This window comes from Oncorhynchus gorbuscha, unplaced genomic scaffold (assembly GCF_021184085.1).
Source record: "Oncorhynchus gorbuscha isolate QuinsamMale2020 ecotype Even-year unplaced genomic scaffold, OgorEven_v1.0 Un_scaffold_1806, whole genome shotgun sequence".
Lineage (NCBI taxonomy): Eukaryota > Metazoa > Chordata > Actinopteri > Salmoniformes > Salmonidae > Oncorhynchus > Oncorhynchus gorbuscha.
Window position 1 is genome coordinate 39,606 of NW_025746482.1, and position 70,466 is coordinate 110,071.

General features: G+C 45.4%; 2 protein-coding genes, 1 long non-coding RNA gene and 1 pseudogene across 4 annotated transcripts; 2 read left to right on the forward strand and 2 right to left on the reverse strand.

Moving 5' to 3' along the window:
• The first annotated feature begins 3,816 nt into the window (after window positions 1–3,816).
• On the forward strand, window positions 3,817–6,895 carry LOC124024248 (homeobox protein Nkx-2.3-like). Its single transcript, XM_046338240.1, has 2 exons — window positions 3,817–4,506; window positions 5,492–6,895. Exons 1-2 carry the CDS (start codon window positions 4,035–4,037, stop codon window positions 6,124–6,126), a joined length of 1,107 nt encoding a protein of 368 aa, XP_046194196.1. The 5' UTR covers window positions 3,817–4,034; the 3' UTR covers window positions 6,127–6,895.
• Window positions 6,896–20,810: 13,915 nt separating this feature from the next.
• LOC124024247 lies at window positions 20,811–24,958 on the reverse strand. Of its 2 annotated transcripts, none has more exons than XR_006836973.1 (4): window positions 21,955–24,958; window positions 21,727–21,894; window positions 21,401–21,568; window positions 20,811–21,332 (listed from the first exon to the last, which is right to left on the reverse strand). It is a non-coding gene; the product is annotated as an uncharacterized LOC124024247 (long non-coding RNA). The 2 variants fall into 2 exon arrangements; XR_006836972.1 differs by having other exon boundaries at window positions 21,401–21,652.
• A 177-nt stretch (window positions 24,959–25,135) lies between these two features.
• Window positions 25,136–39,744, reverse strand: LOC124024246 (annotated as a pseudogene).
• A 648-nt stretch (window positions 39,745–40,392) lies between these two features.
• Window positions 40,393–59,770, forward strand: LOC124024245 (ectonucleoside triphosphate diphosphohydrolase 7-like). The gene is given in 14 exon segments (XM_046338238.1): window positions 40,393–40,510; window positions 41,991–42,099; window positions 43,143–43,322; window positions 43,620–43,825; window positions 45,061–45,211; window positions 45,378–45,481; window positions 45,723–45,782; window positions 50,739–50,890; window positions 51,407–51,506; window positions 51,509–51,572; window positions 54,944–55,268; window positions 55,773–55,858; window positions 57,088–57,249; window positions 57,326–59,770. Coding segments are annotated over 13 exon segments (1,815 nt in total). The 5' UTR covers window positions 40,393–40,510; window positions 41,991–42,091; the 3' UTR covers window positions 57,543–59,770.
• The last annotated feature ends 10,696 nt before the right edge of the window (window positions 59,771–70,466 follow it).

Sequence of the window (70,466 nt, forward strand, 5' to 3'; positions counted from 1 at the left end):
TATGACCATTTAAACAAGGGAAGAAGCGTTGCGTTTAAAAAATAGCCATATGAATATGCACGAGGCTACCAAAATATTCAAACAATAAAAATGTACTACCGTGCAATTACATTTTCACGCAGTATGATTCATACAGGAGAAACATTTGGCCGAAATGTAAACAGCGTTTTAAAAGGCTACAATAAATGTATGTTTTTCGAGATGCTTGTTTTTTTTATAAGAAGTTAATGGAAAAACGTTTCAGTCGTTCGTGTAGCTATCGAACATATTTCATCCACTTAACCATCCATCAACAACGCATAGCCTAACTTTTCCCGCTTGAATCTCCTGAGCATCAAATCAAATCAAATTTGTTTATATAGCCCTTCTTACATCAGCTGATATGTCAAAGTGCTGTACACAAACCCAGCCTAAAACCCCAAACAGCAAGCAGTGCAGGTGTAGGAGCACGGTGGCTAGGAAAAACTCCCTAGAAAGGCCAAAACCTAGGAAGAAACCTAGAGTGGAACCAGTCCTCTTCTGACTGTGCCGGGTGGAGATTATAACAGAACATGGCCAAGCATGGGGGCAAAACTATTTCCCAATGCTTCTCCTTGACCTCAGAACGCATCGCGTTACCCAACAGTCGCTTGGCGTCCTTGGATTTAATGCTTATTTAAACTACATGAACGGACATGGTGACTCGAGCCCCGTTGTCAGTCTAAACACAGTCCACCGGTGGCCTTTTTAGGCACTTTTTAAAACTATTTTACGACTTCCACGAGGACATGACCGGTGGCGTTGATATACCAAGAATCAGAATGCGCGCCGGCGTGTCTGCGAGCCGTGTAACCAGACTTCATCATCAGACATATATCTGACAATATCCGCCCTCCTCCTCCTCCTCTAGGTCTCTTTCTAGTCAGTGAATCATTGTGATGAGTAGGCCTATACGCCTCTGCAGTGTCTTGCTATGGTTTATGGTTAGGCCTCGTCGGCATCTGTATTAAATCACATTTCAGGTCAGATTTCAGATTACATTTGATTCGACTTTATGGCACAGACATGGTGCACGCACACACACACACACACACACACACACACACACACACACACACACACACACACACACACACACACACACACACACACACACACACACACACACACACACACACACACACACACACACACACACACACACACACACACACACACACACACACACACACACACACACACACACACACACACACACACACACACACACACACAAGCAGCAAATGGGTGGTTGTAATCTGTCTGTCAGAGCTAGCTAATACTATGGCACCTCTCTGCGTTGTGTCTGGTGAGGGAAAACCCTGCCTCGCTGCCATGCATGAAAAAAACGTTACTCAGGCTACAAGAGTGCCTGTGTGAGTGAGAGCACAAACCGAGAACCGAGGGCACAAAGTGACAGCCGTGTGTGTGTGTGTGTGTGTGTGTGTGTGTGTGTGTGTGTGTGTGTGTGTGTGTGTGTGTGTGTGTGTGTGTGTGTGTGTGTGTGTGTGTGTGTGTGTGTGTGTGTGTGTGTGTGTGTGTGTGTGTGTGTGTGTGTGTGTGTGTGTGTGTGTGTGTGTGTGTGTGTGTGTGTGAAACGGAAAGGGAGTTGATAGGGAGCAGATTGTATTGGCTAAAAACGTCAATCAGTTTTGCTGGAGGAATGTTAATTGCCGCGGATACCCTGCTTATCGTCCCCACGGAGTTATTAATATACCCGGATAAGAAGTCACAGAGACACCCGCCGTGGGCTACTGCTGCAGCTAGCTACTCTTCGCATAGTCTTTTTGTTTACTTATAATGTGTACGATGTGCATGGCATCTTTGGGCTAACGGGCTGCTGCAGCACGGCTAGCTTATAGGCTAGGCTAGGGCTAGGCTACTCATGTTATATCGGTTATTGCCAATGACCTACTGTTCAAATTTGGGAAATTACAAATAGTGTTATGTTTGTTATCCTTGATCAAAAACGTAGATCTGTTGTTCCACAGCACTAATTCATGTGGGGACCGGTGCTGCGTTTTTGCATGCAGTCTGTGGAAGGTCGAAACGTGCACCTGCTGTGACACATCTGCTCTGACATTACATACAGATGTCGTGTTTTGAATGCAGTAGAGTTACACCCTTTCCTTCTTGATTCATTGGTGTATTGTGAAGCATATACACTGAGTGCACAAAACATTAAGGACACCTTCTTAATATTGAGTTGCGCCCCCTTTTGCCCTCAGAACAGCCTCAATTCGTCGGGACATGGACTCTACAAGGTGTCGAAAACGTTCCACAGGGATGCTGGCCCATGTTGACTCCAATGCTTCCCACAGTTGTGTCAAGTCGTCTGGATCTCCTTTGGGTGGTGGACCATTCTTTATACACACGGGAAACGTTTGAGCTTGAAACACCCAGAAGCGTTGCAGTTATTGAAACACTCACACCGGTGCACCTACTACCGTACCCCGTCCAAAGGTACTTCAATATTTTCTCTTGCCCACTGAATAGCACACACACACACACACACAATCCATGTTTCAATTGTCTCAAACATTAAAAATCCTCCTTTAACGGGTCTTCTCCCCTTTCATCTGTCTGGCACCGTGTGGCTCAGTTGGTAGAGCATGGCGTTTACCACGCCAAGGTTGTGTGTTCGATTCCCAGTAGGAAAAGATCAACGAAAATGTATCTACTCAACACTTTAAGTCACGCTGGATATGAGTGACAGTTAAATGACCAATACGTTAACATTGAAATGGATTTAACAGGGGCTATCAATAAGGGATTTCAACTGGTCAGTCTGTCATTGAAAGAGCTTGTACTCTTATTGTTTTGTACACTCAGCGTGAGCCACATTTCATTTCAACAAACAGTACAAGATACACAGACCTATAAAACCGTACAGGCCTACTCTGTGGGCCGGTTCCCCGCAAAAAGATTCAGCCCTAGACTAAAACGCATGTTCAATGGAGATTCTCTATAGAAAGTGTTCGTGTCCAATATCTCTGTGTCCGGGAAACCGGCATGTCTCTGTGGAATATGTTGGCCTAGCAGAGGCCGGCCACTTGACCTTCACGCAGTGACAGGCATATAGCTCGGCGTTTTCTCCTCCTACTTTTGCTCGATAGCCTGTACAGATTTCTCACTCACGTCCCCCAGACATATGGCGCATCCATAACCTGTCATTGACGCAGTCCAACACAACATGTAGATGAAGTTGACAAGCTCACAAAAAGGGAAATGACTTTATGTTCAGTATTTCATTGTCACAGCGCATGATCAGCTGGGTTTCATTTCCGCGTTTTCGCCGCGCGTAAAAGTCACATTTGAATTCCAGTTGATGGCCTATTTTGAAATATATGTATATTTTATTGTCACTGTGTATGCTATTTCATGCACTCCTGGAAAGAGGGAGCATGCATTTGCGTTTGGTGAGAGTTGTCTGTCTCTCCGTCGTTCTCAAATGTGATTCCGGACCAAGTTATCTTAACAAATCATCCAAAACACAAGAATAAGAATAACACTGATAAATGCGTAAATTAATGGGCAACCTATATGACTATAGCGTAGAAAATGTAGGGAGGGTATTACATATAGTGAGGGGGTGTACAATGGAGGCGGTTCACCCTCTTTAATACCTCCGCTCTTCTCCCCTCCCAACGCGTCCAAATACTTAGCTCGCTCGCGCACTGGCTCCTCTCACCACCTTCCCTTTCTGTTTCGTACATCCCGCCCCAGACCCAGACCCAGTGACATCACGGGAAGAGACGAGGGGCTTCGCCCAGCCCTGCTCCCATCTCCAGTTACAAAAACACACAGGAACTCAATTGTCAAAAGATCGCACCGCAAGGCTGGTTTGTCTATAGCCTATGGAGAACCAGGCCACACTTATATGACTAAACCTTTAACCAAACCTTTGTTTCTTTTCATCAGGGGATGAGTTGGGATATCCAGCCGTTTAGCGCGCGCACCTCCGATTACCGAGCCTCTAAATCAAGTATTATTTAAAACGGGCGATATAGTATCATATGTTACTCAGCGGGTTCCATTTCCTTGATGCGCGCGAGCAGGACCTCGATGGCATGATGCTCCCGAGCCCGCTCACTTCCACGCCGTTCTCAGTCAAGGATATTCTGAAACTCGAACAGCTAGAGCAGCAGCAGCAGAGGCAGCGATCTCAACAGCACCAATCTCGACATCTGGACCCGCTACAGATCCAACACCTGTCCCACACCCAACAACACTTAGTACACCCGGACTCGACCCAGCAACAGCAGACCCAGTCCCAGCACTTCCAGGGGCCACCGTCCTGTATGCTTGCTTCAGCGGTCGACAGCCCTCCGTTCTCGGACGGGGAAGACAACATGGCTTACCTGAGTTCTCTGGCGGCCCAGGACGGGCATGGAGAGGCCAGTCTGTCCCCGGAGATGTTCGTCCATCCCGGGATGGGTCACCTGATCGACCCGAAGCTGGAGGTAGACCTGGAGGATCAGGAAAACAGTGAGTGTAATAATACGATGATTATTTTGATATTTTTGTTCTGCTGAAATGATGTATGAACAAAGGGACACAAAGCGTCGCTTTGAATAAAATACCTAATACAGCCTCTCAATATACACACTCATGATCGTTTGCATCGACAGTATATATACAACCAGAAAATGTAAGGATAAAGCAATACATTATTGCGGAAGGTGACAATGTGTCTTATAAAGTGTCTTGGTTTCAGGCTAAATGTTGGGCCGGAGTTTCGTGAGAGTGTTATGATTTCAAAAGACACAAACGAGGCCTGTTATAATTCGACACAATTACATTTTAATCCCAAATGGGGCCTGGAGATTGTTAAGTAATTCAATATTATCGTCTTTAAATATCTGATTTTTTTGAACGTTTTACAACTAAAACATGAATTTAGGTAGGCAGGAGAATAAATATCTCAACGGGTATAAATATGTTTTCATTATGATATTGTCTTTATTCTAAGGGCTGCATAGACTGAGAAAATAGTTGAAATCATGACACACAAAATGTTATTGGACTATAACTCATTTATAACCAACAGAATAGCATGAATGTTATAACTAATAGAATAGCTTGAATGTAAATATGTCTTTAAAATAAACGACACAGAGTAGGCCTAGCCTGCAACCAAGTGAAAGTAAACATTGTGGAAAAATGGTTGTCTTTGGTTTTGATTTATGGTCATAACTTTAGACAGTATTTCTCACAATATTGCGCTTTTGCTTCTTTTACTTCATTTATCTAAACTCATTTATCGTGAAGTTTACACGTTTTGAATAGTTTGGACGTTTTACTGTCACGGTTTTTTCACAAGGTAGGACTATACTGACTGACAAAATAATGATACATTAATGTCAGTAAAACGAAATGAGTTAGCTATACACATTCAAATAAGTTACATTATGAAATATATCTCCCAAAATATTTTGTACAAAATATTTATACTCATATCTTGACACCACAGAGAGCTGTGGCGTGGTGTCCAAGCCGCTGGAGGGAGAGGACAGCGGCCATGGGGACTCGGATCGGCCGGCCAAGCAGAGAACCAGACGGAAACCCCGGGTCCTCTTCTCCCAAGCCCAGGTGTTCGAGTTAGAGCGACGCTTCAAGCAGCAGCGGTACCTGTCCGCTCCTGAACGAGAACACCTGGCGAGCACACTCAAACTCACCTCCACGCAGGTCAAAATCTGGTTCCAGAACCGACGGTACAAGTGTAAGCGGCAGCGGCAGGACAAGTCCCTGGAGCTGGCAGGACACCACCACCCTCCCCCGCCAAGACGAGTCGCGGTGCCGGTCCTGGTCCGGGATGGGAAGCCCTGTCTGGGCGGGACTCAGAACTACAATGCTCCGTACGGGTCGAACCCCTATAGTTACAACGGATACCCGGCCTACACGTACAACAACCCGGCATACAACAGCAATTACAGCTGTACTTACACCAGTATCCCTACTCTCCCCCCAACCACCACGGCTAACCCCTTCATGGCCATGAACTTGGGGAACATTGGGGGGCTTAGCGCCTCTCCACAGCCCCAAACGCACCAAGGGACAGCGGTCACGACATGTCAGGGCTCACTGCAAGGGATCCGGGCCTGGTAGCCCCACTCCGGTTCCACCTTGGATAAAACCAGAGCGTTGTTTTACACCCACACCGGTGACATTCATCGAATCCTCTCATGCCGTTTTTTAAAGGGTTCTTCCCATTTTTAAAATAAAGGGAGTTATTTCTCTGCAGTATTTCGGAAACAGTGTTGTTTTTATGTAGTTATTTGCCTTCGTGTCTGCCGGGTGGGGTGGCTGTCGTTGGATTAAGACTGAAAAGGTGCAAATTCAAACATGTTTACTCCACTCTCGGTGACGGTCATCAGAAAGAAGCTGTGCGTAACGGTTGAAATGGATTTATGACCAACAATGGTCGCATTTGATTTGAATGACAAACTATCCAGTTAACGTTGGATATATAGGATAGGCCTAGTCACGGGACTAGACGTTTGATAATTGTGATATACGGACTAAGGGTGGTCTAGTTACTTGTAAGCATGTGTTTAAAAGGATGTCCGGATTATTCAACACTGATGGCCTATAGGTGAAGTTCCCAATCTACTGTTCTCAAGGATTTGCTTGATATTTCTAATGTTTCTTTAGCCACGATGACATGAGAAGTGAGAAAGAGTGTTTGATTGTTTTCAAGCTTATGTCATTCATTGACATTTATTTGATTAATTCCATATTCTCAGTTAAAAAAGTCCTGAAATGGAAGAAATTGAAATGGAATCCAACCTTGGGCTCTGAACACAACTTAACACAATTTTATAAAATCTCATAACTTGCTTTCGAAAACGAATAAATTCCATATTTTGCTACTTTGCGCAAACTTTCCACGGTCCATTACATTCTTTGTGAGGCTCTTGAGAGTTTTCTATGGTGGGATCCTAATTCTCCCACTGTGCGTGTGCGTGAGTGTGCGTGTGAGAGAGAGAGCGAGCGAGAGAGATGGATAGGCCAACTTCCCGTTATCTACAAGTTGTTCTAATTTGTCAAGATGTCTGATATGATTGAAATATCACCTGCTTTTCGATGCGCCTTTAATTACGAGTCTATAAAATGGGGATAGAAATAAGCAATAATGTTACAACATGCTGGATAAGAATAATCTCTGCAAATCACTTTCATCACAATCATTTTCAAAAAGCCACATCTAAAGTAGAAAGACGACTGACAATGAATCGACGACATTGAGGCATGAATGGCCTCTTGGCAAGATACGACATGGATATCAAGACAAGAAAAGGCTCATTCTCTCTCTTTAGACACAATTCCACTCAACCGGTGCACAATATTTCAATGAAAGCTGTGCATTCAAAATGTCCTATTCCGCAATAGCAGGTAAACGTATTGCAAATGTAGCCTACTTATTCGAACGCATGAAAACAGCTTTTTTGGTGCTAGTCTGATTCAGGTTGTTAGCCACAGCTTTGTTATAAAATCTTGCCATTTTGGAAATGTGTCGCGCCCGGAAGGCGGTTGGAGAAGGCCAGGCAACAGGCACACTCGAATTAATTGTGCGGGTGCCAGTCTGTGTGAAAAGAGGAAGTTACTCTCCATTTGAGGCGCTTTAAGGACGCGATTAGCAACCTAAAATACCCTGAAAGAAGCAGCTCGAGCGGGGCTGGAGAGGCCGAATAATGGGCCTTATTGGATTCCTGGACAAAAGGTGTATGGTAGGCTGGCCCGGACACTCAGCAAAGACAAAAGAACCCAAGAGCTGAGAGATTGACGTCCTAATATTCCAAATTGAGGCACAGGCAGTGCGTTATTTTATCTGGCTGCGCTATACTGCGATTGGGATAGGGGAAAAAAAGTGTTCACTTTTGTTCGCTTTTGGGGAGGTTTTTGTTCCCGAAGAAAGGGCCTCTGATTGGGGCGGAGAGGGAGAGCCCCAGCCGGGGCAGCAGGGCTGGAGGTTAGGCAGCGGGGGGCGGCTGTGTGAATGAACCGTTATTATTGCTACAAGTTTCACCATTTCTGTCTATCTGCGGGAAAATGGAGGACAAGGAGCAGAGAGAATTCAAGGAGGAGAAGAAGCATGGCGGCCTGGTTATGAGAAATGGGGCATTGCTTTATGAGAAAATAATATTTTTACAGAATAGAAATATAATCCATAGGTATTTGATCTTTCTTATATCAATTTTGCGACATGTCGAAAATACCAGATTATGATAGCCTGGGCTATTTGAAATAGCCTACCATCGGCTATAGACTCAATGTCAGTCATTCAATACACACTGAACATTTTATTACGATGCCTACATCTAAGAAACTTGATAAGTCTAATTAATTAAAAGATGAACATAGCAGCCCACTTGGACTGCAGTGAGTAGACAATATGATGTTTAATGTTCCCACTATGTGACCATCTGAATTCACTATTCCTTATGGGTGGCTCAAACCTGTCATCATGACCTTTTGTAACAGCCAAACGTTTTGGATAAACGTTTTATTTAAAACATTCTGTGCATACTTTTTCCGTTCACGTTAGCCTACAATTGTTCAATTTCTCATATTTTAATCATGACAGACAGAGCTAGCCTCTGGCGGCAATGCCGTTGTCCCGGCTCTGTGGGAAACCGCCAGGCTCACGCATACCACAGTGGGCAGATCTGCAGAGCGCGAGGAGAGAGGAAGTGGAAATTAGACAGACACGCGAGCAGGGGTTCAGGCCAAAGACATTATCCAGACGAGGAGCAGCCGTCATCACAAGGCCTTGTCGATGAGCGCCATAAATACTGGTCTGGGGAGAATCTCTGAGGATACCTCCCAAATGGCACCCTATTCCTTGTTTAGTCCAATATTTTACATGGGCCTTGGACAAAAGTCATGGACTAGGCGATATAGGGAATAAGGTGTCTTTTAGGACGCACAATGGGGGAGAATCTCTTATTACTAAACAGCTAAACTAGAGCATCAGATGAACACACTCAATGCGTACCAAATTGCACCATATTCCCTTAATAGTGCACTACTTTTGACCAGGGCCCATAGGGCATTATATTGGAAATAGAGTTCCATTTGGGACGTATACACTGTTACAGGGACTGGGAAAGGAAGGATCACTGTTGGCCTAGCTTAAGTGAGCTCCCCGTGGGAAAGCGTCAGAGCGCGAGAATAGTTGAAGAGTTGTCATGCAGCATAATCTTCCGGGGACATATTTTGAAGGGAGGAGAGGGGAGAGGCTCCTATACTCGACACAAATAGAGCATGATTTCAGATCAACGCTGGACCTGTTGGACAGGTTTGGTTAAAACAGGAACTAGCGATGGGCCTACGATACATTCTTAAAACCTAGGTCTATAGGCTACAATGTATATATATATATTTTTAAATGTAACCTTTATTTAACTAGGTAAGTCAGTTAAGAACAAATTCGTATTTACAATGACGGCCATACACCGGCCAAACACAGAAGACGCTGGGCCAATTGTGCGCCGCCCTCTAATAATAGCATAATACTAATAATACATAATAATTATTGGTAATACTGTTATTAGGCCTTTATTGGTATATATTGTTACTATTGAACAACAGTGTTGCAATAATAGGCTATTAGAATAAGTTGTAAAACCACAAGCAATCATGCAGGGTTCATGCGCTACAGGCCACAAGAACAGTTCAACTGAATAATTCAACGGGAACGTTTTTCGTCTGAAGACAGGATTTTGACTCCAAATAGCCACTTGTTGTAGAATTATTTTCCCAAGCTCTCTGACAACTCTCATCCTCGTTTGCTTAATTTGTTTTTCATCTTTCCCTTATCCCTCAGAGTCGCAAGAGAAGCTCCCTCCACAACCACATACTCAACCAGTTCGCCCCTCCTGCGTGTACCTCTTCCGCTATATTTGTCTAGATCGAAAGAATCAAATAAACCCTGATGGTTTGGAACGACTCGACTACTGTATTTTCCTATCGGGGGCTCTATATCGGAACCATGCTCTCCCTAATCTCCTGTTGGGCCCAAAACAGATTTAAACCAATCAGGACTCGCATAGTGTTCTCGCGCTATTAATGGGGATTAATTGAGACGTAAACAAAAAGGAGGCCTCGAGCTTGTCACCCCACTGATAAGCAACGTTCTAGACTAGAGTCTAGCTGGCGTTCTCACTCCACCGCTGCTTCAGGAGTAGAGCCATAGAGCATACCTGCTGTCACAGTGCGGGACCAGCCACTTGATGTATGTAAATAGATTTGGAGACAGCATGGCGTCGCCTCAGGACGCTAGCAGCATCGTCGCTGGCTGCAGCAGAGTTTACGTTTCTGATTTGCATCAGCTTTAGAATCAGCCAGGACACAAGCCATTATTTGACGTCCATGCAGGTATGAGGACGTCGGGAGATGACGTTGAAACCGCAACACTAGGGGCAACAGTGAGCACTGTTACCTTCAAGTAGGTTTCGCTAGGCGTTATGGGATGGGAATGACGGGCGGCTGTGTAAGCGTCTGCCTCTGATTCCAAAGAATGCAAGTTCTAATCCAGCAATATAAAGTTGTTTTTGATATTTTTGTTTTAAGCCTATCCCAAACTTTAACCTGTAGCTTAACCATTCGGATGCACGTCTAATTATAACGTGAGACTGTGAGAGCTGGTAGTTTAGAATACCCAATTGTGGTGTGAGGCTCTCAAATTCAAAGGACCAGAGCAAGCTGCAGCTTGCTGTGTTTGAGTGACATGGAACTTAGATAAAGAGAAGCGGTGACCACGAGGAAGAACAACACAAATAGGCAAATTAAGATTCTAATCGATTCTCCATGAGTGGATTGGGAAGGTTAATTTAGCCTTATGTCAATACAATAAAACAATAATTACCCAAATGTTTGTGTTTTTGATTTGACATCAACACCCATGGAAAAAAAAACAGAAAAGGTTGGTTTCAATTAGGCTATTGACACACTTGCAATTTGGTCAAGCTTTTTCAATAGGCATAGAGTTAAAGCAGCCAATGCTTAAATGTGATTTTTATGGATTAATATGATTTATTTTACGCCATTCATATATTTTTGTAATTATGCTATTATTCTTAAAATATTTTCTGACATTGTGACACACACGCAAACAGTTTGATTATGCGGTTCTCTCTACACTTGACCCTAAACTCTTTACACTAAACCTAACCACAACCGTATCCGGAGCCGTTTGTGTGTTTTCCTCTCACATGGCAGATTAAGACCCATTAAACACTTATTAGTCATTAATTCTCGTTACATCTACACAGATGTGTGTGTGTGTGTGTGTCGAAATGTCAGAAAATACTTTAAGAATAAACAAATATGCATGCTTAAAATAAGAAAAACACAAAAAGATGCATCTAGGAGTTTACACAACATTATAATAAACAATAGTTGACAGGCACACAAATAATTACAAAGAGAGATTGGTTCCAAAAAGGTTCGGTACAAATTCTCTGAATTGGACCGTCTTTGGACAAAAGGTGTCCGATTGGGTGTCACTTATTAAGATCAGTTCTGACCAGAAGAGAACTGTACGGAAACTAGAGTCTTTCAGAGTGAAAGAGAAGTGGATAGGGCCTTGGCCTTTGGTTTTGAAGAGAACGGGTGAAACAACACGCCCTAAGGAGGGCCTGGCACCCTATTCCCTATATTGTAGCCAAGGCTCTCATCAAACGTAGTGCACAATATTGGGAATAGGGTGTAATTTGGAGGGCCTGGCACCCTATTCCCTATATTGTAGCCAGGGCTCTCATCAAAAGTAGTGCACAATATTGGAAATAGGGTGTAATTTGGAGGGCCTGGCACCCTATTCCCTATATTGTAGCCAGGACTCTCATCAAAAGTAGTGCACAATATTGGGAATAGGGTGTAATTTGGGACGCACTACAGCCCTTGCTGATGCGGGTTGAAGACACATGACACCGCCTCCAGTTGTTGCTTTACAGTACCGCGTTTGGTTTGATTAATCGCCGGGGCCTTTAGTAACATCTCCGCTAAAGAGAGAGAGAGGTAGTTACAAACAGAACCGCCCGCACCTACTGTATTTACCTGTAAGTGCGGTCCCCCCCACACACACACTTTCCAAACTGAAGTACGTCATTAGCAGCTGTTAATGACTCGTGCACTCACACAATATAGCTCTCTTCCTTGCTTCGTCAACATCGAAATAACAAAGCCATGTTTTCACCAAGACGTGCCCAAACAGCGCGCGCGCAATCTTAACTGGGAGAGGAGGAAGAGGGGCAGGGAAGGAAGGAAGAAAGAAAGAATCAACTGCTGTCATCACATTCCCCAAGCAGAGAAGAAATGTTAGTTAGACTGCAGTTAACCATTGGATGGTGTGGGATGTCGGCAGTGCTTAATTTGATCTGGATCCTGTCGGAACAGGATCTGGCATTTCTCGGTTTTGGACGGTTTGGTTTCCGGTGCCTCTTTATTGAATGACATTTCGCAAAGTCACAATTATAATAAAAGCTATCAAAAAGTTCATTTGAGTTGCCTCTTCGTTAATTCTCAGTTTGTCAGTGTCAAAGTAGCCTGTCATTTAGATCATTTGTGCAGTAGAGCCTATTATGGTGCTTTCAATACAACTGGGAAAAACGAGGTCAAATCATTACGTCAGTGATCTTCAGGTTGGAAGTCGGATCTCTAGAAAGAGGCCTGGGTTCCAGACTTGGAATTCCGAATTGGATGACCGTTCAAAATGTATTTGCACAGCCGGTGCTAGTTTTTTTCAAGTTCCCAATAGTCTTGAATGCACTGAAGTCGTAAGTATGAGAATTTTAGTTCTGAGTTCCAAGTTGTTTTGAATGCAGCATTAAAAAAGATTATGCCAAAGTATTCAGTCATGTAAAAGGAAGTAGAATTGCATGAAATGCGTTTATAAAAGGCAAACACTTTCCCGGACCCTAGTCCACTAAACACTTTCCCGGACCGTAGCCCACTAAACACTTTCCCGGACCCTAGTCCACTAAACACTTTCCCGAACCCTAGTCCACTAAACACTTTCCCGGACCCTAGTCCACTAAACACTTTCCCGAACCCTAGTCCACTAAACACTTTCCCGAACCCTAGTCCACTAAACACTTTCCCGGACCCTAGTCCACTAAACACTTTCCCGGACCCTAGTCCACTAAACACTTTCCCGAACCCTAGTCCACTAAACACTTTCCCGGACCCTAGTCCACTAAACACTTTCCCGAACCCTAGTCCACTAAACACTTTCCCGAACCCTAGTCCACTAAACATTTTCCCGGACCCTAGCCCACTAAACACTTTCCCGGACCCTAGTCCACTAAACACTTTCCCGGACCCTAGTCCACTAAACACTTTCCCGGACCCTAGTCCACTAAACACTTTCCCGGACCCTAGTCCACTAAACACTTTCCCGGACCCTAGTCCACTAAACACTTTCCCGAACCCTAGTCCACTAAACACTTTCCCGAACCCTAGTCCACTAAACATTTTCCCGGACCCTAGCCCACTAAACACTTTCCCGGACCCTAGTCCACTAAACACTTTCCCGGACCCTAGCCCACTAAACACTTTCCCGGACCCTAGTCCACTAAACACTTTCCCGGACCCTAGCCCACTAAACACTTTCCCGGACCCTAGTCCACTAAACACTTTCCCGGACCCTAGCCCACTAAACACTTTCCCGGACCCTAGTCCACTAAACACTTTCCCGGACCCTAGCCCACTAAACACTTTCCCGGACCCTAGTCCACTAAACACTTTCCCGAACCCTAGCCCACTAAACACTTTCCTGGACCCTAGTCCACTAAACACTTTCCCGGACCGTAGCCCACTAAACACTTTCCCGGACCCTAGTCCACTAAACACTTTCCCGAACCGTAGCCCACTAAACACTTTCCCGGACCCTAGTCCACTAAACACTTTCCCGGACCATAGCCCACTAAACACTTTCCCGGACCCTAGTCCACTAAACACTTTCTCGAACCCAAGTCCACTAAACACTTTCCCGGACCGTAGCCCACTAAACACTTTCCCGAACCCTAGCCCACTAAACACTGTCCCGAACCCTAGTCCACTAAACACTTTCCCGGACCGTAGCCCACTAAACACTTTCCCGGACCCTAGTCCACTAAACACTTTCCCGAACCCTAGTCCACTAAACACTTTCCCTGACCGTAGCCCACTAAACACTTTCCCGGACCCTAGCCCACTAAACACTTTCCCGTACCCTAGCCCACTAAACACTTTCCCGGACCCTAGCCCACTAAACACTTTCCCGGACCCTAGCCCACTAAACACTTTCCCAGACCCTAGCCCACTAAACACTTTCCCGAACCCTAGCCTACTAAACACTTTCCCGGACCGTAGCCCACTAAACATGTTCCCCATGTGTGCAACTTCTGTAATGCCTCAACACTACTGCTCTGTGCCACTACAAACACTACAAACATGTAGTGATATGCATGCAATGTTTTATTATTATAAAAGAGATTTGTTTCTCATGCATTCTGGTAACTCAGAGCTCCCCAGGTCACCCCTCTCTCGCACTCACTTTTTATTCCTGTACCTCATGATTTACTAATGAAGCACTGGATTTCGGTTGTGTATGCGGCTATGGCATGATGCAACATATAGGGCTAGCTGGACAACGAACTAAAGTAGAGGTCTATATTATAGGCCGTTAAATATGGGCACTATGGTTTACAGACAGTCTCAGACATCCGAACAGCTGAACATGTTCGTTTTCTTCTCCTTGCCAAGTTTGTCATCCAAGTTTTACTGTTTCTTGTGCTGGGAACCAGGCTTTGGCTGCGGGTGCGGACCTCCAACCGGGCCGCGGATAGGTCGTTCATCAGCCGCAAACATCTAAATATTTATCCCCTCTCTGATCTAGGCCTTACACGATAACCACCCAATGCTACTTTCTAGGTCAAAACAGACCTCGTTTCTGGGAAATTTCGTTGGGAATCATTCATCCAGAGCTGACCAACACAACTGTCATCGTTTATATGCGCGAGGCTAACAATAACATTGTATTATTGTTACGTAGCAACCGATTAGCAACCCAGCCTGGCTGAATCACACAGGACACTTAAACCCACCCCAAAATAAAACATACAAATGTTGTAGTCTATTTTAAAGCTTTTTTTCGTGACACTAACTATTCTTGCCAAATTGAAGCCATGGGACTACAAGGATCTATGTGCGCAAAGCATAGTTCTGATATATTGAGCATTACACGTTTTCACATCCCAGATCTCAGAACTGTTTTGTTATTCTTTTCTAACCCATTAATAGCATCACCTTAAAAGGTAGGCTACCTAAAATGCAGAGTATCAAAATCCTAAAACATTTGTGAATCTGTTTTTTTTTTAGGTGGGTGTAATCGCAGATAGAACCGTATGGCTCTGAAATGTCAACCTGGGTTCAGCCATGAGGTTCTGTCTGGCACAGAATGTACAAATTCTTTCAATAGAGAAGTAGGCTACAGACTTTTCATGATTAAATAAAGATCTTCTTTCTAATCGCAACATCAAATATATGAATTAATGTTCATCACACATTTGTTAAAGCGATAGTTCCCTAACATGACAAATACACTATATCCTATGGAGAACTAGCAACAATGCTAAAACTTAGCTCTGGATGAGTAAACTGATGTAGTATTCTGGTCTCTGACACCCAAAGTCAGTAAACTATGTGCTAGTTATCAATAAAATGTGGTAAGATTGTAATTTTAGTGAAATAACCCTTCCATGGAGGTTTTCATATTAATATAAAACAAGACAAAAACAACAATGTCTTTCCTAACTATAGATGCAACATGCAACAATTTCAAAGATTTTACTGTGTTACAGTTCATATAAGGAGATCAGTCAATTGAAATAAATTAATTAGGCCCTAATTAATGCATTTCACATGACTGGGCAGGGGCGCAGCCATAGGCCCACCCACCTAGGAGCCAGGCATAGCCAATCAGAATGAGTTTTTCCTCACAAAAGGTCTTTATCACATACAGAAATAGTCAGTTTCATCAGCTGTCCGGGTGGCTGGTCTCAGATGATCCCGCAGGTGAAGAGGTCCATTGCTGGTGTGGATACACGTGGTGTGTGGTTGCGAGGCCGGTTAGACGGCTTGTGGTAGAGAAACTAACATAAAATTCTCCGGCAACAATTCTGGTGGGCATTCCTGCAGTCAGCATGCCAATTGAAACTGCACAGTGGCCTTTTATTGTCCCCAGCACAAGGTGCACCTGTGTAATGATCGTACTGAATAATCAGGTTCTTGATATGCCACATCTGTCAGGTGGATGGATTATCTTAGCAAAGGAGAAATGCTCACTAACAGGGATGTAAACAAATTTGTGCACAAAATGAGAGAAATAATCTCTTTGTGTGTATGGAACATTTCTGGGACCTTTTATTTCAGCTCATGAAACATAGGAACAAGACTTTACATGACTTTATATTTTTGTTCAGTGTTACACACACACACACACACACACACACACACACACACACACACACACACACACACACACACACACACACACACACACACACACACACACACACACACACACACACACACACACACACACACAAAATATTGTGACCCCTTGAATTTTTCCACATTTTGTTACATTACAGCCTTAATCTAAAATGGATTTAATTGTTTTTTCCCCTTCATCAGTCTACACACAATACCCCATAATGACACAGCAAGAACATCCTCCAGAAGTGACACTTGTCATTCAGGTCAACGAGTTCAATCTTGGTTTCATCAGACCAGAGAATCTTGTTTCTCATGTTCTTGAGAGTCTTTAGGTGCCTTTTGGCAAACTCCAAGTGGGCTACTGAGGAGTGACTTCATTCTGGCCACTCTATAATAAAGGCCTGATTGGTGGAGTGCTGCAGAGATGGCTGTCTTTCTGGAAGGTTCTCCCATGTCCAAAGATGAACTCTGGAGCTCTGTCAGAGTGCCCATCGGGTTCTCGGTCACCTCCCTGACAAAGGCCCTCCTCCCCCAATTGCTCAGTTTGGCCGTGCGGCCAGCTCTAGGAAGAGTCTTGGTGGTTCAAAACTTCTTCCATTTAAGAATGATGGAGGCCACTGTTTTATATGTGACTCGACACAATCCTTTCTCGGAGCTCTGCTGGCAATTCCTTGGACCTCATGTCTTGGTTTCTGCTTTGACATACACTGTCAACTGTGGGACCTTATATAGACAAGTGTGAGCCTTTCCAAATCATGTCCAATCAATTGAATTTACCACAGATGGATTCCAATCAAGTTTCAGAAACATCTCAAGGATGATGAATGGAAACAGGATGCACCTGAGATCAATTTGAAATCTCATAGCAAAGGGGCTGAATACTTATGTAAATAAGGTATTTGTTTTTTATTTTCAAAACATTTCTAAAATGTCTAACAGCCTGTTTTCTCTTTGTCAATATGGGGTATTGTGTGTTGTTTGATGAGGAAAATGTGTATTTAATCAACTTTAGAGTAAGGCTGTATTTGAACATAATGTGGGAAAAGAGAACAGGTCTGAATACCTTCCCATTGCGCTGTATATAACCCTACATACAACTATGTTTGATTGTCAACCCAGCAGTGTGATTGGATTGCAGACATAACCTGCAGGCACAACATTATGGTGTTTGCCCAGATAGAACGTTAAAAACTATTCTTTATTAAACATACTTAAAAAAAACAACAACAATCTGACATGTAAAGGACCACCTAAAGAGCAACTACGTGAATGAACTATTTCCTTAGCAAAATGTCAGAACCTTATAGTCCTAAAGGTCATGAAGTAAAGCATTGCTGTGTGTTTGGTTCAAATGAGAAACACCCTTTGAAAGAAAACCATCTGAGTAATGAACTGTTTCTTATGCTTCAGCCCTTTTCCATCAGGACTAACCAGCAGCTGGTTAAGTCTGGTCTGTTGTATGGCTTATGCTTCAGCCCTTTTCCATCAGGACTAACCAGCAGCTGGTTAAGTCTGGTCTGTTGTATGGCTTATGCTTCAGCCCTTTTCCATCAGGACTAACCAGCAGCTGGTTAAGTCTGGTCTGTTGTATGGCTTATGCTTCAGCCCTTTTCCATCAGGACTAACCAGCAGCTGGTTAAGTCTGGTCTGTTCTATGGCTTATGCTTCAGCCCTTTTCCATCAGGACTAACCAGCAGCTGGTTAAGTCTGGTCTGTTGTATGGCTTATGCTTCAGCCCTTTTCCATCAGGACTAACCAGCAGCTGGTTAAGTCTGGTCTCTTGTATGGCTTATGCTTCAGCCCTTTTCCATCAGGACTAACCAGCAGCTGGTTAAGTCTGGTCTGTTCTATGGCTTATGCTTCAGCCCTTTTCCATCAGGACTAACCAGCAGCTGGTTAAGTCTGGTCTGTTGTATGGCTTATGCTTCAGCCCTTTTCCATCAGGACTAACCAGCAGCTGGTTAAGTCTGGTCTGTTGTATGGCTTATGCTTCAGCCCTTTTCCATCAGGACTAACCAGCAGCTGGTTAAGTCTGGTCTGTTGTATGGCTTATGCTTCAGCCCTTTTCCATCAGGACTAACCAGCAGCTGGTTAAGTCTGGTCTGTTGTATGGCTTATGCTTCAGCCCTTTTCCATCAGGACTAACCAGCAGCTGGTTAAGTCTGGTCTGTTGTATGGCTTATGCTTCAGCCCTTTTCCATCAGGACTAACCAGCAGCTGGTTAAGTCTGGTCTGTTGTATGGCTTATGCTTCAGCCCTTTTCCATCAGGACTAACCAGCAGCTGGTTAAGTCTGGTCTGTTGTATGGCTTATGCTTCAGCCCTTTTCCATCAGGACTAACCAGCAGCTGGTTAAGTCTGGTCTGTTGTATGGCTTATGCTTTAGCCCTTTTCCATCAGGACTAACCAGCAGCTGGTTAAGTCTGGTCTGTTGTATGGCTTATGCTTCAGCCCTTTTCCATCAGGACTAACCAGCAGCTGGTTAAGTCTGGTCTGTTGTATGGCTTATGCTTCAGCCCTTTTCCATCAGGACTAACCAGCAGCTGGTTAAGTCTGGTCTGTTGTATGGCTTATGCTTCAGCCCTTTTCCATCAGGACTAACCAGCAGCTGGTTAAGTCTGGTCTGTTGTATGGCTTATGCTTCAGACTCTGGCCTAGAGAGGCCTGGTCGCTGTCTCTGTTCAGCTTGTACACTCCTTGCCATTCCTGTCATGTGCCAAAGACAGGAGAGGCATGTTCGCTAAAAAGACCTTGGCAAAAGCCTTGGTAAACGCCTTAAGGGAAGTGCACAAAAAAAGGAGTATGACTAAATCATAAATCATTAAGTCTTTTTGCTTAGACCTACTTCACCAATGTTGTCCATCTAACAGGGTCAGGGTCAATTCCATTTCAATTCAGAAAGTGAAACAAATTCCAATTGCACATTTTCCATATTAAAGAGCTTTGAGCAGAACCGAAATGTCAGTGTATTTACTGAATTGACTGGAATTTAAATGGATTTGACCCCAACCCTGATATCCTAGTAATTTTATCCTAACCTAATGCAATGGATGATGTAGGCTAGGCCCCACATGCTATTGTAACACGGTATACCTCGGGCCGTCGTCCCTCTGGGTGCAACTCAGAACCAGTATGACAGTGGATAGTCTAAACATTCATCATTCTCTGTGTATTTCCAGGAGATATTATTCTCGTGTAAAAGACACAAGTAACTGCCAAAATAAAGGAAACAATATTATGAAGTGTGTTAATAGGGCATTGGGCCACCATGAGCCATTAGAACATCTTCAGTGCGCCTTGGCATAGATTCTACAAGTGTAGAGTTCTTCCACCAGAAATACCATCATTTGGTGTTTTTTTGTTGGTGGTGGAAAATGCTGTCTCAGAATCTCTCAAGAATCTCCCATAAGTATTGAATTGGGTTGAGACCTGGTGAATGACACACACACACACACACACACTTTAAATCACCTATGCTCCTTTGAGACCCCTCTTACAAATCACTAAAATCTCTTCTAGTCATGGCAGGCAAAATAATGGTCAACTGGGTAGTTTTCTACATGACCCTAGCCATTATGGGATGTTAATTGCTTAATTAACTCATATTCACTTTCTCTCTCTCATGTACTTCAATGTTTCCTTTATTTTGGCAGTTACCTGTATATCTCAATAGCTGGATATCATAGGGGTGCTGATACAGCTGACACACGCCATATTGCCAAACTTAATTATGACGGATGTTATTTACACACTATCCACTCAAGGCTACGATGATGTGAGTTATTATCCCGTGTCCCAAATGACCCTACAGAGTGCACTACTTTCGACTAGAGCCCTATAGGTCCTGGTCAAAAGTAGTGCACTAAATAGGGAATAGGGTGCAATTTGGGCTGCAGCCATTGTCTGTGTGTGTTTCATCTGCCACCAGCGGCATCACTGATGAAAAGGGTTTTCATCCCACATTAAAACACCACTGACACACAGTTTAAACTATGGACAAGGGCTGTATAGGCTGGCTACAGCTGAGGTTATTCTTGAAAATATAGGCCTACGCACACGGACAGACAGACATATGACACACAGGGTTTGTGAGGAGGAGGGGTAGTGATGGAAGAGGGGGTAAGGATTGAGGAGAGTTGGGGACGAGCAATACAAGCCACCTTAGTATACAATGTGCAGGGGCAATACTTTCTACGACAAAATAAAAAGTTACAGACTGCAGCTTTAAACATGCACTTTCCCAGTGTTTTACTGTTCAAATAAGACATTTCTTATAGAACATTTTCAGGAAAAAAGAGACAAGACACATGGTAATGGATAATTTGTCTCCAGCACGTGGGGGCAGCAGTCCCAAGAGAAGACCCTGCTTCTGCGTGGCGCTGCCCGTTAGCCACTATTTATTTACAATTCACAAAGTAATACAGGAAGAAGTTTCTCTTTCAATACAGATCAATCCTCTTCTCTAGCTTTTCCTCATATCAAATTCACCCATCCCCATTCTTTCAGTCTTTGGTTTCCACTCCCAAACATGGCATACGGCAGGAAACACTCCTACATTCAGTTCTCTTTTCTCTCAGCAACTCCTTTAAAGGGGACTTTCAGTATTTTAGTAGCTAGCGGTGGCTAAAGTTGGCTAACGTTTGTAGTGGCTGTTTTAAAAAGCCCTGAAGCATTGATAGGTTTCTTCTGGCCCATAGACTACTTCCAGGATGAGAAACCATCTGACAAAGTTGTAAAATAGTGAACTTCCCCTTTAAGTTAACATATTCAAAACGTAATGTAAATGTTGTTCGCTACTTGTGTATTCAGTATGTTGTAGTATGTTGTTTCTACCTATAGGTTCTATAGGGTGCCATTCTGGGTGGCAGTTCTACCTAGGTTCTATAGGGTGCCGTTTCTACCTATAGGTTCTATAGGGTGCCGTTCTGGGTGGCAGTTTCTACCTATAGGTTCTATAGGGTGCCGTTCTGGGTGGCAGTTTCTACCTATAGGTTCTATAGGGTGCCATTCTGGGTGGCAGTTTCTACCTATAGGTTCTATAGGGTGCCATTCTGGGTGGCAGTTTCTACCTATAGGTTCTATAGGGTGCCGTTCTGGGTGGCAGTTTCTACCTATAGGTTCTATAGGGTGCCGTTCTGGGTGGCAGTTTCTACCTATAGGTTCTATAGGGTGCCATTCTGGGTGGCAGTTTCTACTATAGGTTCTAGGGTAGGTTCTATAGTTCTACCTATAGGTTCTATAGGGTGCCATTCTGGGTGGCAGTTTCTACCTATAGGTTCTATAGGGTGCCGTTCTGGGTGGCAGTTTCTACCTATAGGTTCTATAGGGTGCCGTTCTGGGTGGCAGTTTCTACCTATAGGTTCTATAGGGTGCCGTTCTGGGTGGCAGTTTCTACCTATAGGTTCTATAGGGTGCCATTCTGGGTTTTACCTATAGGTTCTATGGCAGTTTCTACCTATAGGTTCTATAGGGTGCCGTTCTGGGTGGCAGTTTCTACCTATAGGTTCTATAGGGTGCCATTCTGGGTGGCAGTTTCTACCTATAGGTTCTATAGGGTGCCGTTCTGGGTGGCAGTTTCTACCTATAGGTTCTATAGGGTGCCGTTCTGGGTGGCAGTTGGTTAGTCTATATGAGGGGGATATCCTGCCAAGTAATCTATTACAAGGATCCAAAATTACCCTAACTTCCCCAAAATGCCAAGTTTTCCAACTGGTCATTGTTTTCCAAAAGGTCATTGTTGGGGATTCAGGATGCCCTGCCCCCCCCCCCCACTGATTTCAAGAACATTCCTGGATAAACTGAGAATTTTGAAAAGTTCCCAGAATTTTTCAACCATAATAATGAAGGAACCTATATATTAAAATCTTGACTTATCAGGTCAGTTCCAGAACACTTGGCTGAAACTCTACTCCTTTACAGATAGAATGAGTTGATCTAGGATAAGAGTAGTCCTACTCACACGTGTTCTTCTCTGTGATAATATGGCTTAGAAATGAAGGGTCCAGCAGGACTTTGTATTTGTGCGTTTGACTCATGGCGGCTGATTCGAAGGCCGTGTGTACGTAGTAAATGTTGCTAAAAGTTACCATAGGATAAGTAACCACATGTGTATAAGTTACTATTTAAATGAATAGTTACCACATGTGTATAAGTTACTATTTAAATGAATAGTTACCACATGTGTATAAGTTACTATTTAAATGATTAGTTACCATAGGATAAGTAACCACATGTGTATAAGTTACTATTTAAATGATTAGTTACCATAGGATAAGTAACTACATGTATGTAAGTTACTATTTAAATGATTAGTCACCACACATAACTGTAAATGACTATAAGTGCTAGAAAGTGGTGCGTGGTCAGAAGGTTCTGTCCCAAATGGCACCGTATTACCTATATAGTGCGCTACTTTTGACCAGATCCATGAGCCGTGATCAAAAGTAGTACACTATAAAGGGGATATGGTGTCATCTGAACTAAACCCCATAAATCTCAAGTCTGGTAGACTGGAGGTGTAGCACACCCTCCTACCATCCTCAGAAGTTCTGTCCCAAATGGCACATTATTCTCTATATGGTGTCCTAGCGCTTTGCACTCATCAGTGTTCTAGCGCTTTGCACTCAGTGTTCTAGTGCTTTACACTCCTTTTTGATTTATTTCTCTCTTCCTCATTCAGTCAGTCACATCCACACACAGTCAACTCCAATGGGTTAAGTTGAACATTTCAAGTCAAAATACTCATATTCCTCAATGTCTACATACAGGCGGAGAAATACGTGAACACAAGCCCAGTCACTATCTCAAAGATGGAAAAGGCAGTTATTGTTTTAAATAGCATTGCATGAAAGCATTTCTGGTGAATTTAATTCCCATTTCAGAATGCTAGACGTTAATCTAAATATAGCCCACTGGTAGTCGTGACTATAGATATATCCTTAATGCTGAATCCACTGACTCCAGTCTTCACACAATACAGAGGTCTTCACTTGGTCTACGTCCCCATGACCTCACCTTCCTCCCAAAGTGTGCCCTTGTTCACTTCCCTTCACTGGTTTGAAAGGAAATGACTGGTATAAGAAACACGGTGGAAACTAGCCCATTCCTCCACCAACCCAATACTATTAGATTAGTGGGAAGTAGTGAACGAGTGCACATTTGCAGGAGAAAGTAGATATTATTGGGGCTCTTTTAGATCTGTCCATAAAGTCAATGGAGGAGGGAGGTCGAGACTCAAAGCCCCCTAGTGGTTATAGTAGGGAAATGCAGAAACATAATTCTAATATATACAGTAACTGGACAGTTTATTAGGTACATCACCTCATTCACCAAAATTGATCGCTCCTACAGACAGTGAGTAACGTGGCTGTGGCTTGCTATATAAAGCAGGCAGACAGGCATTCAGTTACTGTTCCATTGAAAGTTAGAATGGGCAAAACGAGTGACCTAAGCGACGTTGAGCGTGGTATGATTGCTGGTGCCAGGTAGGCCAGATCCAGTATCTCAGAAACGTCTGCCCTCCTGGGCTTCACACCAGACAGTCTTGGGTTTACCGAGATTGGTGCGACAAACAAAACACGTCCAGTCAGTGGCAGTACCGCGGGCGAAAACAGCTCGTTGATGAGAGAGGTCAAAGGAGAGGGGCAAGTATGGTGCAAGGTAACAGGCAGGCCACAAACAGACACATAGCGGAGCAGTACTACAGTGGTGTGCAGAACATCATCTCAGACACACAACTTGTCGGTCCTTGTCACTGATGGGCTGTTGCAGCAGACGACCACCCTGGGTTCCACTCCTAGCTAAAACCAACAGGAAGCAGCTCCAGCAGGCACACCATCACCAACACTGGACAATTTAGGAATGGAACAACATCGCCTGGTCTGACAAATCCCGGTTCCTGTTGCATCAAGCTGATGGCAGAGTCAGAATTTGGTGTATGCAGCATGAGTCCATGGACCCATCCTGCCTGGTGTCAACGGTACAGGCTGGTGGCGGTGGTGTACTGGTGTGGGGAATGTTTCCTGGCACACCTTAGGTCCCTAGATACCAATTGAGAAAATAACTTTTCCGACACCTTGTAGAATCCATGCCCCAAAGAATTCAGTCTGTTCTGGAGGCGAAGGGAGTACGACCCGGTACTAGATGGGTGTACCAAATAAACTGGCCAGTGAGTGTATATTTGAATTAAAGTGCCATGTACAGTATGTCTATAATAAACTATGTGAAAGATGGGGACTTGTTCGCTTATGTGAGAGGATAAGAGGAGGTCAGGTGTAGATGGGACACAGCTTTTGGCAACAAAAACAAAACTTCACTTTTGCTAACCCTTACACTTTTCCTAACCTTAACCTAATTCTCCTAAACTGCTACGACAATTCTCCTAACCTGTTGAGTAAGTTCTAAACCTGCCGGTAAGGTCAATTTTGACAAAAGCTGTATCTCTTCTAGTCAAAAATACTAGGGGGCTTTTATTTCCTGGGTAGTTTAGAAGGTCAGAGGTCAAATGGTTAGAGGTGGGGTTACTGTGGGGTGGTTATAGAGTTAGATAGAGGGGGAACTTGGCCCAAAGATAGGAGCTGAGCCCTCTAGTACATATCTATGGGGGTGGGTTCCTTGGGGATATTTTGAATGAAGGTCTTCCCTCCTCTCTACTTCTCTCCGTCTCGGTGGTGCAGCCTTCTCTCGTACTGGCGCTTGGTGATGATGTATTTGAAGAACTCGTAGACGGACCAGCTGATGGCGGTGGAGGGCATCTGATAGATGATCCTGGCCTGGACGCCCTTAAAGAACGCCGCCCCACCCCCCCATCCTGTACACAGTCCGGAACGCCTCCCCTAACCCCGAGATGTGGCGCCCCCCAGTGGCAGACGCCGTCCCTACACTCGCTCCAACCCCCAGCGCTCCTGGGACCTCAGCATGGACCGCTAGGGCTTCCTGGGTGTTGAGGAGGGTCTTACAGACATCAAGCGGGGTGGTGGCGGCGGCAGCAATGGCCCCGGCAAGCGCCCCAGAGATGACGTGAGAGGAGGGGTTGTACTGTCTGTGGGGGTTGAGCAGCTCCTGGAGGTACTCGTAGGTCATGAAGTGAAGAGCCTGGAAGGGGACGTTCATGGTCAGCTGGGTGGTGTAGGAGCGGTAGAAGGCCCCGGGGCCCTCACGCCTCCAGATGGAACCCACGCAGTCAGACACGCCGCGGTACGGGGAGTTGTACATCTGCATACGCTGCTTCACCACTAGAGGGGAGAGAGAGAGACGGTAAAAAAAAACTTTTCAAGTACACAACCAGACAGAGAGGAAGGTCAGCCTAGAGGAAGGTCAGCCTAGAGGAAGGTCAGCCCAGAGGAAGGTCAGCATAGAGGAAAAGGGAGAGGAGAGGAAGGTCAGCCTAGAGGAAGGTCAGCCTAGAGGAAAAGGGAGAGGAGAGGAAGGTCAGCCTAGAGGAAGGTCAGCCTAGAGGAAAAGGGAGAGGAGAGGAAGGTCAGCCTAGAGGAAAAGGAAGGTCAGCATAGAGGAAAAGTGAGAGGAGAGGAAGGTCAGCCTAGAGGAAAAGGGAGAGGAGAGGAAGGTCAGCCTAGAGGAAAAGGAAGGTCAGCATAGAGGAAAATGGAGAGGAGAGGAAGGTCAGCCTAGTGGAAGGTCAGCCTAGAGGAAAAGGGAGAGGAGAGGAAGCTCAGCCTAGAGGAAGGTCAGCCTAGAGGAAAAGGAAGGTCCGCCTAGAGGAAAAGGGAGAGGAGAGGAAGGTCAGCCTAGAGGAAAAGGAAGGTCAGCATAGAGGAAAAGGGAGAGGAGAGGGAGGTCAGCCTAGTGGAACGTCAGCCTAGAGGAAAAGGGAGAGGAGAGGAAGGTCAGCCTAGAGGAAAAGGAAGGTCAACATAGAGGAAAAGGGAGAGGAGAGGAAGGTCAAGCCTAGAGGAAAAGGGAGAGGAGAGGAAGGTCAGCCTAGAGGAAGGTCAGCCTAGAGGAAAAGGGAGAGGAGAGGAAGCTCAGCCTAGAGGAAGGTCAGCCTAGAGGAAAAGGAAGGTCCGCCTAGAGGAAAAGGAAGGTCCGCCTAGAGGAAAAGGAAGGTCAGCCTAGAGGAAAAGGAAGGTCAGCCTAGAGGAAAAGGAAGGTCAGCCTAGAGGAAAAGGAAGGTCAGCCTAGAGGAAAAGGAAGGTCAGCCTAGAGGAAAAGGGAGAGGAAGAAAGAACAGGTGATGGCAGGACCGAGAAGAAAATAATAGTTGAAAGGAGAAGAGTAGCACATCTAGTCAAAACAGAGATATTAGGCTTTTAATGAGGGATACAGTTGGGACACACCATCAAGGGATTCCCCATTGCAGCCAATCAGAATGAGATGAAACCAGTCTCTAAAAGAAACGCTACTTAGGAAAGTAAAAGGAAATGGGGCTTATGGAATTCAGAACACCAGAAAGTTCAAAGCGTCCAATCCCGTCCCTAGTGACCCAGCCGGTGGACCAATGGCACAGCTGGCTGGCACACCTGGTCCCGGTCAGGTTGCTATGGAAACACCAATCACCATGGCCACATGTGTGAGAGCCAACGGATGTTAATGCTATAGAGCTATACACTTGAGGGAGCAGGATGTAAACACACACCTGCAAACCGGTCGACTAATGACACTCACAGATGTGTGTTCCGATGCCCCTTTAGTTAGATGATGCTAACCCTCAACACTGATCTAAGGCCAGTTTTACTTTTCCTGCCCTCAAGGTCAAGGATAGGATATGACTCATGTAAGCTGATCCTATATCTGTGCCTACTAGCAACTTCTACCCAGGTGCTGCTCCTAATGGTACAGTCTCAGAGCTCCCCCTAGTGTCCTGTAGCAGTATATAAAGAGGTGTGCTATAAATACTCATACAGAGCAGGGATTACTGTTCTATTAATGTATCAGGGAGTCTGAGGCACCAGATATCTACAGTGTGTATCAGGGAGTCACCAGATATCTACAGTGTGTATCAGGGAGTCACCAGATATCTACAGTGTGTATCAGGGAGTCACCAGATATCTACAGTGTGTATCAGGGAGTCACCAGATATCTACAGTGTGTCAGGGAGTATCAGTGTGAGTCACCAGATATCTACAGTGTGTATCAGGGAGTCACCAGATATCTACAGTGTGTATCAGGGAGTCACCAGATATCTACAGTGTGTATCAGGGAGTCACCAGATATCTACAGTGTGTATCAGGGAGTCACCAGATATCTACAGTGTGTATCAGGGAGTCACCAGATATCTACAGTGTGTATCAGGGAGTCACCAGATATCTACAGTGTGTATCAGGGAGTCACCAGATATCTACAGTGTGTATCAGGAGGCACCAGATATCTACAGTGTGTATCAGGGAGTCACCAGATATCTACAGTGTGTATCAGGGAGTCACCAGATATCTACAGTGTGTATCAGGGAGTCACCAGATATCTACAGTGTGTATCAGGGAGTCACCAGATATCTACAGTGTGTATCAGGGAGTCACCAGATATCTACAGTGTGTATCAGGGAGTCACCAGATATCTACAGTGTGTATCAGGGAGTCACCAGATATCTACAGTGTGTATCAGGGAGTCACCAGAACGTCACATCCATCATTTATTAGGTCCTCAAATCAGCTTTCTGAATTACCATAGAAGCACCAGAACATCACATTCATCAACATTTTGAAGATTTCTCCACAAATGAGGTGCAAATAACTAAAAGCTGATCTACCTAACTGTGTAGAGACCACAGTAGTTCCCAGAGTTAACCATCCCTGAGACGGTGTGGTAACACATGTCTCACGTTTAGTGAAGATGTTTGGTACAGTGGGACGTTTTGTAAAAGGGCTTTATGAATGAATAAACATATCAATGCATCAACCTACGTGACATCAGCAGAATGCAGTGGTGAGCACTGAAATGGTCCCCCATCATAAAACACAGTGCACTATGACCCGCGGTGCACTATGACCCGCGGTGCACTATGACCCCGGTGCACTATGACCCCCGGTGCACTATGACCCCCGGTGCACTATGACCCCCGGTGCACTATGACCCACGGCACCTAACGGCTTGGCAGCTGCGTTCATACAGATGATGTCGCCGTAGTCTACGGCCGATAGGAACGTCAACTGAACATTTAGCGAGAGGCAGGACCTATTTCTACAGAAGACCATTTTTAATTCTCAGCTTTTTACCAACCTATCAATATGCTTTTGAAAAAGACCGCTTTTCATCTATCCAGACGCCCAGATATTTGTAAGCAGGGACGCAACCAATATGGACGCCATCCAAAACACATGCTTAAGTCACAAGGACATTATTCTGGTGACATGATGATCGATGTTTGGCTGCAGTTTGTGACAAATTAAAATAATCTTGCTCTTTTGTCCAAAATCATCTCATCATCTAGGCTAGAGCCCTGCACGGGTATGAATAATTTTAAGACCAAGCCCTACCCTACCCAGGCCCGCTGGCTTCTGCCAAAAGTAGGCCTGCCTGGCCCTGCCCGAAATCAGAAATAACTGTTAGTTAATCCATAAACTGCTCCTCTGTCTGTCATTCGCTCCCTGCACACAGCTCGCTCTGCATGCCGCGTATCCATAGCAACGGCTCAGCTTGGGCTGCACTGCTCAGTAAAGAGACATGCACACACACACACAAAGTCCACACAATACGTGCGCACAGTATGCGCACACAGTACGCGCGCACACAGTACGCGCGCACAGTACGCGCGCACACACACACACACATACATACACACAATGTATGCGCGCACAGTACACACACAGTATACATACACAATGCCCACACGCACACACAGTACGCGCGCACACACAGTACGCGCGCACCCACACACAGTACGCGCGCACCCACAGTACGCGCGCACCCACAGTACGCGCGCACCCACAGTACGCGCGCACACACAGTACGCGCGCACACACAGTACGCGCGCACACACAGTACGCGCGCACACACACACAGTACGCGCGCACACACACACAGTACGCGCACACACACACAGTACGCGCACACACACACACAGTACGCGCACACACACAGTACGCGCACACACACAGTACGCGCACACACACACAGTGCGCGCGCACACACACAGTACGCGCGCACACACACAGTACGCGCGCACACACACACAGTACGCGCACACACACACAGTACGCGCACACACACACAGTACGCGCACACACACACAGTACGCGCACACACACACAGTACGCGCACACACACACAGTACACGCACACACACAGTACGCGCACACACACAGTACGCGCACACACACACAGTACGCGCACACACACACAGTACGCGCACACACACACAGTACGCACACACACAGTACACGCACACACACAGTACACGCACACACACAGTACACGCACAAACACACACAGTACGCGCACACATATTATGCACACACAGTTTTACCTTCTGCTGGGTTCATGATAGCATCATGGAGTACAGTGGCCATGCAGCCTGCCATTCCTGTTAAAAGAGACAGCAGAGGGTAGAGAGATGGTTGGTTACCAGTGCAGTAAGACAAAAACACAGCAGTAGAGAGATGGTTGGTTACCAGTGCAGTAAGACAAAAACACAGCAGTAGAGAGATGGTTGGTTACCAGTGCAGTAAGAGAAAAACACAGCAGTAGAGAGATGGTTGGTTACCAGTGCAGTAAGACAAAAACACAGCAGTGTAGGCCGCAACTTTCCTTCATCTGTCGGTCTCTCAGTGACCGTTGGTCAAATTAGCAACATTGCTAATACCTCTAAGGTACAGTACGTATGCACATGTTAATGTCTCAGGGAATGTGTGGCTGTAACACCGTACCATTAGCAAAGTGGCTGTTCGCTCCCGGGTGGACCACGTTGCTGAGTGAGAACTTGAGTTTCTCATAACAGGCAAAGTACAGAGCATGGGCTGGCCCCGCCCCTATCGCCATGACGTTCAGCCCCCTCACAGGTCGCCACACCCCCTCGGTACGCACGATCTGACGTAGCGCGTCCATCACGTTACGGTAACGCGCCCCCGGCTCGGGCTGCAGGCTCTGCATCCGCGTCTGGAGAGAGAGAGAGAGAGAGAGAGAGAGAGAGAGAGAGAGAGAGAGAGAGAGAGAGAGAGAGAGAGAGAGAGGGAGAGAAAGAGAGAGGAAGAGAAGAGGAGAAAGAGAAGAGAGAGAGAAAGAGGAAGAGAGAAAGAGAAGAGAGAGAGAGAGAGAGAGGGAGGGAGAGAAAGAGAGAGGAAGAGAAGAGGAGAAAGAGAAGAGAGAGAGAAAGAGGAGAGAGAGAGGAAGAGAGAAAGAGAAGAGAGAGAGAGGGAAGACAAGGAGGGATAAAGGGGGAGGAGAGGGACAGAAAGAATGTAGAAGAGGGGGTGGTAGAAACGAGAGGGAAGGGCATCAATGCATGGTCAATCAACTCTTTCAAAGTTCAGCTAATTAGTGGGTCAAGTAAGAGAGCAGTCACAGTGCAGTTCACCAGGTCCAATACACTAGACATTTCTCTGTATAGCCTAACAGTATGTTCCTGTTTACTGGCTCACAAGTCAGTTAGGTAGGTAGATGCATCACAATGCCAAGACATAATAACCAGGCCTGAGGCTACTGGGTTCCACCCTTCCTCTGTCAACAGGGCACCAGTCACTGTGTCACAACAGAATAATGCTCTGTATGGGAAGGATGGAGCAATAACCAAACTTCTGAGATTGCATCAACAGTAGAATAGCCTCCTTTATCCAATCACAGAGGACACCAAGATGGAAGGGTGGGGAAATGACTTCTGGAGGGCAGGGATGGAAATTCCCACTCATGACTACACACACTTCTGGGAAACGGAAAGTCAGAATGAACGTGGAGGAACAGTGTTTTGTTGTCATATATATATATATATTTTTACACAAGGCTCTAAAAGACTGCCCCAACTTTCATTGTTTCTAAAGTGGTTGTAAGTGTTTTATTTTGCAGCGACAGATCGCACAGGCCTTAAATTTTAAAGGCCATTTCTGCACCTCACCAATTCTCAGAACCAATACAACAGTGTTAGATAGACCTCCACACCAGTCTGTCCTTGGCATCCCACTCCAACCCATGTTACTAGAAACACTGAGCTAACAGTCAACACCATCTCTACACAATCACACGCACTACCATGTTTATTTCCATTTTACTGCCCTGTTCGTTTTCACATGCGGCGTCATCTACGCCCTGTGGAAGTTGCAGTGCGCACACACACACACACACACACACACACACACACACACACACACACACACACACACACACACACACACACACACACACACACACACACACACACACACACACACACACACACACACACACACACACACACGTGTGCTATGTTTGCGTTGTGTCTACAGCAACAATGGTTCACTTTCATCCCCCACTCCTCTTCAGGAAATGTAAACATCAGAACACACCCGGTAGCATAACGTTCATGTAACCAGACTTAGCACTACCAGGGTATAGACAGACACCTGAGAGTCCAGCTTCAGGGGGAAATGAAAGGATAGGGGTTAACTTAACACGGCTGAATCCCCTGGGAAAGCCCCCCTTTCTGAGCGATTTCTTGCCCTCGTCTCTCTGGTCCACCTCGTCTCTCTGGTCCCCCTCGTCTCTCTGGTCCCCCTCGTCTCTCTGGTCCCCCTCGTCTCTCTGGTCCACCTCGTCTCTCTGGTCCACCTCGTCTCTCTGGTCCACCTCGTCTCTCTGGTCCACCTCGTCTCTCTGGTCCACCTCGTCTCTCTGGTCCCCTCGTCTCTCTGGTCCACCTCGTCTCTCTGGTCCACCTCGTCTCTCTGGTCCACCTCTCTGGTCCACCGTCTCTCTGGTCCACCTCGTCTCTCTGGTCCACCTCGTCTCTCTGGTCCCCCTCGTCTCTCCACTATGTTGAGAAGCCCTAGATGTGCAGTCCAGTCAGGCCACAGGCCCCTGCAGCAACAGAGTACAGTACACAGGACGGGGAAACCAGCTCAACATATTACTGGTCTTCTCTCCTGTATGAGAAACCTTGTATCCCAAATGTCACCCTGTTGCATAGCCTATATTTCAGTGCCTCTGACTGGAGACCTACTTTAAAGGGCCTTGGTCAAGTAGAGCACTATAGAAGGAATATGGTGCCATTTGGGATGCACAAAAAAACAGTGTTTGGCCTTGTCTTGTGAGGACAGTCGTGGTTGTCGTGGCAGCCATTGACACTTCATGTTGGTTTATACTCAACTCAAGCGCTCGTGGCTGTTATAACACTCGTCCTCATGGCTGTTATCCTCGTGGCTGTTATAACACACCTCGTGGCTGTTCCTCGTGGCTGTTATAACACTCGTCCTCGTGGCTGTTATAACACTCGTCCTCGTGGCTGTTATAACACTCGTCCTCGTGGCTGCTGTTATAACACTCGTCCTCGTGGCTGTTATAACACTCGTCCTCGTGGCTGTTATAACACTCGTCCTCGTGGCTGTTATAACACTCGTCCTCGTGGCTGTATAACACTCGTCCTCGTGGCTGTTATAACACTCGTCCTCGTGGCTGTTATAACACTCGTCCTCGTGGCTGTTATAACACTCGTCCTCGTGGCTGTTATAACACTCGTCCTCGTGGCTGTTATAACACACGTGGCTGTTATAACCTCGTGTGGCTGTTATAACACTCGTCCTCGTGGCTGTTATAACACTCGTCCTCGTGGCTGTTATAACACTGGCTGTCCTCGTGGCTGTTATAACACTCGTCCCTCGTGGCTGTTATAACACTCGTCCTCGTGGCTGTTATAACACTCGTCCTCGTGGCTGTTATAACACTCGTCCTCGTGGCTGTTATAACACTCGTCCTCGTGGCTGTTATAACACTCGCCCTCGTGGCTGTTATAACACTCGTCCTCGTGGCTGTTATAACACTAACACGTCCTCATGGCTGTTATAACACTCGTCCTCATGGCTGTTATAACACTCGTCCTCATGGCTGTTATAACACTCGTCCTCATGGCTGTTATAACACTCATCCTCATGGCTGTTATAACACTCGTCCTCATGGCTGTTATAACACTCATCCTCATGGCTGTTATAACACTCGTCCTCATGGCTGTTATAACACTCGTCCTCATGGCTGTTATAACACTCGTCATCATGGTTTGCTGTCAAGTGTTTTGGGGCTTTGATCCTCATGGCTTGGCAACTGCCATTCCACTTCGCTGTCACAGTGACCTCAATATAAACAGTCTCATCAGATCCAATACCACATTTAGAAGCTACTAGCGTCGTCCATTAATTCATACCAAGAACGATTCTTATTGTTAATCCCTTAAAGGTCTAGTGTGATCATGCCTCATACTGGCTGTGCATTACAATCTCTCTATTGGCAGCTTTCTGAAATAGTTTCTGTACTGTAGCTGAATGGGCCTAACTGGAAATCATGCAACTACACCGATGATGCCAGGCTCAGGTCAACCGGCGTTAGGGCGCCCGCGGGCTCGGGGCGTTACGGCACCCTCGGGCCGTCGTTACGGCACCCACGGGCCAACTGGTACGGTGCCAAGCTAGATAAGCGGCAGACCTGTCTTCTAGCTAAAGGTCCTTTAGAAGTCCTGGGTCGTATTCAGAAGGGGCGGGCAGTGAAGAGAAACGGCTCCTCAGCTCAGAACAGGGTGAGTGTGTCCTAAATGGCACCCACAGGCCAGTGTTACAGCACCCTGTACCCCGAATAGTGCACTACCTTTGACCAGAGTCCTATGGCACTACAAAAGGAATACGCTGCCATTTGAGACACAGAGAGACAGTGACACACCTTGTAAAAAGGTCCCAGCAGCAATGAGGAAATGGGTATTTTGAAAATCTATGGCGGAAACAGCAAGAGATGGGAAGGAAGGAGCGCCAACGCAAATTCCTTTATTTAACCACGAGTGACGTCTGTCAGAGCACCGTTTCAACAAGGCAGGACTCCGCGCTGGGAAATCAACCAGATCAAATGAGGAAGTAGTGGTCTCTAACTAGCCCATGAACACCAGTATCAGCCTTACAGCGACCCAATGACTTGAGACATGTCCCTAGTAAATGAGTGACAGGAAAGTGTGCAACAGTCAAGATTGATCCTGAAAAGGTCAGGACAGTGAAAATACAGTACCTTGCCTTCAGACAGTATTCACACCCCTGGACTTTTCACACATTTTGTTGTACTACAGCCTCAACTTAAAATGGATTCAAATGTAGATGTTGTGTCACTGGCCGACACACACACACAATATCTCATAATGTAAAAGTGGAAATATTTTTGAAAAGTTGACAAATGACTCAAAAACGAAATGCTGAAATGTCAAGTGAATAAGTATTCAAGCCCTTTGTTATGACAAGCCACAACATATTAAGGAGTGCAAATGTGCTTCAGTCACATAATAAAGTTACATGGACTTAAACAATGTGCATAATTACATTTACATTTACATTTAAGTCATTTAGCAGACGCTCTTATCCAGAGCGACTTACAAATTGGTGCGTTCACCTTATGACATCCAGCAGCCACTTTACAATAGTGCATCTAAATCTTTTAAGGAGGGGGTGAGAAGGATTACTTTATCCTATCCTAGGTATTCCTTAAAGAGGTGGGGTTTCAGGTGTCTCCGGAAGGTGGTGATTGACTCCGCTGTCCTGGCGTCGTGAGGGAGTTTGTTCCACCATTGGGGGCCAGAGCAGCGAACAGTTTTGACTGGGCTGAGCGGGAGCTGTACTTCCTCAGTGGTAGGGAGGCGAGCAGGCCAGAGGTGGATGAACGCAGTGCCCTTGTTTGGGTGTAGGGCCTGATCAGAGCTTGGAGGTACTGAGGTGCCATTCCCCTCACAGCTCCGTAGGCAAGCACCATGGTCTTGTAGCGGATGCGATACATAATAGGATGCGATGCATAATAGTGTTTAACGTGATTTATGAAAGACTACCTCATCTCTGTACCCCACACATACAGGTGTAAGGTCCCTCAGTCAAACAGTGATTCAACTACAAAGACCAGGGAGGTTTTCCAATGCCTTACAAAGAAGGGCACCTATTGGTAGATGGGTACAAAAATAAGAAAATCAGACATTGAATATCCCTTTGAGCCTCTGGTGAAGTTATGAATTACACTTTGGATGATGTATCAGTAGACCCAGTCACTACAAAGACACTTCCTTCTCAGTTGCCGGAGACAAAGGAAACGGCTCAGGGATTTCACCATGAGGCCAACGGTGACTTTAAAACAGCTGCAGAGTTTAACGGCTGTGATGGGAGAAAACTGAAGATGGATCAACAAACTTGTAGTTACTCCACAATACTAACCGAAATGACAGAGTGAAAAGAAGGATGCCTGTACAGAATTAAAAATAATCCAAAATATGCATCCTGTTTGCAATACGGCACTAAAGTAAAACGCCCAAAAATGTGCCAATGAAATTAACTATGTCCATAATATAAAAAGTGTTAAGTTTGGGGCAAATCCATCACAACACATCCCTCACTGACCACTTAATACCACTTAATATTGTCAAGCATGGTGGTGGCTACATCATGTTATGGGTATGCTTGTCATCGGCAAGGATCAGGGAGTTTTTGGGGGATAAAGCTAAAGCTGAATAGAGCTAAGCACAAGCAATAACCTATAGGAAAACCCGATTCAGTCTGCTGAGAGACCAATTCACCTTTCAGGAGGACAATAACCTAAAACACAAAGCCAAATATACACTGGAGTTGCTTACCAAGATGATAAAGAATGTTCCTGAGTGGCCGAGTTACAGTTTTGACTTAAAAATCATCTTGAAAATCTATGGCAAGTCTTGAAAATGGCTATCTAGCAAAGATAAACAACTAATTTGACTGAGCTGGAGAAGTTAATAAATCATAATCTTAGAGACTTACCCAGAAAGACACACAGCTGTAATTACATCCAAATGTCAGTCTAACATTTATTGACTCAGTGGTGTGACTACTTATGTACACGAGATAATTATGCATTTCATTTTCAATAAATTTGCAAACATCTCTAAGAACATGTTTCACTTTGTCAATATGGGGTAGTGTGTGTAAATGGGTGAGAATAAAATTATTAAATGAATTTTGAATTCAGTCTAACAACAAAATGTGGAATAAACCAAGGGGTATGAATTATTCCTGAAGGCACTGTAAATGAAGGGCCTTATGGTCAGCCAGGGCTCCAAAGCTTTCAGCCATTAATAACTGATTTAAGGCAGACTGCCCAGAGCCAAAAGCAGAGACCACAGTATACAGTGGTAGTATGGGACAGTGGTATTCTAGACCAACGGATATGTATGGGTGTACCATGGTTGTTCAGGACAGGGGTATTCTAGATCAAAGGATATGTATGGGTGTACCATGGTTGTACAGGACAGGGGTATTCTAGACCAAAAGGTATGTATGGGTGTACCATGGTTGTTCAGGACAGGGGTATTCTAGATCAAAGGATATGTATGGGTGTACCATGGTTGTACAGGACAGGGGTATTCTAGACCAAAAGGTATGTATGGGTGTACCATGGTTGTTCAGGACAGGGGTATTCTTCTAGTACCATGGTTGTTCAAAGGGTATGTATGGGTGTACCATGGTTGTTCAGGACAGGGGTATTCTAGACCAAAGGGTATGTATGGGTGTACCATGGTTGTTCAGGACAGATCAAAGGGTATGTATGGGTGTACCATGGTTGTTCAGGACAGGGGTATTCTAGATCAAAGGGTATGTATGGGTGTACCATGGTTGTTCAGGACAGGGGTATTCTAGATCAAAGGGTATGTATGGGTGTACCATGGTTGTTCAGGACTAGACCAAAGGGTATTCTAGACAGGGGTATTCAAAGGGTATGTATGGGTGTACCATGGTTGTTCAGGACAGGGGTATTCTAGACCAAAGGGTATGTATGGGTGTACCATGGTTGTTCAGGACCATATGGGTGGGTTGTATTCTAGACCAAAGGGTATGTATGGGTTCTAGACCAAAGGGTATGTATGGGTGTACCATGGTTGTACAGGACAGGGGTGGAAGCATGGTTGTTCAGGAAGCCTGTGGGGAATGGTTGTCAGACTCTACCAGGATTCTTTATTAAAGGGCCAGTGCAGTCAAAATATTTTGTTTCCCTGTGTTTTACATCATATTGTACAGCAGCGGATGAAACTAACACCATAGAAACATAAGTTATATAATGACAGTTGCTGGTTGAGAATACATTCTAGCATTAGAATGTACAGTACTAGAGGCCACTTTTTCTATCTGGCTGGATACTCCATGTTCTTTCTGAAAACACTAGGTATTCTAGACCAAAGGGTATGTGCGTATCATGATCGTATGGGGCAGGATTATAAGGTAACAGAGGTTATAGGTGTTCAGTTGAGGTTCTCATTCTCACCCTACAACCAATTAATCTGCCCAGGTGGTGAGAGATCAGGGATGAGGACAGCCAACAGGTGCCAAACCCTGTTTAAACTCAAACTAGTTGGATCAGTCAGTGGCTGGACAAAGTTCAGATACACAACCTAGCTATGCAAATAGGGCACAGGATGAACCAAAAACTCCATGTTGAGTTGAGAATCAATGGCATCCATTCTATAAAATAGCTACATTTATCTGCAGTTCTGTTTCAGTGAACCCTCCAGCGGTAATAACTCAAGTAAAAGCTTGTAATCACGTGTAACAACAGCAGCCCAGCTGACATCAGTGAATAGACAGAGGAGTCTATTGAGTATCTCCAATCCAGGGCCTTGTGACCAACATACACATTAACCAACACTAACCAACTACTTTCCCTTCTCCTTGTGGATTATGAAAGAAAGTGGTGATTATGCAATGATCTAGCCTAGCTCGATACAAATATGGATTTGATGACAGCCATAACAACTATGTGCCTTCATAGCTTTTAGCTGGAATCACTGCTCCAAAACAAACCGGTGTCATATAGTTAGATTGACAAGCTTCAATGTATTATAGTTTGGAGACTAGGAATGTATACAGTGTGAGGCAAGTGTGTACAACTAACTAGGCCCTACATGGGTACATAAGAGCACTTTGTGTGATACTTGGTTAGGTAGCTAAGGTTTCATTACACTGACGTAACCTGGCTGGCTCCTCTCCTGTCCGTCAGCTAACTAACGCGGGTAGTGATTAACCTTGGCTTAAAAGTACAACTACATTTAAAAAAATAATAAAACGAGCAGCCTAGATCATTATTTGGCGACATGTCACTTTTCACCTTCGCTAGTTATCAACCTACTCGAGCTCAGGCTTTGGGCCTAGCAACGGGATGTAAGTCAACAACGGCTGCGATTCGGAATAACACCGTTAGCTAACAAACTAACTTAGTTAGCCATTTAAACAACTGCTGGTGGCTCCTCTGACAACGTACATGTCACCGGGGAATGTGTACATGTGTTATTTTAGCAACACTTGTGTGCAGACGTGCTGTATCTACACAATTAGTTAGCTAACTATTCCTCCCCTCTTTCCATTCTGGAGTAATAGTGAACAGCTAACTAGCCTCAGACACCGGTAACTGACGCTACAAGCTTAGCTACACAATAGCAATCAAGCGCCTGGCTAAAGACTCATTTATTCATGTTGACTAGTTAGTTTTTTCTAGTTTTTATTTATTTAACCGTTGTTCTTTTACCTTAACACAGTCGATGGGATACATTAAGCAGTGTTCCATGATGCCAGCCACGGCGCCGGCTAACATGTGTGTACTGGTGGCTACACCCTGTGGGAGCCCCTCGTAGTCTATTTCGGTCTCCGTAGCCGCCACCGTGGGCTCGGGGGCTGCTCGGAGTTGCAACACCGCAGTAAAGTCCGGTTCCGCTGTTATCCGTGGCGGTGACAGACCACCAACAAACCCCTCCGTAGCATCCAAAATCCTCCCGCCGAGCCATCGAATGTCTGCCCCTGCAGCTCCAGCAGCAACCCCGGCATCGACGCTTGGTGTGTCCACCCGCCTGGACACGAAACCATTCGCTTCCATGCAGATACGATATAATAAAGTCCAAGCTGCGCGGTTATTCCTCGGTTTCGACACGAATCTCTTGAGGGTTGTCGAGGATAACTCCAGCCGATAACGGGCCCCACCAGACCGACACTGGCTCAAGGGGAGGCTAAAGTCGGCAAGGGGAATAATGCACTTGGCGGACTGGAGAGGGCTTGTCAGTGAGTCACGCCGGAAACGGTTACATTATTGTGTATTTCACCGGTCAAACATTATGAAATATGGAATGAATCCCAGCGATTGGCTGATTTGCAGTGTAATTATTCATAAAATAAGGCGGGAATAGACCAAAGGGGAGGGATGTGGAAGGCTGGCAGTGACAATTTTATAATCTCCATTTTGGTAACCACATGTTTTACTGTAGTTGTTTCCGAATCCAGGGTGTGTGTAATCACCACCAAGGTCAATCATTTGATTCAAATGACATGCATCGGCGCTTATTGCTCATCGGGTTTAGTTCTATTAAAATGTGTCCCCAACATTGGCTTCGAAGGTCATCACTGTTCTGTCTACTGTGAAATTAATGCGTGAAATGATGCATGACAGGCTCACTGTGCATGTAATGGAAGCAATGCAAGAATATAAATGTATGCAGATAAATAATATACATCAAAAGATACACAACAGCTATAGATTTTAAACTGACCAATATCAATATGCATTGGTCAAACATGAATGTACAAATCGCACGCACCACACGGGGGCATCATTCAGCACTTTGGACAGCGACGTGTTCCGTGACGTGTCCACGTCGGCTACCGGAAGCGACGTCATCTGATGGATTTAAAGCTTTTTATTTTATTTTGCTGGATAAAGATGAATCTCGTTCGAAGAAAATTGATTTTTGTCGTTAATCTGTGACTCAGGGTAGGATCCACCCGTGATTAAAACGACTGGTATGACGTGACGGCCAGTGTTAATTTGTATCAAAGTGAGTTTGGAACGGTGACAATGTCACAATGTATCACTATATCTAGCCAGCTGGCTACAGCTGTAACATTCACCGGAAGCCGGTTAGTTATCAATATTGTTGTTCTAGTTTTAGTCAATCCAAATCGCTATGTTAATACAAATTCTCTGCACAGGCCACATGTTCATTATTTGTTAAATTGCAGTCAGTGGGTGAATTGAGATTAGTTTAGCTTGTAGAGCTAACAATTTACGTAATACATGTAATACATCTTACATAACGTAAAACACTGTTTAAATAATATATTAACTCGTTGGCAGAGCAACCTGGACTCAGGGGTAGACGTAACATGTGGGGGATCCCCATCATCCATTTCGTATGATATGTTACGAATTGCAATTCGTTAGCTAGGTGGCTAACGTTAGCTAGGCTAGAAGTTAGGGTTAGGCGTAAAGTTAAATGGTAAGTGGAAGGTTTAGCTAACATGCAAAGTAGCTAATGGTAGTAAGAACTTGCAAGGTTGCCTAAACATCAAACTGTTGCCTTGGTTTCTCCATGGATATTCAGTTTGAAAGAAGTCGCTGTAAAAAAGACTCCATAGTCTCTACAGGCCAGAATGTTGATTAAAAACATGTATTTGAGGTTACTTTACAGGTTGTCCTTTTGTCGGAAAGTAGTGGGCATCAAATGTACACAGTATTGTTAAATAAACTGTTAAATAAATAAAATACAATTGTTTTGCGGCACTGGTAGGTTCTGTCGTGTATTTTCCATCTCCTGACGCATTTCATGTGATGCACAAAAATGTAACAGTAGCCGAATGTAACCAAACATAGACCAAAGCACATTCCCTCACACTCAGCTGGAAGTGCTTGTGAAATCTGCCAGCTGATTGTTGCGCGGGACAACATTCCGTCTGTGCTTGACATTCAGCCATTGTTGACATTTTGTGCAAATTGCGTCTGCATTGAAAATATAAAACTGCTATACAGACCAGCGTACGGAGAGTCTAGTTAATAACACTACTTTGTACATATTTAGCCTCAGATGACCTTCTACATAATGATAAATCAGCGGACAACAGGTAATGTACATTCAAATGATTTTTTCAGCATTCTGACTTCTGATGGGACTAACGTCAAGAAAGGAGTTTATTCATAGAGGCTAAAGTTGTCCGTGATGAGATTCGAACGCGCAACCTTTGGGTTGCTAGAAGTTTGCGTTCTACGCCCACCCTGACCAACCCCACTCTTTTCATTTTTTCCTTATGTAACCCTACCAAACGTAACATATACTAATTTGAGTTGCCCGGATTATTGTTTACTATGTTACGTCTAGTCTATGACACCAGTCTGGGCAGAGGTAGGAGGGTGCGTTTCTATTGCACATGCATGTACTGTATCTATTCCTGTTGACACTGCTTTGAACTCAACACATCTAGCTAGTTGGCTGTTCCTTGGTGCCTCTGTGATTTACGAATGATAGGCCTAGCTACCTATGTTTCATGTCCACAACTAACTTGAAGGGATACGTGGTGACATACTTTTCTTCCGGCGTGACTATCTCTATGTCCTTCTCTCCAGATTACCAGGGGAAAGCAACACCTGGGTCCACATAGTACATACCCAACCATGAGGAGGTGACAGCCAGATAACTCTGCTGCTAGGTCTTGCTGCTTGGACATATGGCAAGGTAACACACACTCTTTATTTGTGGGTTGTATTATTAGCCAATCTAGCTCGAATCTCCACCCGCGTAGGATAACCATCCATCGAAATACAGGGATATGTCTAGAGCTAGACCAGGGGTAGTATGTCTAGAGCTAGACCAGGGGTAGTATGTCTAGAGCTGGACCAGGGGTGGTGTATCTAGAGCTGGACCAGGGGTAGTATGTCTAGAGCTAGACCAGGGGTAGTGTGTCTAGAGCTGGACCAGGGGTGGTGTATCTAGAGCTGGACCAGGGGTGGTGTATCTAGAGCTGGACCAGGGGTGGTGTATCTAGAGCTGGACCAGGGGTAGTATGTCTAGAGCTAGACCAGGGGTAGTATGTCTAGAGCTGGACCAGGGGTGGTGTATCTAGAGCTGGACCAGGGGTGGTGTATCTAGAGCTGGACCAGGGGTGGTGTGTCTGGAGAGCTGGACCAGGGGTAGTATGTCTAGAGAGCTGGACCAGGTGTGTCCATAAACACTCTTCCCAGGTGGTGGATCAGAGAGGATAAAAAAATAGAACAAAAAGTGAATCGGCACACTGGTATAATAGTGTTCTCAAAGGACAACATCTGGATCACAAACTGGTTGTTCTTCAGAAGGACCACGAGGCAACACACACTAACTGGTTGTTCTTCAGAAGGACCACGAGGCAACACACACTAACTGGTTGTTCTTCAGAAGGACCACGAGGCAACACACACTAACTGGTTGTTCTTCAGAAGGACCACGAGGCAACTCACACTAACTGGTTGTTCTTCAGAAGGACCACGAGGCAACACACACTAACTGGTTGTTCTTCAGAAGGACCACGAGGCAACACACACTAACTGGACTGCTGTGTTCACATGATGGCAGGATGTGAACTTCAGCATGTGTTTAGGTGACGAGGTCTAATGTTTCTGATTGTTTGAGATGTTACCACAGTGTTATGTTATACAGAACTAGTAATGTAATAACTGTGCGTGTCCATGCGGTATGTTGTAGTAGGCCATATCTATGAAAGTAATGAAAACCTCCTCCTCCAGGATCACTTTCTCATGCCTGCCAGCCTCCTGGTACTGCAGTGTGTCCTTGCTGTCTCTGGGTTGTGTGCCCAGGCAAAGGGCCTTCTTCCTGGTGTTCCTCACCTGCTCTGCCCTGGTTTTCCTGGGGGTCTACCAGACTGAGCTCTGGAGGCCCCAGCGCCACAGGGGACACGTCAACAAGTGAGTGAGACGTCAGATGAACGGACAGACAGAATGACAGAGAGAGCGAGAGACAACACACACACACACACACACACACACACACACACACACACACACACACACACACACACACACACACACACACACACACACACACACACACACACACACACACACACACACACACACACACACACACACACACACACACCAGGCAAAGTGTTTGCACTGCACTACTACTAAGTCAACCCAGACTCTGCATTAGTGTATGGTGTCTAACATGTTTCTCTCTCCATCTCCTGCTCTCACCCCTAGATACCTCTCATCTGTGGAGACCATGGAGGCTACTGATGTCACCAACGCAGCTCTAAACTATGGGATCGTGGTGGACTGCGGCAGCAGCGGCTCCAGGGTGTATGTGTACTACTGGCCCCCCCACCATGGAAACCTCCACACCCTGCTGGACATCAGGCAGATGAGGGACCACGACCGCCACCCTGTGGTCAAGAAGATCAAACCTGGTGAGGAAAGAGTGGGGGGTGGGGGGGTACAATAACAACAGCAGAGAACAACGTAACTGTTGAATGACCAGGAGAAAAGGATGTGATCCTTGCCAATGCCGTTGCCACATCACAGCAGAAACGATTAGTCTTTACTCTGTCAGATGCCCCTCTACCTCTTTACCTCTGGTACAGGGAGAGCTAACATACAGTAGCTAGTTACCGGTAACTGTCAAAATACAGGAAGCGCCAACAGAAAGTGTCTCAGTAGGGCGTTGAGCCGTTACAACTACCAGAACAGATTTTACAATCTGTGTCTGGAACTCTGCTGGAGGGATCTTCCATTAGAAATTCCTTCATTTGATGTTTTGGGTGGTGGTGGAAAATGCTGTCTCAGGTGCAGCCCAAGAATCTCCCATAAGTGTTCAATTGGGTTGAGATCTGAACACACACACACTTTAAACGCTCTAAGCTCCTTTTGGACCCCTTTTTCAATGTCCCTGAGATCCTCTTGTTCCAGCCATGGTTGCCAAAATAATGAGCAACTGGGTGTTTTTCTACATGACCCTAAGCATGATGGGTTGTTAATTGCTTAATTAACTCAGGAACCACACTTGGGTGGAAGCACCTGCTTTCAGTATACTTTGTGTCCCTCATTTACTCATGTCTTTCCTTTTTATTCTGGGAGTTACCTACATGTTCACCATGTAGGGGCATGGCACCCCAGAAGAAGTTAGTTGTTGTCATACAGTGTGGAGGGTTTCTACCTGTTTTCCCATGTTGTCAGGCCACATGTCCTCAACCTGCTCCTTATCTCAACATTCTTTCCATTACCGCCTATTGGCCTGATACCTGAACACACTGGGACTGAGTGGGACTGAGTGGGACTGAGTGGGACTGAGTGGGACTGAGTGGGACTGAGTGGGACTGAGTGGGACCCGGGACCGAGTGGGACCACAATTGCTAAGCAGTTAGCAGCTGCTTTGTTCCCACTAAATGAACTGTAGAATTGACAGAGAAATAGTGAATCTGCCCTGTTACACCCCAGCCAAGGCCACTGCCTCGTCCTCAACTCAGCTATCGCTAACCTCTCTCACTTTTTTCTCTCTCTCTCCTTCCTTTCTCCCCTTTCCACTCCAGGTATTTCCACCATGGCGCTGAGCCCAGCCAAGGCCACTGCCTCGTCCTCAACTCCGCTATCGCTAACCTCTCTCGCTTTTCTCTCTCTATCTCTCTCTCTCCCCTTTCCTCTCCAGGTATTTCCACCATGGCGCTGAGCCCAGCCAAGGCCAGTGACTACCTCCACCCCCTCCTTTCCTTCGCTGCCACCCATGTCCCCAGGAAGAAACACAAGGAGACTCCTCTCTATATCCTCTGTACTGCTGGAATGAGACTGCTGCCTGAGAGGTAGGCCTCCGCCCTCCTCCACCATTTTGTCAGGGTTCGGGGGTCAACAGGGGGTCAAGCACTGGATCCCCCCTAGAGATCTGTGGGAGGTTTAGAGCATTGATTTATACACCTCTAACAGCGGTTTAAAAAGTGGTTATTTCTCCCCATGTGACCCCCCCCCCAGTCAGCAGGCTGCTATCCTGGAGGACCTGGTAAGAGATGTTCCAGTGGAGTTTGACTTCCTGTTCTCCAGCTCCCATGCAGAGGTGATCTCTGGAAAACAGGAAGGTGAGACCGAGAGCTGTGAGCCTGATGGGAATATGGTACAGTTTACACCTAGACACTGGTCGGTTCCTGGGATCACCCAAACACAAACTGTATGCACCACTAAGTGGCTTTGGATAAAAGTGCCTGCTGAATGTGTTTATACTGGTGTGAAAAGGCCAAATGGTGTAATTGAACTAATATACTGCACCTGTCCTCTGTGTGCTTTGTGGCGTTAATGTTAACACTGCCTTTCTGCCTGCAGGTGTGTATGCATGGATTGGTATTAACTTTGTGTTGGGACGCTTTGACCATGCAGAGTATGGTGAGTGTGAGGTTATGGCTTCGTTGATGATGTCGCTTGTTTGTCCACTGCAAAGGATGAGGCTGGATTTGTATAGAGTTATGGCTTAGCTGTAGGCCTGAAACATGTCGCTAGCCGCCATTTTATAGGGCGTTAGATGCCGTACATGGCGGCTATACCCATGTCTCAAGGCCTACAGGTTAAGGCCTTCGCAAACGACCATTTTGAGCCATGTTATGACACGATTTTTGCCGTCCCAAACAAAATGTCCATGTCGTGGGCAAATTCTTAGGTTGTAAACGATTATCGGCCGTCTTGGCTCATTCAGTGCGACCGGGTCTAGTGAGTAACGCCACCTGCGGTCGTAGGCTCTGACAAAGTTCTAGCAGTGTCAGAATTGATTTGCCTTTATCGTATAGTGTGGCTGGTGTTACGAGCCGATCCCGGTGATTGACCAATAGGAACGCGGCTGGCACGGAGTATTGCGCACAACACAACATGTTTCACTGAGTTATTAACAAAAAGTGTTTTTTAGTGACGTTAGAAAATACCGACCCGGAAGTGTTTTCCGGCTGTGGAGTTATTTAGGGGTTTTAAGGTTCCAAACATATTTATTTTTCTTCACCAATCTAGTGACTAAATGACATCACAGGTTCCATGTATCATGCTGGCTAGTCTTGTGTGTACGTCTGGGAGAAGTTACAGGAGAGATGGGTGGGACCAAAGTAACACAATGTAAACTGATGACCTGGAATAAAATCAACTCCACTTCTAAGCACAGGCCATTGTCTCATCTCCCTCTAGTTCATATTGCTTTTATAATGTCAGCAAAACATTAACATGTGACGGAATGTTTGCAAATGATATGACATCATTACAATTCTGCCTTAATCAATTGACTTGACAGATCAGCTTTTCACAAACTTTATTCGGCAGGTTAGTGGTTAAAAAAATATATCTTATATATATTCTGGTGGTCAGTTACCTTCTGTCAAGCCGTGGAAATGTGATGAGCAGGATGATTGTGCCGTTTTGTGAAGAGAATGAAGTCGTTTATTCTATCAAGACACGAGAAGTGCCTGACAAGGACCGCTGCAGAGCACCTGATTGGTAGAGCTAATCATGAATAGTCAGTGATTATTGTGAACAACATCTCCTACTACGTACCATTTAAAGTGAGATGAGAAAATGATGGTTAATATAGCTATTATGTGATCCATTTTAGTCCCATTTTTAGTATTGTGGTTGGTTCATTTTCATAAATTACGAACCTATAGCATTAATTATTCAAATTGACACAAACATGAAATGATGGCTGATGGTACATTTGTTGAAAGTAACGAGCATGACAAACTAGGACCATGGAGAGACTGTAGATATTGTGCTTCTCGCCAGCTGTTGTTTCCGTCCCAAAGCTGTGTTCCTCCCTCTCTGTTGGCAGGTACAAAAGTAACTCTGCCGTAGTTCTGTGTTCTCTGTCTATTTTTAAACTACTTTCACTTTTATTTCACTACATTTCTAAAGAAAATAATGTACTTTTTACTCCAAACATCTTCCCTGACGCCCAAAAGTATTCATTACATTTAGAAAAAACAGCCCGGTCCGAACATGTTTCGCCGAGTTATTAACAAAAAGTGGTTTTGAGTGATATATATATATTTAATTTAAACTCATTTACCCTAGAAGTCCTATAACAGTTGCTAATGGTAGAGGACATGTATAAGATGTGTGTCATAAAATATGGTGTCTCCAGCTCTGTTGATCTCTGAGTAATTAGGGAAACAAGTTACTTTTGTCCCAGTTCTCCCTTTCAGTTTTCACTGACTCACTTCATTCACATGCGCAGATCAAATACAGAACTGAAGCAAGTTGTCAAACCTGTCCAGGATGATCAAGATTTTTATTTGGTAACATTGCGCAGTGTGACATGATAATCGTAAAAGACTGAATCCGACTAGCTAATCATGATGATGAACCAGATTTGACAGCATGTGATGGTTTGTTTGCCAAAGGGTGATGTGTATATATGGACATGTTGTCAGGCCACAAAGGGTGATGTGTATATATGGACATGTTGTCAGGCCACAAAGGGTGATGTGTATATATGGACATGTTGTCAGGCCACAAAGGGTGATGTGTGTATATGGACATGTTGTCAGGCCACAAAGGGTGATGTGTATATATGGACATGTTGTCAGGCCACAAAGGGTGATGTGTATATGGACATGTTGTCAGGCCACAAAGGGTGATGTGTGTATATGGACATGTTGTCAGGCCACAAAGGCTGATGTCAGGGTTTGTGTATATGGACATGTTGTCAGGCCACAAAGGGTGATGTATATGGACATGTTGTCAGGCCACAAAGGGTGATGTGTATATATGGACATGTTGTCAGGCCACAAAGGGTGATGTGTGTATATGGACATGTTGTCAGGCCACAAAGGGTGATGTGTATATATGGACATGTTGTCAGGCCACAAAGGGTGATGTGTGTATATGGACATGTTGTCAGGCCACAAAGGGTGATGTGTATATATGGACATGTTGTCAGGCCACAAAGGGTGATGTGTATATGGACATGTTGTCAGGCCACAAAGGGTGATGTGTATATATGGACATGTTGTCAGGCCACAAAGGGTGATGTGTGTATATGGACATGTTGTCAGGCCACAAAGGCTGATGTCAGGGTTTGTGTATATATGGACATGTTGTCAGGCCACAAAGGGTGATGTGTGTATATGGACATGTTGTCAGGCCACAAAGGGTGATGTGTATATATGGACATGTTGTCAGGCCACAAAGGGTGATGTGTATATATGGACATGTTGTCAGGCCACAAAGGGTGATGTGTATATATGGACATGTTGTCAGGCCACAAAGGGTGATGTGATGGACATGTTGTCAGGCCACAAAGGGTGATGTGTATATGGACATGTTGTCAGGCCACAAAGGGTGATGTCAGGGTTTGTGTATATATGGACATGTTGTCAGGCCACAAAGGGTGATGTGTATATATGGACATGTTGTCAGGCCACAAAGGGTGATGTGTATATATGGACATGTTGTCGGGCCACAAAGGGTGATGTGTATATGGCATGTTGTCAGGCCACAAAGGGTGATGTGTATATATGGACATGTTGTCAGGCCACAAAGGGTGATGTGTATATATGGACATGTTGTCAGGCCACAAAGGGTGATGTGTATATATGGACATGTTGTCAGGCCACAAAGGGTGATGTGTATATATGGGCATGTTGTCAGGCCACAAAGGGTTTGTGTATATATGGACATGTTGTCAGGCCACAAAGGGTGATGTGTATATGGACATGTTGTCAGGCCACAAAGGGTGATGTGTATATGGACATGTTGTCAGGCCACAAAGGGTGATGTCAGGGTTTGTGTGTATATGGACATGTTGTCAGGCCACAAAGGGTGATGTGTATATATGGACATGTTGTCAGGCCACAAAGGGTGATGTGTATATATGGGCATGTTGTCAGGCCACAAAGGGTTTGTGTATATATGGACATGTTGTCAGGCCACAAAGGGTGATGTGTATATGGACATGTTGTCAGGCCACAAAGGGTGATGTATGTATATGGACATGTTGTCAGGCCACAAAGGGTGATGTCAGGGTTTGTGTATATATGGACATGTTGTCAGGCCACAAAGGGTGATGTGTATATATGGGCATGTTGTCAGGCCACAAAGGGTTTGTGTATATATGGACATTTTGTCAGGCCACAAAGGGTGATGTGTATATGGACATGTTGTCAGGCCACAAAGGGTGATGTCAGGGTTTGTGTATATATGGACATTTTGTCAGGCCACAAAGGGTGATGCCAGGGTTTGTGTATATATGGACATGTTGTCAGGCCACAGGGTGATGTGTATATATGGACATGTTGTCGGGCCACAAAGGGTGATGTGTATATGGCATGTTGTCGGGCCACAAAGGGTGATGTGTATATGGACATGTTGTCAGGCCACAAAGGGTGATGTGTATATGGACATGTTGTCAGGCCACAAAGGGTGATGTGTATATGGACATGTTGTCAGGCCACAAAGGGTGATGTGTATATGGACATGTCAGGCCACAAAGGGTGATGTGTATATGGACATGTTGTCAGGCCACAAAGGGTGATGTGTATATGGACATGTTGTCAGGCCACAAAGGGTGATGTGTATATGGACATGTTGTCAGGCCACAAAGGGTGATGTGTGTATATGGACATGTTGTCAGGCCACAAAGGGTGATGTGTATATGGACATGTTGTCAGGCCACAAAGGGTGATGTGTATATGGACATGTTGTCAGGCCACAAAGGGCGATGTCAGGGTTTGTGTATATATGGACATGTTGTCAGGCCACAAAGGGTGATGCCAGGGTTTGTGTGTATATGGACATGTTGTCAGGCCACAAAGGGTGATGTGTATATATGGACATGTTGCCAGGCCACAAAGGGTGATGTGTATATATGGACATGTTGTCAGGCCACAAAGGGTGATGTGTATATATGGACATGTTGTCAGGCCACAAAGGGTGATGTGTATATATGGACATGTTGTCAGGCCACAAAGGGTGATGTGTATATATGGACATGTTGTCAGGCCACAAAGGGTGATGTGTATATATGGACATGTTGTCAGGCCACAAAGGGTGATGTGTATATGGACATGTTGTCAGGCCACAAAGGGTGATGTGTATATGGACATGTTGTCAGGCCACAAAGGGTGATGTGTATATGGACATGTTGTCAGGCCACAAAGGGTGATGTGTGTATATGGACATGTTGTCAGGCCACAAAGGGTGATGTCAGGGTTTGTGTGTATATGGACATGTTGTCAGGCCACAAAGGGTGATGTCAGGGTTTGTGTATATATGGACATGTTGTCAGGGTTTGTGTGTATATGGACATGTTGAACAGACTGTTGGTTACCCATCGTTGACTTGACACTCAATTCTCCATTTTCCTAGAAGATGATGCAATGGTGGAGGTCACTACAGGGTCACAGAACCATCACCCAATTAGCCGGCGGCGTACAGTGGGCATCATGGACATGGGTGGAGCCTCGCTGCAGATAGCCTATGAGGTGCCTAGCGCGGTCCACTTCAGTTCACCTGAACAGGTAAGGAAGGATCCAGCTGAGTGCTCGTATTCTCATTGTATTTGTGTGGTATGACTGGCTGTTGTGTATACTGATAGGCCTGATGTTGGGGTTTAGTAAACCACACCATGTATTGGAGATAATGTCTGCGTCCTGATTCTCAACACTAGGGTCGTATTCATTAGGGCACACCGTAGCGAAATGGTTTGTAACGGAAAAAAGAACATGTGCATTTCGTATTGGACACATTCAGGTAGTCCTTCCCTGTTTCCATGCGTTTTCTTCCATTTGGTGCCTTTATGAATCTCCCATTTTACCGCAAACAATAATAACGCCAAGATCCTTACAAAGCTATTATTCAAGGAATAGGGTGAAGTTGCTACTGATCTTGGGCCAGTTTAGCATTTTCTGCACTAAGGGTTAAGGTTAGAATTGGGAAGGGGAAGCTGACTCTAGATAGGTACCCAGGGGAAACTTCACCCCAGAGCATGATTTTATGGTTGAAGTCATGCAGTGGTTCTCTGTCTCCCTCTACAGGAGGAGTCGGGTAAGAGCCTGCTGGCAGAGTTTAACCTGGGCTGTGATTCAGAGCACACGCAGCACGTCTACCGTGTATATGTCACCACATTCCTGGGCTTCGGGGGAACATGGCTCGACAGCGCTACGAAGACCAGCTGGTCAACTCCACCATCACCAAGAACAGGTAGGACCGACACACACACACACACACACACACACACACACACACACACACACACACACACACACACACACACACACACACACACACACACACACACACACACACACACACACACACACACACACAGTGCCTATTCAGACCCCTTGGCTCTTTTTCTTCATTAATCTACACACAGTACCCCATAATGATAATGCCAACAGGTTTTTAGAAATGTTTGCTAAGTTATAAAAAATCAGTGGCGTAAAGTACTTAAGTAAAGATACTTTAAAGTACAACTTAAGTCGTTTTTTGGGGTGTCTGTACTTTACTCTACTATTTATATTTTTAAACTACTTTCACTTTTATTTCACTACATTTCTAATGAAAATAATGTACTTTTTACTCCAAACATTTTCCCTGACACCCAAAAGTTTTCATTACATTTAGAAAATGGTCCAATTCACACACTTCTGAAGAGAACATCCCTGGTCATCCCTACTGCCTCTGATCTGACAGACTCACTAAACAGAGAACATCCCTGGTCCTCCCTGTCATCCCTACTGCCTCTGATCTGACAGACTCACTAAACAGAGAACATCCCTGGTCATCCCTACTGCCTCTGATCTGGCGGACTCACTAAACAGAGAACATCCCTGGTCATCCCTACTGCCTCTGATCTGACGGACTCACTAAACAGAGAACATCCCTGGTCATCCCTACTGCCTCTGGTCTGACGGACTCACTAAACAGAGAACATCCCTGGTCATCCCTACTGCCTCTGATCTGATGGACTCACTAAACAGAGAACATCCCTGGTCCTCCCTACTGCCTCTGATCTAGAGGACTCACTAAACAGAGAACATCCCTGGTCATCCCTACTGCCTCTGATCTGGCGGACTCACTAAACAGAGAACATCCCTGGTCCTCCCTACTGCCTCTGATCTGGCGGACTCACTAAACAGAGAACATCCCTGGTCATCCCTACTGCCTCTGATCTGGCGGACTCACTAAACAGAGAACATCCCTGGTCATCCCTACTGCCTCTGATCTGACGGACTCACTAAACAGAGAACATCCCTGGTCATCCCTACTGCCTCTGATCTGACGGACTCACTAAACACAAATGCTTCATTTGTAAATGATGTCTGAGTGTATGAAAATGGTGCTCGTCTGGTATGCGTAATATAAGGAATCTGAAATGATTTGTTTTTACTTTTGATACTTAAGTATATTTAAAACCAAATAATTTGAGACTTTTCCTTTTGCCTTCTTGGGTATGACTCTACAAGCTTGGCACACCTATATTTTGGGAGTTTCTCCCATTCTTCTCTGCAGATCCTCTCAAGCTCTGTCAGGTTAAATGGGGAGCATTGTTGCAGCTATTTTTAGGTCTCTCCAGAGATGTTCGATCGGGTTCAAGTCTGTACTCTGGCTGGGCCACTCAAGGACATTCGGAGACTTGTCCAGAAGCCACTCCTGCTTTGTCTTGACTGTGCTTTTATTTAACCATTATTTAACTCGGCAAGGCATTTAAGAAGAAATTCTTATATACAATGATGACCTACCCCGGCCAAACCCGGACGAAGCTGGGCAAATTGTGCGCCGTCCTATGGGACTCCCAATCACGGTCGGATATGATGCAGCCTGGATTTGAACCCGGTATTGCAGTGACTCCTCTTGAACTGAGATGCGGTGTCTTAGACCACTGCGCCACTCGTTGTCCTCTTGGAAGGTGAAACTTCGCCCCAGTCTGAGGTCCTGAGTGCTCCAGAGCACTCTTCATTAAGGATCTCTCTCTACTTTTCTCTGTTTATCTTTGCCTTGTCTCCCAGTCCCTGCTGCTGAAAACATCCCCACAGCATGATGCTGCCACCACCATTCTTCACCGTAGGGATGGTACCAGGTTTCCTCCAGATGTGATGCTTTGCATTCAGGCCAAAAAGTTCAATCTTGGTTTCATCAGACCAGAGAATCTTGTTTCTCATGGTTTTGAGAGTCTTTAGGTGCCTTTTGGCAAACTCCAAGTGGGCTACTGAGGAGTGACTTCCGTCTGGCCACTCTATAATAAAGGCCTGATTGGTGGAGTGCTGCAGAGAAGGTTGTCCTTCTGGAAGGTTCTCTCATCTCCAGAGAAGAACTCTAGAGTTCTTGGTCACCTTCCTGACCAAGGCCTTTCTCCCCTGATAGCTCAGTTTGGCGGGAGGCCACCTCCCTGACCAAGGCCTTTCTCCCCTGATAGCTCAGTTTGGCGGGAGGCCACCTCCCTGACCAAGGCCTTTCTCCCCTGATTGCTTAGTTTGGCGGGGCGGCCAGCTCCCTGACCAAGGCCTTTCTCCCCTGATTGCTTAGTTTGGCGGGGCGTCCAGCTCCCTGACCAAGGCCTTTCTCCCCTGATTGGTCAGTTTGGCGGGGCGTCCAGCTCTAGGAAGAGTCTTGGTGTTTCTACATTTCTTCCATTTTAAGAATGATGGAAGCTACTGGGTTTTTCGGGACCTTCAATGCTGCAAACATTTTTTTGGTAACCTTCCCCAGATCTGTGACTCGACACAATCCTTTCTCGGAGCTCTGCTGGCAATTCCTTGGACCTCATGTCTTGGTTTCTGCTCTGACATACACTGTCAACTGTGGGACCTTATATAGACAGGTTTGTACAAATCATGTACAATCAATTAAATTTACCACAGATGGACTCCAGTCAAGTTGTAGAAACATCTCAAGGATGATCAATGGAAACAGGATGCACCTGAGCTCAATTTTGAGTCTCATAGCAAAGGTTCTGAATACTTCTTTATGTGAATAAGGTATTTCTGTTTGTTTTTTAAAATACATTTGCAAACATTTCTAAAAACCTGTTTTCACTTTGTCATTATGGGGTTTTGTGTGTAGATTGCTGAGTTTAAAAAATAATACAAATTAGAATAAGTCTAATGTAACAAAATGTGGAAAAAGTCAAGGGGTCTGAATACTTACCAAAGGCACTGTACATACATACATACATACATACATACATACATACATACATACATACATACATACATACATACATACATACATACATACATACATACATACATACATACATACATACATACATACATACATACATACATACATACATACATACATACATACATACATACATACATACATACATACATACATACATACATACATACATACATACATACATACATACATACATACATACATACATACATACACAAAGGCACACGCATATACAGACACATTCACACTTGCATAAACAGAGGGTCACAGTCTTAAATTCATCACCTTCCTACAATTTCATCTCAACACCTTGAGTCTGAGAACTCAATGATTGATTGATCAACTGACTATCCCTTCCTTCGTGTCACTTCCTGGTTGTCCTCCAGGCTGACAGGCGATCAGACAGGCATGATGGAAGCCACTCCCCTTGCGGACCCATGCCTCCCTGTCGGCCTATCAGACGTGGTGCGTCGGGACGGCCGTGCGGTCCACCTGAGAGGGCAGGGGGACTGGGTGCGGTGCCAGGGGGCAGTCAGGCCTTTCCTGGGTCTCCACAATGGCACCATGGGATCCCCCAGGGGGGTGTACCAGGCCCCCATCGACTACAGCAACTCAGAGTTCTACGGCTTCTCTGAGTTCTTCTACTGCACTGAGGATGTACTGAGGATGGGGGGACCGTACGACAGCGCTAAGTACTCCAAGGCTGCCACGGTAACCACAGCTCATCATTCTAGAACTTATCATGATCAGATATTCTAGACCTGGGTTTCCTCTGTCATTACCTAGGCAGGTTAGGTTTCTCCTCACTTAGCCCTCTTGTTCCTGATTTGTATTTATTTATTTTAAGTCTGGTTTCAACAACAACAAACAATCCTTTGAAGATGCCTTTCTGTGCACTGCCTAAGAAATCTAAGGGAAAATATTGGTTTTGTGAAAGGCAAGAAAATTACTTTTGTCATTCTCTTCAAGTTAGCCTGGTACCCGTCTGTTTGTGTCGTCAAGCCAATCCCTGTCAGGTTTGGCATGATGAGGAGTTGGAATGATAGCCTGGTGCCAGTCTGTTTGCGTCGTCACGCCACTCCTTGTCAGGTTTGGCATGATGAGGAGTTGGAACGATAGCACAAACAGATCTGGGAACAGGCTGTCTTTTTAAGCTCTTATATCGCCAAGAGATCTTTCCAGGAGGTAACGCCGTTCTCTCCTGTCTGTCTGCAGGACTATTGTGCCACCAAGTGGTCGACCCTCACCAAGCGTCTGGACAGCAAGCTGTTCTCTAAACAAGCAGACTCCTCCAGACTGAAGTAAGAAACCCTTCAACCCAGTTACCCAGGCAACCACTGTACTCAATATGTCTACTAGATATTAATCTGTAACCCCAGTTACCCAGGCAACCACTGTACTCAATATGTCTACTAGATATTCATCTGTAACCCCAGTTACCCAGGCAACCACTGTACTCAATATGTCTACTAGATATTCATCTGTAACCCCAGTTACCCAGGCAACCACTGTACTCAATATGTCTACTAGATATTAATCTGTAACCCCAGTTACCCAGGCAACCACTGTACTCAATATGTCTCGTAGATATTCATCTGTAACCCCAGTTACCCAGGCAACCACTGTACTCAATATGTCTACTAGATATTAATCTGTAACCCCAGTTACCCAGGCAACCACTGTACTCCATATGTCTAGTAGATATTCATCTGTAACCCCAGTTACCCAGGCAACCACTGTACTCAATATGTCTCGTAGATATTCATCTGTAACCCCAGTTACCCAGGCAACCACTGTACTCCACATGTCTAGTAGATATTCATCTGTAACCCCAGTTACCCAGGCTACCACTGTACTCAATATGTCTAGTAGATATTCATCTGTAACCCCAGTTACCCAGGCAACCACTGTACTCAATATGTCTAGTAGATATTCATCTGTAACCCCAGTTACCCAGGCAACCACTGTACTCAATATGTCTACTAGATATTCATCTGTTACCCAGGCTACCACTGTACTCAATATGTCTAATAGATATTCATCTGTAACCCCAGTTACCGAGGCTACCACTGTACTCAATATGTCTAATAGATATTCATCTACTACCATCTGTAACCCCAGTTACCCAGGCTACCACTGTACTCAATATGTCTAATAGATATTCATCTACTACCATCTGTAACCCCAGTTACCCAGGCTACCACTGTACTCAATATGTCTAATAGATATTCATCTACTACCATCTGTAACCCCAGTTACCCAGTCTACCTCTGTACTCTATATGTCTAATAGATATTCCTCTACTACCATCTGTAACCCCAGTTACCCAGTCTACCTCTGTACTCAATATGTCTAGTAGATATTCATCTGTAACCCCAGTTACCCAGTCTACCTCTGTACTCTATATGTCTAATAGATATTCCTCTACTACCATCTGTCTGGAAATGCCTATCTAATAAAAATGGAATGCATATTGTGCATACCTTACCTCAGCATACCTCACCTCATCAACCACTCTCTCCCTGTCCAGGTACCAGTGTTTTAAGTCAGCCTGGATGTTCCAGGTGCTCCACTCAGGCTTCAGGTTCCCTAAGGACTACCCCAGCCTGAAGACTGCTCAGCTGGTCTATGACAAGGAGGTGCAGTGGACCCTGGGAGCCATCCTGTTTAAGACGCGCTTCCTGCCTCTCAGGTCAGTAGGCACTTCTTGTGTGTCTGTCTGTCTGTGTGTCTGTTTGTTGTTAATCCATCTCTCTCCTCTCTAACAGGGACCTCCAGGCAGAGTCATTTAAACAGGGCCACTCCAACTGGCTGCGTTCCTCCTTCGTCTACAACCACTACCTGTTTTTTGCCTGTATCCTGGTGGTCCTGCTGGCCATTCTGCTGTACATCCTCCGCCTCCGCAGGATCCACCAGCGAGAACAGAGGCAGGCAGAGGCCCTGGACCTGCTCTGGGTGGAGGAGGGGGAGGCTCTTCTGGCCTGATCCAGGATCAGTTTAGACTCTGAATCTTTCTTGACCTGAGGCCTTGGGTGTGAGGGGGTTACTGATCTAGGATGAGTCGAGATGCTCTCAGTAACTGGTGTTCATAGCCTGGTATGCACAGCTCTAGGATCAACCTTTCACCCTCTGAGTTGTAGGCTTGACTGGTGCTCTATTTGTTAAGAGGCACTGATCTAGGATCAGATTATCAACCCGCAAATCATGACCTTGACTGAGACCAATGATCTAGGACCAGCTTAGTCACGCTGAATCATAACGTTGACTATTGGCTAGAAATGCAATATCAACGTCATCCTACAAGGAAGGTTTTAATTATGGGGGTGCTGGACACTCCTGTTTCTTTAACAAATCTTTACACCCTAGATACAGATATCAACGTTGACCTGACCGTGAGCACCCTCGTAAAACAGAAAATATCAACCAAGGTCCAAATCACTATTTATAGTAACCTCTGACCTAGAGTGTTGATGTAAACATAAGTAGGAGGGGCCATGGAACCGGAACCTTCAAAAGGGGGAGAATTGCAGGATGTGGGCGAAACATCATGAAGGGAGAACTAGATCGTTAAAACAACGAAACAGGAGAATCCCAACAGGTGAACGACTGAGGACCGAGCCATTCTATTTCTATTGGAGATAATTCACTGTTGCAGAGGGACCACTGTGTTGGACATTTTGTGTGAAGGAAGGTGAAGCTTGACATCTGAGGCTGAAGTTGCCCTTAACCACAGATCTAGAATCAAGTAACTTACTCCTAATACTAACCTATCTGTGGTTAGTGGTAACTTCTAGCTACTCTTTGATGAAAAGGGTGCCTCTATGATTGTCTGTTTTGGACAGTATTGTAACCATGATGATAGTTTCTATCTGACCAGTATACTTTCTGTAAATCTCACAAACAGGAAGTGCATTAATTCCTTAATAATCCCACTGTGGGAATGCTTTTGTATTGAAAAACTACAATCAGGAATCAAACATGGGGCGGCAGGTAGCCTAGTGGTTAGAGTGGAAGGACGGCAGGTAGCCTAGTGGTTAGAGTGGAGGGGCGGCAGGTAGCCTAGTGGTTAAGAGCGTTGGACGAGTAACCGAAAGGTTGCTTGATCGAATCCTCGAGCTGACAAGGTAAACATCTGTCATTCTGCCCCTGAACAAGGCAGTTAACTCACTGTTCCACAGGCGCCGAAAGACGTGGATTTCGATTAAGGCCCCTCTCTGATTCAGAGGGGTTGGGTTAAATGTGGAAGACATTTCGGTTGAATGCATTCGGTTGTACAACTGACTAGGTTTCCCCTTTCCCTTCTCAAACAATTTATTACAGGGGTCCATTGAATGTCCTTAACGTTTTTAAACGTTTTGTTTTGGTGCTGGGAACAGATTGTTCTGAGCCAGTTATGTTGATGACAAGCTAGGAGTGAAACGGGTTGTCAGTGTTTAATGGATTGTAGTTGATGCCTTCTGATTGCATTGTGTTGAACTGTGGTACACACACACCCGCGCACGCAACTGAACTCCAAGTTGTGTGTTACGATGGGTCTATGTCAGACTGTCAATGTTAGTGACCCACTAGCTCCTCACCTGCCCTGTACTGTAAATATCTATTCAGACATCACTATCGGTCTGCTCTACTCCTCTTGATAATGTTGGGAGGTATTGCTGTTGTTAAATGAGATGCATTGAATTGCTAATCAAAGGAGCTCTCTTGTTATTTTGAAGCTGTATAATTTGAGTCGTCACAGTGTAAGTGTAGCGTCAGTGATTTTAATGTCAATTCATCTTCCTTTTCTCTTTGGACTCTTTCTCCGGCTGAACCCTTCAGTGCAGCATCTGAATGGGGTCTTATACCTCCCCTCGGTTTGACCCCTTTGTTTTGTTGTTTACATCTACAAGAGGAAGGGGCCTCTAATTGTTGCAGCTCTATTTTGAATTTTGACTCTTCCTAAATTAGGACCAATGATCAACTGGACCAAGTGTGTGTTCCAAATGGCACCCTATTCCCTATATAGTGCACTATGTTAGTGGGGCCCTATTCCCTATATAGTGCACTACTTTAGAGCAGGTCCCATAGGGCTTGGGTTAAAAGTATTGCACAATGTAGTAAATAGGGTGCCATTTGGGACATAATCCTAACTGTCTTATCGGTCTCTTATTGAGGAAAAATAACTACATGGATGTGGAAAACATCTGTTTTAAATAAATCAATGTTTTAAAACATGTTGTTTCTCTTTGGGTACTTTCTCTTGGTACATGTTTAGGACCAGGGTCGCATTCATTAGTGCACATGGTAGCAAAAATGTTTTGCAATGGAAAACCAAGTTTTCTTACTGAACAAGTTCAGGTAGAGTCCCGTTTCATTCCATTTCTTCTGTATGGTGCCTAGTGTATATGACTGAGCTGGTTTAGCAGGTCTTGGTAACGTGTGTCAATGTGCCCTGACATGAACCGAGGTTGGCAGCTGGCACGTTCCAGGGCATTCTGGGTGTTTATGTCATCCAGGTACGAGAGACGGGTGCAGGTCGATGTGCCAACAGACCAAGGCTGACTCTCCCCGTTTGACTTTCTTCAGGGATGGAATTATCCAGAATAAAACTCTTGTTTGGCTTTCTCTCAGTTTGCTAACAATGTAGGAAAGGAAACAAGAAGGTTGAAGCTTTAAGAAGATTTGGCCACTGTCCAAACAAATTATTCTCTAGGGGAAACAAAGAGCACCCTTACCAACCTGTTTTCTTAAAAATATACTTTAATACAACAGCTGCATATAAATATTAAAATATACATTATAATGGTGTACAGTACACTCACAAAACAAACAAATATTAGGCTTTATTTGTACGGCACTTTGTACTTTTGTTTTCTTGCTGCTTTTTAATGTTAATTTAAAAAAAAATCCTTTCTGTATTTTGCCAATCCAAAGCGTTTATTGTACTATTGTGATTATTGTAGGTTATTGAAAACAGAGCGGGGGGGGGTTAGAGGAGTTGTGAAATGATATGGGGGTGCTGTACATGACATGATGACACTGTGTTCTGGAATGTATCCTGTTTGTAGTCCAGAAGACATTTTTACAGTTCCAAAAGAGCTCGTGTCCTAGAATCTGTGTTCTAGAATGTCCATTCCTCTTCTTACTTCGCTCTGTTAGAAAATCATTGGTTTGGGCATCATTTGTCTTCCTCTGTCTGTCTGTGTGTCTGACAGTCCTGATGGGGTTTAGGGTAAAAAAAAAAGTCTCCGAGCTCTGTCTCTCCTGTCTCGGGGCGTCACGTCATCTTTGAAACAGGAGAGGGCCTCCAGTCTCTGGGAGGACAATGTGTGAGTCTGTAGTGTGTGTGTGTGTGTGAGAGTGAGAGAAAGTCTTCAGTTCAGGACCAGTCACTGAGGGGTCACTGTAGTCCCACCAGGGTCATCTTACATCCGAGCCCATTCAGGCTTTAAACAAAGCACACACAAGCCTTCTTCAGCTCTCTCTCACACACACACACACACACACACACACACACACACACACACACACACACACACACACACACACACACACACACTGATTGAGCTAAGGTGGAATTCACCTCAGACAGTGAATGGAGAGAATCGTGTTCTCCACCTACAGAAGACCAACTAGATTAGAACACGAGGTAATGCTCCATTCTTCCTGGTATGAACATGGAAAAAGTAGCAAGAATACTTTGTATTGTTGTCATCCTCGTTATAACATACTACAGTATAGGCCTAGACATTTGGCAGAAAAATGCATCCTACAAATGTGTAATACAGTGCTCACACTTGTTGAACCGTTTGTCAGTTCAAACTGGATTCAGCCCTTGTCGTCGATTTGCTCAAAGGCATTCTAGAACTGGGTTTCTAAAGGCAGTATTATCAGGAAGGATCCGTCTCTGGGATCGGCTAGCTCTCCCTGTTGGTATGTCAGAGCCCACTCGTTTAGTTTCCCTTTAGTGTGAGGCTGTGTTAGACCAGGGAGCTGGGTAAATGGCTGGTCTGAAATGGCACCCTATTCCCTATAGGGGACTACTTTTGACCAGCGCCCTACAACCTGAGTTCTATGGGCCCTGGTGAAAAGTAGTGCACTATATCTTGAACAGGGAGTCAGTTCGGATGCACCCAATCTGTGATCGACCAGATGGCTGGCTTGTCCCCCCCCATATGCCAGGTGGCAAATCGGGCTGAAGGTGGAGATCTGACTCGACTACTTTCCCCTGGCACTCCCCTTCTATTCAAGGTAAAACATAAACAGTGTTCTGAGAAGCAGTGAGTGGGAGGAATGCTAGCAGAGTGTAGAGAGAGTCCTTGCCAAGACCTCCCCGCCACTCTTGCTCCATCAAAGTTAACCCAAAACACAACCCATGAAACGGTACATGAACAGGAAGGGGAAAACAAATCCAGTTAGTGTAGGCCTAAGTGGGAGGGAAAAAACAACAGTTTGTGAGTTTGTTAGTTATTTCTACAGTTGTTGTTGTTGTTGCAGAAAGCAGCAGGAGGGCAGTGCTCCTGCCAGAGAAGAGATCGTGTGACTGTTCTGGCACGGTGTGTGTGTGTGGAGAAGAGAAGCCTCCCAGAGAGAGAAATATATAACCACAGTACAGTAACACTCACTCTCCACCATTTTACCAACACAGAGCGAGGCAATCAACCAAGGCTTGCATTCCAATATCAATACTAACCAGCTCGAAAGACATGATAGAAATGACTTTATCAGGACCAGATTACAACCAGTTCTGGTAATAAACTAGTTGTAATTATTACTTCAAGCAGCTTTTGCCCACTGGATACACAACACTATCTGCCCACTACATTGCTCCATAATACATAGTATGGACATTTGGAACACAGAGTTCCTAACTTTGAGTTGAATTTTCACTTAGTCATGTATTGAAATCAATGGGAAAATGTCACTTACGCGGAAGTTACTATTCACCCCTAAAAGAGATGATTATCATACTAGCCACTGTGAGCTCAAATCACAACGTGTGTTTGTGAGTTCATCATGATACACATTATGAGTCACGTTAAAAAACCATTCAGAGAGCATTGTGTTGTTTTGGGCGATTTGGAAGAGGCCTGTCCCCTAGTAAAAGGTGCCTCAACGTAATGTCAGACCTGACTGTCCATTTGGTCGTCCTCCAGTGTCTCTTCTTTTAAATCCAGCCACCATGTGTCTTTGGCATCGTGTTCCCTCATAGTGGCTCCGGGCTGCATTCAGGACTACCAAAGTTACACGGAAACGTTCCAGATTGAAGCCCGTTTTTGTACTGTGTTAATAACCATCCTGTGTCTTCTTGCTCTGTTTTAAACTGTTACAATGCTGCCTTCCTTCTTTCCTCTCCTCCTTAAATCATATTAGTGATAATGTCAAGGAAGAGAAGGATGGTTTTTTAAAGTATTGAAACAGGACATTGGTGTTTCTATGTATCTTCACACCTCAGTTTGAGGACCATCACCACAGCAGCAGCCGGTGCACCTGAGCGCCAAATAGTTGACGGTAAAGGACCCTTTAGTCCGCTGGTGGGGCATTCTAAAGGATGGACTTTCCATAGGTGAGAATGGAACATTGGCTCTGGAACGCAGCCCGGGTTTCTCAAGCTCGGTTCTCTTTGAAAAAACAAAACAGAACAGTATTGCTTAACATCGCCATGGTGATCTGTCACTCCCACCTCTGAAATTGTCCTGCCGTGTATTTATTTATTTCTTCTCTTGTTTGGTTGCTTTGACTTAGTACATCGTTGGGGGAAAACCTACAGACGTTTATTCCACGTTGGGTCAACATAAATTCATTGAAATGAAGTGGAAACAACGTTGATTCAACCAATCTGTGCCCAGTAGGTATGTTCATTGCTAGGTTGTTCTGTTCAGGCATACTGTACTGTAGGTTATGTGGCTTGTAGATCTAGTAGGCACTTCAAACACAACATTTGCCTTTCAACTTGAACACAACATTCCACTCTATGTTAACACAACATTTGCCTTTCAACGTTAAAGGCCCAGTGCAGACACAATTTAGATTTCCTGTGTTTTATATATATTTCCACTGAACGGCACGAGGTACAGGAGCGCCAAGTCTAGGTCCAAAAGGCTCCTTAACAGCTTCTTCCCCCAAGCCATAAGACTGATGAACAAAGTCAGGTACTTCATTTTCAAACAGAAATATTTGATATTAAGATAAAATGGCTGCATTGGACCTTTAACACAAAGTTTCAACTTCAGCACAACATTGCTCTTTCAAGGTTAACACAACGGTGCTCTTTCAAGGTTAACACAACGGTGCTCTTTCAAGGTTAACACAACGGTGCTCTTTCAAGGTTAACACAACGGTGCTCTTTCTAGGTTAACACAACGGTGCTCTTTCAAGGTTAACACAACGGTGCTCTTTCAAGGTTAACACAACGGTGCTCTTTCAAGGTTAACACAACAGTGCTCTTTCAAGGTTAACACAACGGTGCTCTTTCAAGGTTAACACAACAGTGCTCTTTCAAGGTTAACACAACGGTGCTCTTTCTAGGTTAACACAACGGTGCTCTTTCAAGGTTAACACAACAGTGCTCTTTCAAGGTTAACACAACGGTGCTCTTTCAAGGTTAACACAACAGTGCTCTTTCAAGGTTAACACAACGGTGCTCTTTCAAGGTTAACACAACGGTGCTCTTTCAAGGTTAACACAACGGTGCTCTTTCTAGGTTAACACAACGGTGCTCTTTCTAGGTTAACACAACGGTGCTCTTTCAAGGTTAACACAACGGTGCTCTTTCAAGGTTAACACAACGGTGCTCTTTCTAGGTTAACACAACGGTGCTCTTTCAAGGTTAACACAACAAGGTTAACACAACATTGCTCTTTCAAGGTTAACACAACGGTGCTCTTTCTAGGTTAACACAACGGTGCTCTTTCAAGGTTAACACAACGGTGCTCTTTCAAGGTTAACACAACGGTGCTCTTTCAAGGTTAACACAACGGTGCTCTTTCAAGGTTAACACAACGGTGCTCTTTCAAGGTTAACACAACAGTTCTTTCAAGGTTAACACAACGGTGCTCTTTCAAGGTTAACACAACGGTGCTCTTTCAAGGTTAACACAACGGTGCTCTTTCAAGGTTAACACAACGGTGCTCTTTCAAGGTTAACACAACAGTGCTCTTTCAAGGTTAACACAACGGTGCTCTTTCAAGGTTAACACAACGTGCTAACGGTTTCTTTCAAGGTTAACACAACGGTGCTCTTTCTAGGTTAACACAACGGTGCTCTTTCAAGGTTAACACAACGGTGCTCTTTCAAGGTTAACACAACGGTGCTCTTTCTAGGTTAACACAACGGTGCTCTTTCTAGGTTAACACAACGGTGCTCTTTCAAGGTTAACACAACATTGCTCTTTCAAGGTTAACACAACGGTGCTCTTTCTAGGTTAACACAACGGTGCTCTTTCAAGGTTAACACAACGGTGCTCTTTCAAGGTTAACACAACGGTGCTCTTTCAAGGTTAACACAACGGTGCTCTTTCAAGGTTAACACAACGGTGCTCTTTCAAGGTTAACACAACGGTGCTCTTTCAAGGTTAACACAACGGTGCTCTTTCTAGGTTAACACAACATTGCTCTTTCAAGGTTAACACAACGGTGCTCTTTCTAGGTTAACACAACGGTGCTCTTTCTAGGTTAACACAACGGTGCTCTTTCAAGGTTAACACAACATTGCTCTTTCAAGGTTAACACAACGGTGCTCTTTCAAGGTTAACACAACGGTGCTCTTTCTAGGTTAACACAACTTTGCTCTTTCTAGGTTAACACAACTTTGCTCTTTCTAGGTTAGCAGAATGTTCTGCCACATTGATGCTCAGGTGAGAAGTTAAATTTCACCAGAGCACCGTATATTATAGTATACTGAACCATATTCACCATTTACAGACCCAGACAACAATAGTTTGTGTTGCTGAAAACCATGACCAAATACAACACATAGGCTGTCAATCATCATGTTGTTTTAAAGGTGCAGATACATGACTCTTTAGGTGTTTGGTTGTACCCACCGCAGTGCAAATAGGCTGTTAATCATCATGTTGTTTTAAAGGTGCAGATACATGACTCTTTAGGTGTTTGGTTGTACCCACCGCAGTGCAAATAGGCTGTCAATCATCATGTTGTTTTAAAGGTGCAGATACATGACTCTTTAGGTGTTTGGTTGTACCCACCGCAGTGCAAATAGGCTGTTAATCATCATGTTGTGTTTTAAAGGTGCAGATACATGACTCTTTAGGTGTTTGGTTGTACCCACCGCAGTGCAAATAGGTGTTGTGACTGGCGTGACCAACGACACTCTCTGGCCTTGAAAACACAATGTTCTCTGGTCTGCATCACGTCGGACTTCTGCTACAACACCACCTTTGGCTTGGCCAACAAAGGCAGCACCATAGAGTTAGAAAGAGGGCTAATTTTTTTTTTTTTTAAGATAGTCCCTCTTTCTAACTCTATGGGCAGAACAGAACTCAGACACTCGAGTCGCTAAAAGACCATCCCCACTTTGTGGGAGCATGGCTTTGTGAGTAAACAAAACACAAACAACTTTAACGACAAATGTAACAAAATCGCTCCACCACAATAGCTGTTGACTCTTGTTGCCTTTAAGAAAGGAAGGTGCAGTACAGGTTGACATTAGGAGTGGGACGAAGCAGACGGCGTGGAGGACAGACACATCCCTTAGTGTTCTGTTTATATCAAACACAAACACCCAGACAGCGTTATGCTGTAGCACTGAAGGCAGACCTATAGGAGCTTTCAGTCACTTCCATAGAGATGGGAAAGTGCACCCTCTATTCATCTCTATGGGCATGTCCTGTATACGCTAGCCTGCACCCTCTATTCATCTCTATGGGCATGTCCTGTATACGCTAGCCTGCACCCTCTATTCATCTCTATGGGCATGTCCTGTATACGCTAGCCTGCACCCTCTATTCATCTCTATGGGCATGTCCTGTATACGCTAGCCTGCACCCTCTATTCATCTCTATGGGCATGTCCTGTATACGCTAGCCTGCACCCTCTATTCATCTCTATGGGCATGTCCTGTATACGCTAGCCTGCACCCTCTATTCATCTCTATGGGCATGTCCTGTATACGCTAGCCTGCACCCTCTATTCATCTCTATGGGCATGTCCTGTATACGCTAGCCTGCACCCTCTATTCATCTCTATGGGCATGTCCTGTATACGCTAGCCTGCACCCTCTATTCATCTCTATGGGCATGTCCTGTATACGCTAGCCTGCACCCTCTATTCATCTCTATGGGCATGTCCTGTATACGCTAGCCTGCACCCTCTATTCATCTCTATGGGCATGTCCTGTATACGCTAGCCTTACCCAACACTCCTCTCAGATTTAAATGTTAACAGTGATTTAATGTCTGATTGATGTATCAAATCAAACTTTTTTTGGCAATAATACAGGTAGCAAAAGGCATCCTTTTCATAAAGGATGTGTGAGGGTAAACATTAAAACGATCAACGTTTTTTAAATGAATCAATTCAACTTCATCTTCAGATTGATGATACAATGATTGGGTAACGGCAGTAGTAGGAGTGAGAGGGTTGGGTAGCGGCAGTAGTAGGAGGGAGAGGGTTGGGTAGCGGCAGTAGTAGGAGGGAGAGGGTTGGGTAACGGCAGTAGTAGGAGTGAGAGGGTTGGGTAACGGCAGTAGTAGGAGGGAGAGGGTTGGGTAACGGCAGTAGTAGGAGTGAGAGGGTTGGGTAGCGGCAGTAGTAGGAGTGAGAGGGTTGGGTAGCGGCAGTAGTAGGAGTGAGAGGGTTGGGTAGCGGCAGTAGTAGGAGTGAGAGGGTTGGGTAGCGGCAGTAGTAGGAGGGAGAGGGTTGGGTAGCGGCAGTAGTAGGAGTGAGAGGGTTGGGTAGCGGCAGTAGTAGGAGGGAGAGGGTTGGGTAACGGCAGTAGTAGGAGGGAGAGGGTTGGGTAACGGCAGTAGTAGGAGGGAGAGGGTTGGGTAAGCGGCAGTAGTAGGAGTGAGAGGGTTGGGTAGCGGCAGTAGTAGGAGGGAGAGGGTTGGGTAGCGGCAGTAGTAGGAGTGAGAGGGTTGGGTAACGGCAGTAGTAGGAGTGAGAGGGTTGGGTAACGGCAGTAGTAGGAGGGAGAGGGTTGGGTAACGGCAGTAGTAGGAGGGAGAGGGTTGGGTAACGGCAGTAGTAGGAGGGAGAGGGTTGGGTAACGGCAGTAGTAGGAGGGAGAGGGTTGGGTAACGGCAGTAGTAGGAGGGAGAGGGTTGGGTAACGGCAGTAGTAGGAGGGAGAGGGTTGGGTAACGGCAGTAGTAGGAGGGAGAGGGTTGGGTAACGGCAGTAGTAGGAGGGAGAGGGTTGGGTAACGGCAGTAGTAGGAGGGAGAGGGTTGGGTAACGGCAGTAGTAGGAGGGAGAGGGTTGGGTAACGGCAGTAGTAGGAGGGAGAGGGTTGGGTAACGGCAGTAGTAGGAGGGAGAGGGTTGGGTAACGGCAGTAGTAGGAGTGAGAGGGTTGGGTAACGGCAGTAGTAGGAGGGAGAGGGTTGGGTAACGGCAGTAGTAGGAGGGAGAGGGTTGGGTAACGGCAGTAGTAGGAGTGAGAGGGTTGGGTAACGGCAGTAGTAGGAGGGAGAGGGTTGGGTAACGGCAGTAGTAGGAGGGAGAGGGTTGGGTAACGGCAGTAGTAGGAGGGAGAGGGTTGGGTAACGGCAGTAGTAGGAGTGAGAGGGTTGGGTAACGGCAGTAGTAGGAGGGAGAGGGTTGGGTAACGGCAGTAGTAGGAGTGAGAGGGTTGGGTAACGGCAGTAGTAGGAGTGAGAGGGTTGGGTAACGGCAGTAGTAGGAGGGAGAGGGTTGGGTAACGGCAGTAGTAGGAGGAGAGGGTTGGGTAACGGCAGTAGTAGGAGTGAGAGGGTTGGGTAACGGCAGTAGTAGGAGGGAGAGGGTTGGGTAACGGCAGTAGTAGGAGGGAGAGGGTTGGGTAACGGCAGTAGTAGGAGGGAGAGGGTTGGGTAACGGCAGTAGTAGGAGGGAGAGGGTTGGGTAACGGCAGTAGTAGGAGGGAGAGGGTTGGGTAACGGCAGTAGTAGGAGGGAGAGGGTTGGGTAACGGCAGTAGTAGGAGGGAGAGGGTTGGGTAACGGCAGTAGTAGGAGGGAGAGGGTTGGGTAACGGCAGTAGTAGGAGGGAGAGGGTTGGGTAACGGCAGTAGTAGGAGGGAGAGGGTTGGGTAACGGCAGTAGTAGGAGTGAGAGGGTTGGGTAACGGCAGTAGTAGGAGTGAGAGGGTTGGGTAACGGCAGTAGTAGGAGGGAGAGGGTTGGGTAACGGCAGTAGTAGGAGGGAGAGGGTTGGGTAACGGCAGTAGTAGGAGGGAGAGGGTTGGGTAACGGCAGTAGTAGGAGGGAGAGGGTTGGGTAACGGCAGTAGTAGGAGGGAGAGGGTTGGGTAACGGCAGTAGTAGGAGGGAGAGGGTTGGGTAACGGCAGTAGTAGGAGGGAGAGGGTTGGGTAACGGCAGTAGTAGGAGGGAGAGGGTTGGGTAACGGCAGTAGTAGGAGGGAGAGGGTTGGGTAACGGCAGTAGTAGGAGGGAGAGGGTTGGGTAAACGGCAGTAGTAGGAGGGAGAGGGTTGGGTAACAGCCGATCACTTCAGTTTTCATTTCAGTTCTTTGAAATGTCAGCTGTTCGTGTCATCTTTGGTCGGTTGGATTTAATAGCTACTTTTTTAAAGTTAATTTTTCAGTCTTCTAACTGTGACGAAAGCTCCGCAAGTCTTAGCTGCTACAGTTGCTTTGATGTTTGGTGTGATCACAGTTCATCCTCTGTTGGTTCTGAGAGAAGGAACTTGCATTTTCAGGGTCATGTTCATTCGGGCACCTAACAAAATGTTTTAAGATGTTTTGCAATGGAAAAACAAACATTTGCATTTCTTATTGGAGAAGTCCAGGTAATATTCCCTGTTTCAGTCATTTTTGTTACGTTTGGTGCCTGATGAACAGGAACCAGGTATTTCTCAAGGGAATAGACAGGATACAGCTACGAATCAAAGTGCTCATCTATGCCCTCTGTGGCAAGCACCAATTATGTCGCTCGCTGGTCAAAAGAGGCTCCCTCCCACTGATCTTTACTAGCAGGGTTGATTCCAGAAGGGTGTAACCAAGCCTGCTAAACGTTGCAGATAGCAATGTTGTGAATAGAAGACATTACTCCTTACTCTAGATGTCAGAGATGCATGTCTGTTCCATACAGTCTATTTTTCTGAGCCTTCCAAGGAACGTTGTGGCCTACTGAACATGACCCCCCCGTCCCCCCACTTCTCTTTTACCCTACCCTCATACCAACTTCTATCATCTACAAACAGTGCAATGTCTATTCATATAGGCACAATGGGATACCAATACAGTTTACTGAAGAAGGAGAGATTAAACCAACCACACACATTCATACTACACACACACACCCACACACACACAGTCACATAGAGACACAGATCAGCTGACTCACACACATGGTCAGCAGCTAGCCTGTGTTGGTGATTAGCTGAAGGTAAGGAGTTACACAGAGCGCTACTGAAGAGACAGAAGGAAACAGAGCTGAAACCGAGGAGGGTTGAACTCAAACCTCAGTCTGCCACACCTCCTCCATCTGCCCCTCCCTCTCTTTCTCCATCCCTTTCTCCATCCACCTATTCTCCAGGTGACAAGAGTGTAGTGGGGGGACGGTAGGAGTGGGTGGCTGTGTCCGATGGGTGTCGCAGGGGAGCTGGTGGTGTTGGCCAGTCCATTAGGCAGCTGTCTCCCCTCCTGGGTCCAGGGTGGGGCAGGGGTGATGGGGGTACATTAGGCAGCTGTCCCCTCTCCCGATCCAGGGTGGGGCAGGGGTGATATGGGGGGGTACATTAGGCAGCTGTCTC

Bases quoted from the DNA above. Each gene is read 5' to 3' on its own strand.
- LOC124024248 (XM_046338240.1), top strand. From the start codon at position 4,035: ATGTTACTCAGCGGGTTCCATTTCCTTGATGCGCGCGAGCAGGACCTC. The intron at 4,507-5,491 runs GTGAGTGTAATA...TTGACACCACAG, and splicing joins CCTGGAGGATCAGGAAAACA to AGAGCTGTGGCGTGGTGTCC.